This window comes from Octopus bimaculoides, chromosome 2 (genome assembly GCF_046866305.1).
Source record: "Octopus bimaculoides isolate indiv1 chromosome 2, ASM4686630v1, whole genome shotgun sequence".
In the NCBI taxonomy this organism is placed as follows: domain Eukaryota; kingdom Metazoa; phylum Mollusca; class Cephalopoda; order Octopoda; family Octopodidae; genus Octopus; species Octopus bimaculoides.
The window spans coordinates 169,939,475-170,011,563 of record NC_142929.1 but is presented as its reverse complement, the minus strand read 5'-3'; positions in this window follow the sequence as shown (position 1 = coordinate 170,011,563).

The following is a 72,089-nucleotide window of genomic DNA, read 5'->3' as shown; positions in this document are numbered from 1 at the left end:
GTCATTGCCTCATCCCTAATATTTCTTTTCTTTTTCACAATACCTCCTTTATTCTACTTTCTCATGGATTCTGAATTGTTTATTCTTCAAAACCAATAAATATTTTGTATCTCGTCGACGAAAATTTCCTTAAAACTTTAGACTCTTCTCTCACTAAATTTACTCCACTACAAATATTATCCCTTTTTATCAACGTAGAGCATCAACAGTATTTCATTCTGTCAGGTTACTTTGTAGTTCTCAGTGCACAGTTTACAATAAGAATATTTTAGTTATATTGTTAACAGAACGGCTGTGTGGTAAGTAGCTTGCTTACCAACCATATGGTTCCGGGTTCAGTCCCACTGCGTGGCACCTTGGGCAAGTGTCTTCTACTATAGCCTCGGGCCGACCAAAACCTTGTGAGTGGATATGGTAGACGGAAACTGAAAGAAGCCCGTCGTATATATGTATATATATATATATATATATATATATATATTTATATATATATATATGTGTGTGTGTGTGTGTGTGTGTGTGTGTGTGTGTGTGTGTGTATGTTTGTGTGTCTGTGTTTGTCCCCCAACATCGCTTGACAACCGATGGTGGTGTGTTTACGTCCCGTAACTTAGCGGTTCGGCCAAATAGACCGATAGAATAAGTACTAGGCTTCTAAAGAATAAGTCCTGGGGTCGATTTGCTCGACTAAAGGCGGTGCTCCAGCATGTCCGCAGTCAAATGACTGAAACAAGTAAAGAGTAATATAATTCAATGCTTTCTGTTAAAGGATAATAAGATATTGTGACGAAATATCTAAAATATCTATTTCGAAATATGAGCAAGAGCACAACGGAGTAATAGAGCACAATAAAAGAAAACTATAATGCGGTGTTAGTGGTGAGCTTCATAACCTTGCAGTTTCGTGTTAGCATTCAGAAATACACCCTTACGTGCACTATCGAGAGCATGTCAGTCCTGTGATGGAGCCTATCTCTCTCCAATCTATTTTCCTGGCCGTAGTTGATTATAAAAACTCTTAACTTTGTTGTCTGATTCAGAGTGTTTCAGATGTGTTAGATTAAATATCCATCATGGATACATTTAAGAAAATCTAAACTTTCAGTGGTTTATCTGCACTGGGTAGATACCACTGATGTAGAGATGACTAAATCAAAGATCTCATGATGGAAGATTTTTGAAAGATAAGCATGATCGGAATAAGGCGAGAATCCATTTATAACTGAGCTTGAAATTTTACCGATGGCATTTAATCAGTTATAAATTGGAAAAAAATAATTTTGCACTGTATGCGTATTAAAGAGAAAGCTTTCGATAAATTTTACGAATATATTTGTATGAAACTGATCTTAAAAAATATGAAACATGTAAACTGTTTTTTATTTAATATTCTTTCTTTTTCCCGTTTCGCAATGTTTTCGTTCAGAACAAATGCATTATTATGAAGTTGTGAATAGAGGATTGTAATGAAATGCAAAACACTCGTATCGTGCTTTAATTGCATTCTAATAGCTAAAGTATGGTTTTATAATGTAATACTGCAATATCTATGAAACTTCTTGTTAAGAAATAGCTACAAAACCACTACACTAAGAGAGGCATTGTTCTTTGGAGTAGCAGACATCCTAGATAATAGGGTTATTAATAGATAGCTAATAGCATATCACCAGCGTTATGTTTTACTCGCGAAGTAGAAAACATGTAACATTCTGAAAACACTTTCTTTTTCTATTTAGAGTAGCAGACATCCCAGTGTGTAGAATTATTAATACATAGCTAATAGTATATCATCAACATTATGTTTTAGTTGGGATTAGAAAATGTGTAATATGGTGTCCATACAGCATTAAAATGATACCATCCTCCACCTTACTCTGAACACGACATGAAGCGAAAACAGTTGCAGTGTTGTGAAAATTCGATAAGAGAAAGTGAAATACAGTCGACAGCGTCTACTCTGAATGGTCTAATCCAAGAGCTTTTTGAATACATGCCACACTTGTTCATTTCTTCTTTTTTTTTTCTTTTGGCACATGCGTATCGGAATTAGCAACAGAAGACGAATATTCTTAGTTGTGTTAGAAGGTGAGTGTTGGTACTGTTGGAAATGATGTGGATAAAGAAAGCATCAATAGTTTCCTGCCAAAATTTTGCTAAAGATAATACAATCATGAGCGTATTGCCCTTCGTAGATAAACTCTACAGTCACAGTAGCACTTTTAGCTGAGCCTGTTTGAAAGGTGCTCAGTGAAACAAAACTCCTTAGCTCATACTCATTCAGCGAACAAGCTCTATTGAAATGATGAGTTACAACGAATATTTGTTGTTATTGCATATTTGAATGATGCGGCTATTAGCCGAGATTATTGTGAGGATCACTCCATCACTTTCTTATGTCAGACAAAAGGAGTAGTTTCCTCTGTCTTGTGAAAGAAATAGTATGGTGAACAAGACTGAAAAGATTTAAGACAATAAATATCCTCTTTGGCTAATCTCTCGTCCATTTCTCAAGCTTCTACTTGTAGACGCGGGTGGGAAAGTAATGAGACTGGTCTGCGAGAAAGGGCATACTCTCATTACGAAGTGTAATTAAGCCGCTATTACTGGTTATGCACTTACATTTGGAAAACAGAGTAATCTTGGATCAATAGGTTTCGTAATTATATGTTTGCGATAAGAACAAGCGGACAATTTCATTTGCTGACTCACATGCTCGTTCAATAAATTTTATGATTTATTTTCGACACATTTTTCTTTTAGGTACCCTGTACAGAGATCGAGATCCTTCAGATGAGATTTGAACACACATGGATGCAACAGCTGGGTTGTCTATCTTTTGTGCTGACTTTGAACGTCTTCTCACTATCGTCTGCGGGAATTAGTCCCAGTTTTGTTTCCTGGTCTTACACTGGAGTATTCATGGTGATTCCAACTGACATATATCGATAAATGTTTCACGTGCCGAAATCGTCGGTAATATCCCTGACTGCGTCCTTTGCGTTCCTCTTCCCAAATTACTGCGTGCTCAGGTTATAGATAAGCGTCCCGTGTACTACCAGAGCTTACACTTTTACTCTTTTCCCTGTTTGAATCATGACACAATTAGTGTCATATTCCCTCATTCTACAAATTACCAATGAAAGATATTTCACTTAAAACATCTAACTTTGCTGTCTCTAATACTTGTTTTGATAGTACAAGAAAGGTTTCTATGTTCCTGGCAATGCAACGGAAGGTTACATTTTCCATGAGGGCCCCTGTGTTTTTATGGTAGACTGGAACCTGCCTTTATCTACGAAATAAGGCCAGCTTTCGGTCTTTCACAAAAATTGTATGGGTACGTGATAAAACGTATATTTTCCAACTACATGGTTCAACGTTCAGTCCCATTGCGTGGCACTTTGAGCAAGTGTATTCTACCATAGTCTTCAATCGACCAAAGCTTTGTGAGTGGATTCAAAAGAAGGAAGCCGAAAGACCGTAGTATGTGTGTGTGTGTGTGTGTGTGTGTGTGTGTGTGTGTGTGTGTGTGTGTGTGTGTGTGTGTGTGTGTGTGTGTGTGTGTGTGTGTGTATATCTTCATGTCTGTCCCCCACCACTGCTTGGCCACCGGTTTTGGTGTTTTTACATCCCTATAACTTATCGGTTCAGCAGAAGAGACCGACAAAATAAATACCAGGTTTTGCAAAATAAATTTCTTCTAAATTGGAACAAAGAGGACCTGCAAGATATTTATCGAAAAACTCAGAAGGTAGTGACAATGTGTAAGGCTTTGCAAAGCAGGGCAGATGTAGACAGGCTGTACATGAAACGTATAAGTGGAGGAAGGGGATTATTAAGTGTGGAAGACTGTGTGAACGTGGAAGTGAAAAGTCTCAATCAGTATGTTAACGGACGCTCTGAAGAACTGCTAGCAGCAGTGGGCAATGCAAATATACTAGGAGGAAAAAGAAAAGATGAAGTACTTGAACAGAGAAAGCAAAACTATTTGGAAATGCATTTGCTGTAGCTGCTGATACTAAATACTACTAATACTATAATAATACTACAAATACTACTATTATGATAGCACAGGAATCTGAGGTCCAACTACCACCCTTACCACTACCCCCACCCATGCTACTGTTGTTGCTGCAACCACTGCTGCTACTACACATGAAAATAATAATATCAGTGATATCAGTGATGATAATAATAATAATAATAATAATAATAATGAAAGGAAACGGATGGAGTCTCCTTATGGGCTGATTAATGATACATCTATTGATGGTGTCACAATAAAAAACTCTGGTAATTGCGCAACCTGATAATCACTACCTCATATCAGTGACAACGAAAAAACAAAATATTGTGAATAGCGGTGGTAATGAAACTGAAGCCCTCGACGGTGACAGCGTTACAACCGGTAGGCTCAGAGATTCTGGTCCGGTTCCAGCCTGTCGATATCCAGAAAGAGACCACCACGCACTGTGTAGATGGAGCAAGCAAATTAATGCTGTGGCCAAGGAGTGTTACTACCTGAGCATCCCGGTAGATGAATTTGAACTCAGAACATAAAAACAGACGAAATACCGCTAAGCATTTCGCCCGGCGCGCTAACGTTTCTTATTTCTTTATTGCCCACAAGGGGCTAAACATAGAGGGGACAAACAAGGACAGACAAAGGGATTAAGTCGATTACATCGACCCCATTGCGTAACTGGTACTTAATGAATCGACCCTGAAAAGATGAAAGGCAAAGTCGACCTCGTCGGAATTTGAACTGAGATCGTAAACAAAGAAACATTTCGCCCGGTATGCTAACGATTCTACCATCTCGCCGCCTTAGAATGTACGCAATATTGATAACACTAATAAAGCAGCAAAGCTGGTAGAAATGTTAGCACGCCGGGCAAAATGCTTAACCGTATTTCGTCCATTATTATGTTATGAGTTCAAAATCCACTAAGATTGACTTTACCTTTTACCCATTCGGAGTCGATAAAATAAGTACCAGTTGAACACTGGGGTCGATGTAATTGACTTACTCTGTCCTCTTAATTTGCTGGCCATGTGCCAAAATTTGATCCCCAATATTAATAACTCTAATGAAAGAAAATATAAAGCACTGTATTCTTTTGTGGTCGTCATGGTAAAGCGGACACAAATTATGGTTCGCAGTCTGGAAGATTTTGTAAAAAACCTTCTCATTTACTGATGACAAGAATATGTGGAAGAAATCAATATTGTAAGAAATCTATATTATGTAACCATGGATTGATTTTGATTCCAAAGATATTTTGACTAAACCTCTGAAGAATACCTACAAGTAATATTCCCTATAGATAATACCATTTCAGTTACATAAACATCTACCTTTTGTATGCACATTATACTTGTGTCTCTCTCTCCTTGTTTCTCTCCTCATCCTCTCTCTAACTTTGCAAATGTAAGGATATGGCGATAGGCTTATATGATTTATGTTAAGAATTTGATTACAAATAGAGAAAACGACTTAAATATTGTAAAAAACACGAGATTAGTTATTCCATTCCAAATGAATACAAAGTGACAGATTACAATTCTGAATGAATTTTGAATTATGTTGTAAATACTCGGATTAATTTGTCATTTTCAAGAGAATCTCAACCAAGAAATTTAGTTAAATATCTTATGAAACCATGAAGAAAATAAAAAAATTAATATAACCATTAAGGGATTGTGATTGTTCATATGATTACAATGTCTACTGCATTTGAGGAATTGTCATGGCCCTATCATTGATATTTTAATACTGTAAGTGAAGATAAAATGGCTACAATTGGAAACCGGACCAACTGAGAATTTCTCTTTCGTGAGGAACATTGGATTCAGGCAATACCATATCTACCAAACAAAGAAGAATCCAAGCAATTGCATAACTTACAAGAAATTGCAGACAAATTTGGTTTAGATTACACTATACGGTCTTGAGAAATAAATAAGAAATTGGGAAATGTAGTGCTAAATAGATTATACCTGCTGAAAAATTATTGGTCATAATCTGAACATGAACAACTTTGATAATGAATCTATTTGATCATACCTGACGTGAAGCTAAGTAAGAATTGCTTATTTCGATTTCTGTAGTCAATATAAGTTGGCTCATTGATAAGCTATAAACATACTGAATGATTATTGAAATTTGTACTTAGTATACTATTGATATATGTACACAAACATTTAAATCACTAACCTCATCAATCTTCCCTTTGAAACTCCAAGGTTGCATAGTCCACCACTAGGAACGTTGGTAGAAGTGACATGCAAAACAGTGTTTTGACAGCTGTTAAAACCTTGTGTCGGTAACATTGAAGAAGGCAGGTTAATAAATTATTTTGATATACTATTTCGTGCATTTAAACTGTGGGTAATACCAATTCTATGGTGCTTCTGATATCCGATATAATTTGCTGTAATGAAAATGCACGCCCAAATTATTTATTTTTCTCTGTTGATACAAAATTGTTCTTTAAAAAAGAGAATCGGAGAATTTCGAGTTCATTACACTTGTGCGCACATACACACGCATATATATATATATATATATATGTATATATATATATATATATATATATATATATATATATATATATATATATATATATAGATATATATATTTACATACATATATTTACACACACATAGACACACACACACACACAAACACACACACACACACACACACACACACACACACACACACACACATATATATGTATATGTATATATATATATATATATATATATATATATATATATATATATATATATATATATATATATTAGAGGAGACAGAAATTTGAACTGTTTACTATAAATTCAACAATATTGTCATGCAAAGCTGTTTTCAACTAAAATTGTTATATCTTCACAGTTTGGTTTACTGCAATCTTATTATGTCTACAGCGCTGTAAACAAGCTGAATACTGCACCTGCAAACTTCCAAATCGTTCATTGTTCTATTTAGGTGTCGTTAATATATATATCTATGTCATTTGGGAATGAGTTTTTCAGTTCTATATAGATAACTTAGTGAATATTTTGACGCAGTAAATTATCAAAAATGATGAACTAAGATATTTTATTCATGATACCAAATTCGGAAGTAGTTGGTCGGCCCAGTAGCTGGTTTATATGATAACTTTCAAAAACATGCTGAGTTGTATATTTGGAGGGTATTACTAACCTTCTAATTTCGATTGCAGTGACGAGCGAAATAAAATTTATGATTCGAAGCAAAAATGTCTTTCAAATGATAATATTTTCCTTTGGCACTCGTTCACTAATTTTTCGATACCAAGTGCGAACAATTGATTGAATCACCATCAAAGTATCTATTTTAGGAACAATCGACTCTCCTAATGATTTGAAGTGATGTAAAGGAATTGCTTTCTGCTATTTTACTTCCTTTACTTGCAAATAAAGATTTTCCTTCACTAAATACGTCAAATTGTTAGGAAGAGGAAGGTTTTAAGAAGATTGATCTCTGTGGCTCATGCTCACCTATTTCATTGATCCATGCAGGAATAAATTTTCGGAACAGCTTTGAAGAACTCTCAGAGCAGAAATCAAACATTAAATACTGAATAGATTTGTTTCGATTTTACCGAATATCTGTTTTGAATACAGTAGGTGTAATTTTCCCCGCTTTCTGTTCTACTGAATAACTATTGTTCACATCTATTCCCACCATTCAATATTGTAACATTTACACATCAATGTATCTTACACTCTAAATGATTGATTGTACCATGTACATATTTATTTCACATTCTCTAATAATCTCTCCCAGGAGAGCCAGCATATATATATATATATATATATATATATGGAAAAAAAGTCAAGGCAGAAAATGCTAAAATACTTTTATAAAAAACATTTCAGTACCGGTTTCGGTCATCGAGACTTTTTCAACTGTAAGTATGGAAAACTATTAAATTTTCGAAAAATTAAATGAAAAGTTTTTAAAAAGAATATTTGCATAGTATTCAAATACAAGGGGCATTTCCCTTGTTTCTGCCGGTCTCTGTCTCTCTCGTTTACTCTTGTGGGTTCGAGGTCGTTGTGAATTCTTGGCAGAGAAGAAGAAGAAGAAGAAGAAGAAGAAGAAGAAGAAGAAGAAGAAGAAGAAGAAGAAGAAGAAGAAGAAGAAGAAGAAGAAGAAGAAGAGAATGCGAGAGTGCTATGATAGTGGTAGGATGTAAAATGATCAAGTGACCTGAAAAGCAGTATTTGGGACTGTTTTTAATGAATTCTTGGGTATCTCTTTTGAATGTATCATTTAAAAATTTTTGCATCTGTGTTATTCTAATATCGTGGTGGATATGTCATTTGTTGTAGATGCGTTCAAAAGGAGTCTGTATTTTGTGATGAAGAGAGACTCTTTACGAATTCGTGAGCTTGTTGTAGAGTGAGCGTCCACTCCACACACGCACATCGGCAATATTCGCCAATTTCTTGAAAATGGGGTCATAACCCTGAAATATTGAATACAAGGTACGTCGACATTAATTTACATATTTGTTTTCTTGTGATTTACCTTGCATTTATTTCGCATTGTTTTGGCCTTGCCCACGATCCTTTATAAATTATATTCAATACAATCCTTCATGGTAATTATTCTATTAAAAATTTAAAATATTTTTGCACTTTAAAAAAAATTAATTTTTTTAGTTACTAATTAATAAACAGAAATTTGAAAATAGGTTATAAAATATAATAGTAGTACATAATTAGTTTGTACAATAAATAGAATAATACAAGAATTAGCTATATATTAAAGTAAAATCTACCTATAACAACAAATTCACAGTAAAATTTGCATGAGTTATTGCCTAAGTTATTTATTGCCAAGTCTTCACATTTTTAGTCTTGAGCCGATGCCTATTTTTATTCTATAATTTACTAATTTATTCTGAATGTATTTCAACCGACTTTACATTTCTTAAATGTTAGTGATACTCATTCAAAACTTCAGTAGTTAGTGAGCGCGTTACTGTTCGCATGTGCATGTGGTAAGCCTTGTGGTTTTTGACTTGCGCAACGTATTACATAAGTTTATGAATATTGTGCATTATTTTTACCTGACTGTATCTCTGAGTCACAATAAAAACTCTTAATGAAACTATTATAGCACTACCAGATAATCCAATCGTCCTTTTTTACAATATATATTATCGAGCATTACGATGCTGGGTGTGTTATATAATTCACTAGAATGTTACTGTCGGATTCATGACAACTATTGCACTAAGGAATATTAATGACTCTTCAAATGTGCTGGCCGAGGAGCATAGCCACTTTTATGTTGGAGTTACATGTAGACTCTCGTTGACCCAAGGATCATAAAAAGAAACTGTACGAAACATAATGAAAAAATAATAAATCTCTACATGCATATTCTGCCTCTGCCCGAGCTCATAGCGTTACTTACTAGTAATTTTTTAATACTAGGCGCAAAACTAAATGAGAACCTTACTGTCGATATTGTGGAGAACATTTCGTGTGTGCATGTGCTGCAAGTAGAAATGCTGTATAAACAGAGAAGTAAACATAAGTCTTCAAGGAGACTTAAACCTATAACTTTTAGTTATTTTAAATATTACCCTATGAGCACTCTCGAGAATCAACAGACTTAGATTTACTTACTTGAATTTACATTACTCTATTGTATTTAATTATCTTCGTTCAGATTGTTCTTGTTATCTGTCACTAATTATTTACATTCGTCAATCAAGAAAATTCGGTCAACAAAATTGTTTTCATTTCATCTACCGAGTTTAGCGACTGATGTCCGACTTAATTTTGTGCATACACATATAAATCAGGTATATTTTAGTTTTTCCTATTTCTATGTATCCTCTATTTCTCTTTCTGTTTCATACTCTTTCATTCTCTACCTTCATACAATCTTTCAGTTATAAATAACTGTTTTTTGAACACTGAAATTCTGTAATATTTAAAGTATGTGACTGAATGCCCCTTGCTAGTAGAAAGCATCGTCGACTTTTAATCTCCTATCAGATTTATGACTGATTGTATTTGCAAAAGGGATAATGTAGATGTTAAAATAGCTGCTCCACTTTACTCTTTCCTCATTCCTGTGTATATGATGTAGCAATTAATTAATAAGAAAGCTTCACGGGAACATATCCAATAACTTACTTATTGAGTGCATCATTGATGTAGTTTGTCTGTACAAATATATTCGTTATTCTTTTACACGTTTCAGTCATTTTGACTGCGACCATGTTGAAGCACCACCTTAAAGAGTTTTAGCTGAAGAAATCGACCCCAGGACTTATTGTTGGTAAGCCTAGTACTTAATCTATCAGATCCATGTGCTAAACCGCAAAGTTATGGGGACATAAACATACCAACATCGGTTGTCAAACGATGGTGGGTGACAAACACAAAGACACACATACACAAATATATATATATATATATAAATATATATATATATATATATATATATTCAGATGAATATGGTACTTAAGTTGAGGTTTACAGAATTTAGTACGGTACTATCCATACAATTTCAAAATTAGGTAATTAAAATCAAAATAAGCCACAAGGATATCTAGAGGTAATGCAGTACGATCGTTTCAAGCAACTCCATTTAATTGAACAATGCAATCATTAAATCAATATAAATGCAGAGCAATCCTTAGCTGCGCAGAGACATAGAATTTAATTAAATTAAAACAGATGGACACCTTGCTATAATTTTACCTAAAATCTCCTTATCTTCTTGGAGGTTTTAGGCAAAATTATACTCAGGTGTCCATCTGTTTTAATTTAAGTTAGTTAAATTCTGTCTTTATGCAGGTGAGGATTGCTCTGTATTTAAACTGATGTAATGATTGCATTGTTCAATTAAATGGAATTGCTTGAAAACTCCTCACAACCATGGCTTTATTATCTCATTTTGTCTAATATATATATATATATATATATATATATATATATATATATATATATATATATATATATATATATACACGAAGGGTTCTTTCAGTTTCCGTCTACCAAATGCACTGACAAGGCTCCAGTCGGCTCGAGGCTATAGTAAAGAACACTCACTCAAGGTGCCACGCAGTGGGAGTGAACTCGAAACCATGTTGTTGAAAGCAAGATTCTTATTACACAGCCTCGTCTAAAAAATTTCTTCTTAGCACACAGCCACGCTGGAAAATATTGAAAATAATTTATAAATCTGATTTGCCGTGTATTACTACTATAATTTAAATATTTACTATTATGAAATGTACTAAGCACCCTAAAAAGACAATACTTATTACCAGAGAAACGTTCAACAAGCATACAGTAAATAAGAATCTTCCAGCTTTTGATCAGTAAGACCAAGCTTTATCTACTTGATCAAATGTAATCATCTTTTTTCAAAGAAAGAAATGAATGTTAAACTAGAGTAGTTCATATGATCTTCTACATCAATGATAAAACGTTAAAATTCATGATATTACTACAATGCGTAGGCTGTCTTCCTGATTTCGTGAAATTCTTTGCTATGAAACGAAAATAAAACAAACCTTAACGCATAAAATAGAAAATAAAACAAAGAGCTGCTACACAAAGAACAATTTCTTTAAACTCATTTCGTGTTTTTCTGCGTGTTCTCATTAATGACATGAAATAATAATAATAATAATAATAATAATAATAATAATAATAATAATAATAATAATAATAATAATAATAATAATAATAATGATAATAATAATAATAATAATAATAATAATAATAATAATAATAATAATAATAATAATAATGATGATGATGATGATGATGATGATGATGATGATGATAATAATAATAAGCGATGCCCTGATGCAGTACCAGGCAGTGGCTGTCATTGCCACTGATTTTAACGGGCTGGAAGTGAAATCATATACATTGTTTTGACTTGGTATAAAAATGGACTACTGCAAATATTCTGCTCAATACCACAGATTTGTTAGTCATTTGTATGACCTTAACCGGTTGAGTATGTCCTTTGGTGATTGACGATATGTGCATCTCTGATTACGAGCAGAAGTAGTGGGGGAGGAATCCTCATGAGTTTGAATAATTCACCTGGGCATCATCACACTTGAACAAACCTTACCAGGGATCTTTTGAGCGGGATGGTTCGTTTGTTCACAGAAGTAGAGCTCGAAACTAACAAAGTACGGGTATTAGAAAAAAGCAGCAGAGGAAACGATGAAAATACAGTTCCTATTGATAAAAGTAATCTCATTGCAGAAAATAGAGGTGAAATCTCTAATAAACCACAGGAAAGGAACAGTGATAGTTTGCTCTATGAGAGACATATAGATTGTTTGGAAGATGTCAATAAATCTAATGGTGATATGTCAGATGGGCAGAGAACAAGGCAAGGCTACGGGTGAAAGATAGCGACATTATTTCAACCTTAAAAAGGTTGATCGGTGGAAATTGAACCAAGAAACGAAAAATGGGAATGACATTCTGAAATACATTAGAACAAAAAGAATCACAGAAACAAATAATTTGATCATGGCAGCAAGTATTGTTGTAGCAGAAAATATGGGTGTTGATGTCAAGAAAAAAATATATAATGGGAGTGACAAAAGAAAAGATCCATGGTGGAAAAGAAGAATATAGGCGGGGTTAGATATGCTGTCGAAGGATATTACTGTGTTGGACTGAAAAGAGAAGGGGAAGCTTAAAAGCGAACAAATATACAGGGCACTTAACAGGAAGTATGATACTGAAAGAAAGAACCTGAAAGTGATAACAGAGGAACTGAAACAGCGCCTCGTCGCAAGGAAAGCAAAGATGATAAGATTCGACCAAAAATGAAGGGATTGCAGAAGAATAGGTTATTCAAACTAGATGAGGAGAGGTTGTACAGATGAAAAGTTGATACCAGATAACATTGAAATTCAAAGTTCTGGAGTGACATCTAGAGCAAAGACAAGGAGCAAAAGAAGGATGCTGAATGATTGCAAGAGCTGAAACAAACAGTAGTCTGTCCACAACAGTCAGAACTAGTCATTTTACTTAGGGAAGTGAAGGAAATCAGCAAAAACGATGGGCAACAGGAAGGCCTTGGAACCAGATGGAGTTCAAGATCTGGTGAATGTCATGCACGAATAGCTGAGCAGCTCAACACCTTTTTAAATGCCGACCAAGTAACACCAGAGTGGCTGACAATGGGTAGGATAGTGTTGTGCCTGAAAAACATCGAAAAAGTCAATACGGTAGACAATTACAAGCCGATATCTTGCTTGCTACTTATGTGGAAAGTATTGACTTGAATACTCGCAGAGTCAATATACGGACAGCTGGAAATAAATGGAGTTCTGCCACATGAGCAGACGGATTGCAAGTGTAAGTGCAGTGGTACCAAGTATCAACCTCTGGTAGACAAAACTGTACTTAGAGACTGCAAGAGGAGGAAAACTAACTTATCTATGTCATAGACTGATTATCGTAAGACATATGATATGATTCCATGTTCTTGGATTATGGAATGTATGAACCTATTTGGTATTGCATCGAGTGTTGAGCGATTGCTGGGAAAACGTATGATGAAATAGGGGACTGAACTGACAGCATATAGAAGTGTGCATGATACCACTAACACTGATTCTGAGGAAATCAATGGTTGGGTATGTATTTAATGCGTCCATCAGATAGAGAATCGGAAACCATACATCAAAAAGATTGTACAGATAAGAACAGCCTACATCCTTAGAAAAACAGTGTCAATGAAAATCCTTATGTTGTGTTACATGAAGATATTACACTACTGCCCCTGCCACCCCCACCCCTCTCAAGCTGTTAGACATACTGTAACATAATTTTTCCTTCACTCGCTTTTGGTCGCTTGGTGTATATTAGCAAGTGATTGTAACAAACATGCAGGCTAAAAATAAATTAATTAATTAATAATAATAAGAATTATTATTATTATTATTATTATTATTATTATTATTATTATTATTATTATTATTATTATTATTATTATTATTATTACCATCATCATCATCATCGCCATCATCTATTATGAAAGACTCCCAGATAGTTCTTAATTACCGGTTATTCTTTACTTGAAAACAGGCGACAAAAAATCATCAAAGCTTTCAAGTAGTGCCTTCTCCTATGACTCAAAGAGACAATATTCTCCTTAGAATGCGAGTTGACAGCAGCTCCAGTATTCTTAATATGTTTTTCAAAGCCCTTGGAAACTGCTCCTAATGCTCCAATTACCACCGGTATTACCATTACTTTCATCATGCCCCATAACTACTTTTCTATCTCACCCGCAGTGGCTGGTATTTCTCAATCTTTTCTGTTTCCTTACATTTCACCTTCGAATCGCCTAGTATTGCAACGTCTAATATCTTTACTTCGTTTTCATTTTTGTGGTTGAGCACGATATCTGGTCGTCTTGCCTCTATGAATTGGTCGCACTGCATGTTAAAATCCCAGTGTATCTTGTAATGTTCGTTTTCCATTACTCCCTCTGGCTTGTGTTCATAGCACTGTTCGGCTCTCTCGATGTTTGCTTTACCGCACAGCAGTCAGTGGATATATCTGGCCACATTGTCGTGCCTCCTTTTATATTCGCATTGTGCGAGCTTACCGCACTCACAAACAATATGGTTTATACTTTCTCCCTTTTCAGAGCACATTCTACGCTGTGGCGTGTCAGTGCTTTTAACAATGTGATATTTGGAGTACTTTGATCTCAGAACTTGTTCTTGAGCGCTGCTCAATAATATTTCTGTGGTCTCCTTTAAGTCTCTTTTCTTAGCCATTGACAGGTTCTATTCCAATCAATCTCATCTTCATTCTTCAAGAACTGACTGTGCATTTTCTTGTCCTGCCAAATTTTCTTCAACTGCTCTTTCTGGTCTTTCTTAGATTGTGTTGGATCTACGGCTTCGTTCACTTTTAAGTTTACCTGAATTTTCACTGATTCAATCATTTCTTCTTTACTCCCCTTGACATACCAAGCCAGGCTGTTCTCCTCTTCCCTTACACAACCTTCACAACACACTAATCCGCGTCCTCCTTCATTCCTCTTTACATAAATCGTGACACATCACTCTTGGGGTGTAGTTCCTTGTTTATTGTCATTAATTTACGTGTTCTCCTGTCTATCTCTTGTAATTCATGATTCTTCCAAGATACTATTCCTGCCCATATCTCATCAAAGTAACATCCCGCGTGTTAATTGCTCTAATCTTATAGCGACCGTTTAGCTTCGATTGGAGCACAAGCCGAGTTCTCAAATACTATTTCCTATACATTTCTTCCATCTCGTGTTCATTCATCTTATCTCTGTCAATGATACCCAACTACTTATATCCTTCCTCTCCAATTTCCTTTATAGTTTCACCACTTTACAGGTTGTTCCCATGGCTTTTACTGATTTCCCCCTTTTGAGAAACATTACACAAAATTTCTCGACCCGAAATTCCATGCCAATATCTTTGCTAATCTTCTGCACAGTTTCAGTCAAACTCTCAATTTCTTTCTCAGTCTTAGCGTAGCATGTACCCCACACACATCTTTCTTAAAACGTTCGTTAGTGACAGCATGCAAGCAACAAATAGGAGAGGCGATAGACTGTTCTGTTGAAAGATTCCTTTTCGATATTTACGTCTCCCAGCTTATCTCTCCATGCTGTGAGTTCAGTTCGCCACGTTGCCATTGAGTTTTGTATTAACTTCAGGATATTGTATGAGACCTTAAGCAGTTTAAAGCAATAGTCCCGTTTAAAGCAATGGTCCACTCAATAGTCCATGAGTGTGGTACCATGTCATATGTTTTTCTGTAGTCTACTCATGCGATCGCCAAATTTTTTGTCTCTTCTTGCAATCAGCCACGATAGTCTGTCTCATCGATTAGTAATTGATCCTTCGTTCCTCTGCTCTTACGCCTACACACTTTTGTTAGACTAGCAGTAGATCATTCTCATCGAGGTAATTATACATGCTGCTTGATATGATGCCTGTCATCAGTTTCCACATCAGTATCAAACTAGATATTGGTCGAAAATTTCTAACCGCATTCCCATTACTTGGGTTAGGGTTAGGGTTAGGGTTAGGGTTAGGGTTAGGGTTAGGTTAGGGATATTGGTCGAACATTTCTAACCGCATTCCCATTACTTGGGCCCTTCCTTTTGTCATCCAGGCCGGTACTTAGATGTTACTACTCAGTATTTCGTCCAGCTGTCTTGCAATTCTCTTGTGCAGAGCTGTCAAGATTTCAAGCCAAAAGCCCTGAATCTCATTTGGGCCAGATGCTTACTAGTTAGGAATTTTCCTGCACTGATCTTTAATCATCTACCCGATTATTCGCAAATCATCTTGCTGATACTCTCCACTCTCCTCTTTGAGTATCTTTAACCACTCTGCTTCAGTTTCGTGTTTGGCTAGAAAAGTACTTAGAAACAAAAATGGAAGACTACTACATGTAATTAAGCAACACGAGAAAAAGAAAACACGTCTCACTATACACGAAGAGACGACAGAAACAAACGACACTGATACACTGACCTCAGATGACAAAATAGAAGAAATAGTCAAAGAGACAAAAAATAACATGAAAACAATTACAAAACATAGTAAAGAAGAAATGGAGACAAAAATCACTCCCTGGCCAATGAGAAAACGTGAGCCTAAGTAAAAGCAAAAATGACTCGAAACTCTGGACTAAAAGCTGAAACGGAACAACTAATTCTCACTGCACAAGACCAATGTCTGATTACGGATAAAAGCAAAATAATGAAAACAGGTCCCAACACCAAATGCAGAATGTGCAACCAGTACAATGAGACAGTTGACCCCATTATCTATGACTGTCCAGTTCTAACCAAATTTGAATATATATATATAAATATATATATATATATATATATATATATATATATATATATATATATATATATATATATATATATATATATATATATATATACAGACACGACCGAGTAAGTAGTTGTATCCACTAGGACAATATGCCAAAGCTACAATATAAAAGCTGACAATAAATGGTATAAACATGTTCAAAACAAAGTACAAGACAACAACCAGGCCACAATCATCTGGGATATGCCTGTTCAAAATGACAAAGAAATCAAAGCTAATCTCCCAGACATAATAATCAAGGATTGGAAAAAAAACTCCTGCTTACTGATAGAAATTGCAGCCGCTTCTGACCAAAATATTTTCCAAAAAGAAGTGGAGATATTGTCAAATTACAAAGACCTCGAAATTGAAGTATTGAAGATGTGGAGTATGAAGGGGAAAACAATACCAGAAATAACTGGAACATTGAGCATGGTAACAAGCATATAAACAAAAACGTATACGCCATACCTGGATTCAGAACACAACACACTATCCACAACATAGCCCTGATAGGAACAACCCACATCCTACGCAATACACTATCAATTCAATAATACAACCTAAACAAAACAAAGCAAGAAGAATTATGACGGAATGCAGAATGCACTACCAAAAATCTAATACAGACAGTTTATAAATACAACTAACAGATGGTAGTAGAGGCCTTATACAACTAGAAAACTGCTATAAAATATCCACAATATGGCTACAGAAACATCTAATTCGGAACTAAGGAAAACTGATAGAAACAACCACAAAGCATGAGCAACTAAATTGATTTCTCTTTTTAGGGAAACCGAAAGACATACGTTAGTGTTCACAATATTTTACAACCATAAAGAAAAAGAAGAAACATCAAAAGTTGTAAAGCAATTAAGGTCTAAATTAAAACGAAACTATCAAAATGCCATAATAAAATGATGCCAAAAATGGCCTTACACGGCAAATACCGAGACAGGCTAAACAAAAAAGAAATACGCAAAATAAAATCCTAATGCTGGTTGAGAAGTTCACGTCTCAAAGCAGAGACAGAAGGGCTTTTAATCGCAGCAGAAGATCAAAGCTATCCCACCAAAAACCACTTAAAACACATAATGAAGTAACTACAGAATATGTGGTGAGCGGGAAGACAGAATATATCATGTTATCTCTGGTTGCCCAGTCCTGGCCAAGAAGGAATACATCCACAAACATTGGGACTTAAATACTCTGGAATCTGTATCAGCACTTCGGAATGACGACTGGAAAAAGATGGTAGAAGCATACCCTAGAAATTGTGTCTGAAAATTACAAAGCAAGCATAGTCTAGTCTGAGATATGCCAATACAAACTGACTGAGGGATCAAAGCTAACAGACCAGACATTATTGTAGGATCCATCAAAATTGGAAATACCTTCTAATCGACATATCAGTCTCAACAGATGACAATGTACCTCCAAAAGAAACGGAGAAACTCTTGAAATTCACTGACCTGGAAATAGAGATATTCCGAATATCTTCAGATTACTTCTGAAGACAGAAGTAATTCTTTTAATGATAGGTGAATTAGGTATGGTTAAAAGACATACAGACATATGAGTTACAAAAACATGTGGAGTGGAGAAACAAATTATGTAAAAACGAAGAGCTCCAAAGATATTATACAGTATCGATGTTTGGAAAAGCTAAATATTTGAAAGCTATGCAGAATTACATGGTAACAAATACAAGATTTAGAAAAATACAATTAAAAGATTGTTTCATACCACCTAGATTGCGTTAGAGAATCAAACCATTCTGCCCTTCCGTAGCTCCGTTTACTGAGCTCTGTTGCATCTAATAGTAACTGTTGATGTCTTTAGAATTGTATCAGATATGATAACTCATTTGAGCTGCAGTCAAACGTTTTTCATGTAGTGAGCATTTTACGAATAGTTAATCGTCTTCATATTTATAGTCATCTCCTGCTGGTTACTTGTCTTGTAAGAACCTCTTTCCGTCGAAACAACAACTTGCTCTTACGCGGTCTTTCCAACTTTGCATCTCAACAGCACACCTGTGAACTCTATGATTCTGCTCTGAGAGTCAAAGAGACCTACAGTTATTTAATCGCCCTCAATTGTGATTCACTTGTCGTTTTTAGTTTGTTCTTTATTTTGTGACATCTGATACTTCATCGACAGTTTTACCCGTCTTATTCGTTCGCCATCTCCTCCACACTATCACAAGAAAATGGAATAGTCAGTTGCAGGTTACTGTGAGAGAGAGAATAGTTTATAATCGTCGTCTCCTGGTTCTGCTATTGACACAATTGAACATTCTTCCCCACATCGCCAATCACAATAACTTAAGACTCAGCAAACATAACAAAGTACAGCTCTGGAAGGGCCTTGTTTTCCAGAGATATAATTCAAAAGGAATTGCACAACCATGCTAAATGTTACCAAAAACGGTTTATTTTTCAATAAATGTTCATTCATAACCTGCCTAATTTATGCTACAAAGGTGACTACAAATGAGAAGCCATTCCCTATGCCCCTCATTCCTAACATTGTATAACACCGTTCCACATATTGAGATGCAAGTGCATGAACGGGCGTTTTAAGCAGAATTCCAGCCTACAGGCTCCACATTCACTCACGAATGTCAGACAGACGCTATGAAAAAGGTGATATCCCAAATGTCCACTAGAGTTTTCAACGATTGAGAAAACATCGACCTATTTACCCGCTCTTGTATCAGTTGTTTGGACAAGAGGATACAGTTTTCTCTCTATTCTCTCCCTCTCACGTACACGTACACACACACACACACACACACACACACACACACACACACACACACACACACACACATACGTATGTGTGTATACGTTTTCCTTGTTTTTTCCACATCTCTATGTGGAACTGAACTCGGTCCATATAATAAAATTCCACGTTAGAATCAATTTTCATAAAACAACTCTGATATATCTTTTGCACACGCGTTGACGTTGGAGTCTGCATGTGAGAGTCAACGTCGCTTATTAATCTGCTGCGTGCTTCCTCAACAAATCAATAAATGATTGTTTTCGGAAAACACAGTTTCTTTTTCCAAAGCATATGTCTTTCATTGCAAAGCAGGCTCGTTTGGGGTTTTCTGCTTCGTGTTCATGGAGATGATTTCTATTTTATTTTCGTAGGCGTTCTTTCGTTCACTTGAGTCATTACGAAAGACCTCAAACAACAACGGACGGGAAAATTTTCGGTAAAATAATATTTTTGTGAAAATTAATTAAATTGCTTGCCTTGTAAAATAGCTTTGACGACATAAACAAGTGAAAATCTTCGAAAAACATAGTAATCTAAAAGGCATCGAAAGGAGGGAGAAGAACATCTGTTGAAGCTGGCAACCAATAATAATAACTCTTTCTATCTTGATTCAATACCTGCAATTTTCCATCGATTATAGTTCTTAACTGGCACTTTGCTATATCGAGATCTAAAGGCGGAAAGGCAAAGTCGATCTCGGTAGCATTCGAACTCAGAGAGTAAAGCAAGAAGAAATGCCGCTAAGCATTTTTTCCGGCGTGCTACAGATTCTGGCAGCTCACTATATCATGAACTTTATTTGCCTCAAGGAACAATTCTTTTAATCAAAAATATTTTACAGAAACAGGCCTGCCAGAAATGTGGAATTCTAAAACAACGTTTATATCAGAAAGAAGCAGGAAGTAAAACCGTTACACAAAATATCAATACTTTAAATCTTGATAATAAACAGAAATAAATTAATTACAGTAAATAAAACAAATCTGTCTATATATAAATGAAAATAAATAAATGGAAGTATTATCAAATGTAATTCCACCACAAACTGGTGAAAGCCAGCATCTGGATTTTATCAGAACACCCTACAAATCTGTTCACGTTCCATTTCCATGTACTCTACATCCAAATACTTCAAACTGTCGGATGCGAAAGACCTTGTGAGTCTCTGAGTTGCCAGTGCATGTCCTTGTGATTAGCGTTCATAGCATTCAAAGTGTTTTTATTTTGTCTTCTACATTTATATCCCCGCAAATTTTTCTTTAGGCTTTCTAATATTTGCTTTCATGCTTTCTTATATAAGTCCCTCAGTCGGCTATTGACTATGCAAAGAACAATACGCTTTTTCCTGAAAAGTTGACCTTCTCTGTCAACATTTTATTCAATATTTCTTAGAGTACGACTGACTTAACCGTGTCCTTTTTTCCTTTAATTTACTTTTGCACTTTTTTTACAATATTCCAGCCCTGTTCGGTATCTATTTCCTCTTCGTTGCTGGAGGGCTGGGTTCCTGTTGGTCGCCATTTGGAACTCACAACGAGGGGATTTCTTTCGGTTCTTCATTATTCATAACTGCGAGACTGTGAGCTGGCAGAACCGTTAGCGCGATGGACGAAACACTTAGAGGCATTTCGCCTGTCGCTACGCTCTAACTTCAAATTCCGCCGAGGTCGACTTTGCCTTTCATCCTTTCAGGATCGATAAATTAATTACCACTGAAACACTGGGTTCAATGTAATTAATTAGTACCATGCCCCAGATTTCAGGCCTTGTGCCTATGGTAGAAAGGATTATTCATAACTGCAGCAAATCATGTAACGAGATGTGCTTTAAATATATTCATAGCGTTGTTTACTATGTTACTGCCAACCACAATTTCTCTTCCTTTACCTTTCAACCTCCTTCAGGAAAAAAAGCTCTCAAAATCCAAACAGAAAACAACTACGCTTTCTGCCTACGTCAACAGTCTCGTATTTTTTCCGTCCTTCCTACGACGAGGCATAGTTCTAGATTCGCACCCTGGTTTTAGTGACGTCATTAGAATATATATCTTCATACAGACTTCTCTCAACCTCGCATAATTTCTGCCTACTTAAACGATCACTATTTGCCACGAAGTCATGATTGCAACAAAGGCAGAAAACACAGTAATTGTGATTAAATTTCCTGCAACTAAAGAAGTAAAGAAAAGAAAAAAGAAATCCATGGAAGTATTGTGACAGGTACATTATTTTCTCAAATCCAAGAAGATGGGCGGTAGATTTGTTTTCAGCAGAGTCTAAGCACAAAAAAATAAAGAGGTTTACAAAAGGAGACAAATACTGTAGAACATATTTTCGACAATCTAATAATAATAATAATAATAATAATAATAATAATAATAATGTTCTCTGATTTAGGTACAAGTGCAGCAAAATGCGATTTGTATATACCATCCACATTAGTACTTGACTGGCACTTTATCCGGCCGTGGTCAACTTTGCCTTTAATCGCTGGGGGTAATTTGAAATCAGAACGTGAAGACCAAGAACGAATTCAATAGCACATTCTCTCCAATATTCTATTCTGTCGGCTCACGGCTTTAAACAACAATTGTTTTTAATTTAGCAGAACGCTAGCAAAACAACAATAATGATTTCTTTTAATTTATTCTAATTTAGACATAAAGCCAGTAATTATGGAATTAGTCGATGTCATCGTCCATAGTTCTTGACTAGTACATTATCTTATGGATCCTAGAGGGACGAAAATCCATGTGACTTCTGCGGCATTTCAATTCAGATCGTAAATAGCCGGAAGAAAATCCACAAAGCATTATGTCCAACGGTTTAACGATTTTCCTAATCTTACTAATATTGATACGATTATAATATTATCAACAACAACAATAACAACAACAATGATAACAGATAAATAATGAGAATCAAGAGGAGATGTAGGCTCAGGAAGTGGAGCAGAAGTATAAGGATAGTGGTGATGGTAGTAGTTATGGTGATGATGATTATGATGATCATGATGATCAAATGCACGAAACTTTCATCAAGAAACAGTCGGTGTCTGGGCTGCTTAATGAAAAAAGGATGTCAAAAGTAGTAAGAAAATATATAGATATTGAAGACGTATCACTACTATGTATAAAGTGTAAGAACGTGGCTCAAGAACGATACAAATAACTGAGACATAACATAATTGCATCACTTATACAGTGAACATTGCGTAAGTACCTAGAAATGTGGTAAGATCATAGACCAACAGAAGCTCTCGAAAATGACATGGTAAAATTTATGCACTTCTTGAAAATCCAGACAGACACAGAACTGAAGCCATCACAAGCGGATAGTTTTATGCCTCAGAATGATACAAGTAATTAGTGATACAAGAATGATACAGTAATTGGTGTATATGTCCAATTTACACAGGGAGGTCGGAGAAAAGTGAGAATTAAAAATGTTTCGATCAGCAGGAGTAAAATGGCAATTTCTGATATAGCACTGATCTTATGACAGGCATATGACAGGAATATATCATTAAACTAGCAAACACACCCGTCCTTTGGACGGTTTAAGTTGCTTTGGCGGTATTTTGTTTTCGTCAAATAATTGAATTACCGAGAAGGTTTATGAGTAGCACGGCAATCTATGTTTCCGATTAACCTAGGACGAAAAATCATATTGAAGGCTGGTTATTGTGGAGGTCGTTGGACTTTAATGATCATAGAATATATAAATTTACAAGCCATGCAAAGTAGAGTTACTGAAGTGTTTTGAGAGTAGACTACGGATAATGACTACAAAATATAGTTGTTTTATATGAAAGCAAAATTTCTTGTCAGAAACAGCCACATAAAAGGTGTAATGAAATTGAATGAAGACGTTGAAACTTCCCCTCTGCGAGTTTATTTTTTTCAACAGCGAAGGGAGCTATTTTTTCGGAGAGATAAGCTAACAAAAGACCCATTATTCTGTCTTCCCACATAACCTGCGCATAAACTAACAGCGAATGCTGCATAAAGTTAAATTGGTATGGACCTTTCTGAAAGATACGTATAGCTTTCGCTAGAGGACGCAAAACTCTTACTTAAAGGTTGATTCTTTCGGACGAATCATATGTGATTGCTTAAAAAAGGCTAGAACGACAATTGTAAAATGTATTTGAAACAATGGCGTACAGTCGAAATATCGTAATGGATGGATAAATAAGCATCCTTAAAGTGAAACAACGCATTGGTAGGTAAACAAAGGTATCAACAAAGAGAAGAGAGGGAAGGGAACATCACCTTTCAAGTAACTCAGGATAGGTAAAGGTAAGCTTCGCAAAGTTTAATGCAATTTAAATATGGAGATTAAGATTTTTGATATTGGATATTCATCGCGTACAGTGTTCCTAGTCAATTTAATCACCGTGGCAGTTGGACAGTCGAAATAAATAAATAGATAAAATCCCTTTACTTTATAAAAAGATTTAAAATGTACGGAAGACCCTACATACAAAAAACTATGTCCATTTAGGGACTTTTAGGCTGACGCTCTGGGCAAAATGTTTAGTGCATAACCATCCGTGGGACATAAGTAATGTGTGTGTAAAGTTTGGTGAAAATCTGTTGAGAATTGTGGAAATGTATGCGTTTAGTGTTCCTTGTCAATTCAATCACCGTCGTTGGTGGAGAGTGGAAATAAATAGACAAAATCCTTTCACTTTTATAAAAAGAATAAAATGTATGGAAGACCCTACGGATTATAAAATAGGTGATTAATGCAAATGAATAGGAATCATCTATTGTGGGTTTCCTATCACTCTGGAGGTCCCAATATCGATTAAAAAAAAATTAAGTAGCCTATGTTCGGATCTGGGCAGTTGTGTATAAAATTTTAAAGAAATTGGATCAAAGATGTAGATGTTACTGAGGTACATTAGAGTTTTGTACACACACACACAAACACACATACACACACACAGAAAACTTCAGTTTTATTATATATCTTAAAGAATCTCGAGTATTATGATATGCGCTAAATATTTGAAGAAATACTGCCAAGCATTTTGCCCAGCATGCTAACGATTCTGCCAACTCACCGACTTAAATAATTATATAATTATGTAGTAGCAATTATGATATTAATACTTTCTGCTAAAGGCACGAAGCCTGAAATTTTGAGGGAGAGAAATAGTCGATTACATCGACCTCAGTACTCAACTGATACTTGATTTATCGACTCCGAAAAGGTCAAAGGCAAAGCCGACCTCGGTAGAGCTTGAACTCAGAACGTGAAGAGAAACGAAGCACCACAAAACATTTCGCCTGGTGTGCTAACGATTTTGCCAGCTGGCTGCCTTAGTAATAATAATAATAATAATAATAATAATAATAATAATAATAATAATAATAATAATAATAATAATAATCCTTTCTACTGGAAGCAAAAGGCCTCAAATTTTGGGGGAAGGGATTAAGTCGATTACATCGACTCCAGTACGTAACTGGTACTTAATTTATCGACCCCGAAAAGAAGAATGGCAAAGTCGACCTCGGCGAAATTTGAACCATAATAATAATAATAATAATAATAATAATAATAATAATGTTAATCATCGTAACAGATCAATGCCAACAGGTGACAAATTCCCCGTGAATGAAATGGAGAATTTATCTTTATGATGACAGACATATAAAAAAATATTCAGAGTTTAAGTATTGGAAAAAATAGAAACACTCTCCATTATATGAAGTCGCATTCGGAACTGAGAAATGATACAGGTTAATACATAAAGAGAATCCGAATCGAAAAGCTTAACACTCAAACATCAAACAGAAATAGCACTAAGTTTTGCCCTTATATGTCATAGAGTATAAAGTGGATAAAAAGCCCAAAAGACTGGTGGTTCTCGATGCACGAAGATTCATGCAGAGCCGTACAAAGTATTGCTTGCTGAAGATTCAAAATTTTACTGAAGGTGCATGAATCCGAACTCGAATGTACTAAGGAAGTTCACAATAGAACGTGTAATAAATTATTACTAGCAATAATCTTTTGAAGCTGTCACGATATAAGAGACACAAAGGATGAATTGTATTGTCTTGAATTTATTGTCAAGAAGCAACTGTTTTAAATGATGGCAGGCATATTTGAAAGAAATCAATAAGTTGTAAGAAATCTATATTATGTAATCAGGGAATGATCTTTCTTAAGACATTTCAACTAATCCCCTATGGAATAAGTACATGTCATTTTCCTCGTAGATATTGCTATTTCAGTTGCATACAGACATCGATATTACATATACACTCTAACCTTCAGTGTCCCTTTGTCTGTCTGAGTCTTTCTCTCACTCAATCTCTCTCTCTCTTACTCACACTCTCTCCTTCACTCACTCACTCTTTTTCTTTCTTTCTCTCTCTCTCTCTCTCTCTCTCTCTCTCTCTCTTTCTCTTTTCTCTCTCTCTCTCTCTCTCTCTCTTTCTCTTTTTCTCTCCTTATGTTTATGATGATATGGTAATACGTTTACTTGATTTATGTTACGCATTTAATTACTAATAAAGAAAAGATCATTCAAAATACGTTGAAACATCTGTGATTAGTGATTACATTCGAAATGAATTCAAACAGAAAGATTACAATTTTCAATGAATTTTGAATTACGTTGTAAACACTGGGATTAAATTGTCATTTTGAAGAGAAATTCAACCAAGAATTTTAATTAAATACTCTATAATACTACGAAGAAGCAGAAAGCTTAAAGGAAATACTGACATATAGTGATTATTGACATGGTCACAATGTCTATAGAAAGGGCTGTACTTGAGGGATTTTCATACCCTTAGCAAACACGTTTGTAGTATAAAGGAAAATGAAATGGTTACAATCAGAAACTAAACTTACTGAGAACATATTTTCAGTCAACAGAAACGATTTGACAAGATTTGACAAGGTCGTTCAAATTGCCTCTGTAAAAATACAGCCAAAATCTATATCAATTTACATAACACAATGACGAAAGAATCACATTGATACTGTATTTATTGATAGAAAATGACTAAGAGAGGTGATCGCGATTAGAATAACATTAATAACATCCCGTACGAACATACCTGAACAACCATTTCGATTACTTTTGACTGACTAAAGCCAATATTGTACTGTTGGTGGCTGAGTCTCAAGCATACGCAAAATCTCACGAAATTTGTGCTTAACATTCCCGATATGTGACTCAAACGCTTAACAGTAAAGGATTACGTTCACGTAGCTTCTTGGAAATATTGCAGGTATATACAGTTCACCATTAAGATCATGCATCGGTAACGCTGGCAATGTTAATGTGTTTGACAGAAACTCGGTAGGCTGACGAAGGCAGACAATATGTAATCACATCCGCACATTCTTGCACGAATATTCGGTAGACTGGCGAGGTAAATGTTACAAAGACTACATATTGTAAAGTCTTATGGACATAAGTGAGAGAAAGTGAAATTGTAGCATTTATCGCATACTCAAGAACGCATATTAAAAAATGGTGGTTGACCACAATATGTTTTACCCTGCTAGTAACTTATATCCTCCTGTCTGAAGCACATCAAAATAAAAATATTTCTTTTTGATTTTAAAGTCGACTCTATTCACGTGTCATAAGAAAAGGGATATAAGAGGATCTGAAGTGAATTGCAATCAGAGTGAAATATATTGGATTCCATTTAAGTGTAAGTGACTTTTAGGGGAGAGATAACTGTGACAGGAAAACTATTAACCATTTCTTAATGACATTACCACTATAATTGAGTGAAATATGGAATGGTTTTAAACTGAAACTGTAACATCCTCAAATTCGTTTTGCGATGAGATTCATATTATATTTATAGCATTTTAAACATACTGGCTAAATACTGCTCCTTTGAACTTTCGGTTAGTTCATTGTTCAGTTTAATATCAGTCGTTAATATGCATGCATGTCCTTTAGAAATGGGTTTCTTAAAACTTCAGTTCTATACAGATCATCTGGCCAGTATTTTTGAAACAATTGAGTATTTGATTTTAGTATCCAATGCTCTATGTTCAAATAATGTGTGTGTTGGCTCCCACGTTCTGGTTCATATGATATCAGTAACATAAATTTGCTTGTTTTGTGGTTGGTATTTCTACTTCTGCAAATGCACTTATGTTACCTAGCGAAATGGATATCATGATTCTATGTAAAGATGGCTCTCTTTGAGATAATATGTTGTCGTTTTATTAGTTCATCTAATCTGTCAGTTTCAGATACTTCCTTTATTTACAACATAGATTTTCTTTCACAAAATATATGAAATTCTAGGAAACGATTTTATTCATATATATATATATATCGGTTTCTCACGCTCAGTTGTTTCATTGATCCCTGCAGGAATAAATGTTTAAACCAGCTTTGATGAGATCTAAAAGTAAAAATCCGGAATGAAATATCGAATAGATTTGCTTCGATTTTACCCATTAAAATAAGTGCAATGTTTAGAACAGGTATCGCTTTTATTTCCATCATTTGTTATTGTAATGTTTGAACATCAATGCTTCACATCCACTAAGATTGATTGATCCGACGTAACTATATCATGAATTTACATATTCCCTCTCTCATTCGGCATCTCTCTCTCTCTCACACACACACAAACAACAAAACAATCGCACGCATGCATGCTTATAAGTACATGCGTGTGAGTGTTTGTGTCCGCGGGCGCTCATGTGCGCGTGTGCGCGTGCGCTCGGTTATGCGTGTATCCGCGTTAATTCTATGTATAATGAAGTATCCTCAAAACAACACAAATTACATTGTGAGTAATTAAATAAATAAATATATCGATTTCTGAGACTTATATTTCGAATGTATTAAATGATGAACAAATATTTTGTTTAATGTATTTTTATTAGGTGTGGCTGCGAACATATATAACATATGCAACAGATAAGTAAACGGAGTGATTCGAACCTATGAATTAGCCCATAAGTCAGCTGCCAAGATTTGTGAAATAAATATAATTCATATTTCCGTATTTGATTATAATAGAATACATTTTTGTTATCGTGAGACGTTAATTATTTGTCTTATCGCACAGTTTTGATAAAATGGATTTATTTCCAGTTCCTTTACCCAAGTTAATCACTGTTGTCCACATCAACTACATGCTTAAGATTTTCACAAATATGTTCTATATTCCTTCGTAGATATATCCTCTTTGCCACTTTCTGTTTCCCTTTCAATCTCCGCTTCCTTTTGGTCTTTTCTTCCGTTTGCAGTAACTGATGTTTTCAGTTCGAACATCTTCATTACCTGAACGGTGTAGCTACAATGTTCTATGTTGGCTGCAGGTTGACTTTGCATTCATCCCACATGTCAACCTTATCCGTACTGATTTCAATTGCAAAATGGAAAAATCTAGATAGCTGTTCTTGTTTAATCTGCCCTGATTTATTTATGTGTAAGTGAAATAGAAATTAATAAATATTTAACACTGTGAACATATTCAATAATACCCTGTGTAAATGTATTCTTGTTCCTGGGACAAAGTAAGGTTAGTTTAAGCAAAGAAGCGATATAGTCGACTGAATGACTTCACTACATTACAATCTGCCAGACGTTTCTTTTGAGAATCAAAGCCGTCCCTCAACAGCTGATCTGAGACAGTTATTTAAAGACGCTAAAGGTCGTGAGTTCAGTCTCACCTTGGTAAGTGTCTTCCACTATAACCTCGGGCGACCAAAGCCTTGTGAGTGGATGTGTGTGTGTGTGCGCGCGTGGGTGGGTATTTTCCCCTATCACCGCTTGACAAGCGGTGTTGGTGCGTTTACGTCCTGTAACTTGGTGGTGTCCTTACCAGCAATTTATATGTACGTACCAGTTGCTGAGAATGTGTTTAATATGTACAATTGGTTTATTAAATTGTTACACTGCTAAATTTAGTGGCTATTTAAGCAATGTTTTCATGGATGTTTAATGGATTCGATGTAACGCTGAAGAAGAAGCAATAACTCCCGAAATATACTTATGCACACATTAACTGCTTTTCTGTCTTCGATCGCATTGTTTATATAGACGTATATAACTTTGTAATTTACAGTGCTGGCTCTAATTTCTATAGAAAATACGTAAAGGCAAATTTAAAAGTCATATATATATATATATATATATATATATATATATATATATATATATATATATATATATATATATACATAAATACATACATACGTATCTATCTATATGTGTGTGTGCGTATGTAAAGCATCCATTAATCTTGGAGATATGAAAATTGAATACAGATTTATTTAATCACGTGACTTCTACAGTATTACACCCGGCTCATAAACTTCTGTATGTAGTATTAACATTAGTTTGGAAGAAATTATGCGTATATGTTTATATTAATAGGTATGCAGTATACAATATAAGCGTATGTTCACGAATTAATGTAAATACAGAAAACAAACTCATTAAATCACCATAACATCATGGCTACATCAACACTTCAACTCTAAATATACACACAAAATTGTCTCTTTAAATTTAATGTGTACGGAGGGCCAGAATTAGACAAAATTATATTGATTTGGTTAGTAGAAGGTAAACAACAAACTGTAGACATACTGTGATGCTATTCATTAAAGAAAAAATTTCTTTCGCATGTAAACGCCCTTACATCAATTACATTAAAGTGCCTGAGAGAAACTGAAGGAATTTACCATCCTTAATTTAAGCAAAATAACAAGAAGCACCAAAAGAATAAGTAAAAAATAAAATTGCATAAAAATATAAGGAAATAACATAAAAATATTTACCAATGTAGTTACACAGGTCGGGAGACTGATGTGAGGACAAATCAGCTGGTATGATGATTTTTTTTAATAATGAAAAGCACCAAGTATATTTTTGTTCTGTTGTTTAAATTTTACTGATTAAATCACGGGGTTAAAATCACTTGGTTCAGTAAATTTATTTTCACCTGTCTGACCTCCTAAACTTATTCCTTATATACTCCTCACAGAATAATTTATCGCTCGGATTTTCTGGATTTTAATTCACATGGACACTTTACATTACACTACGTGGACAGGTAACGGAGTCTGTATGAAGAGCATACTATGATATCCGCAGAATCCCATGAATTCATATTTTATACAAAACGTTTAGTTATATTTATATTTTTTGGAACACATTTAAAGAAAATAATTTTTTTGTTAAACCAGATTCAAAATAATTTAATATATTTTAGTGCTTATTTTATATTATCCTTTACACAAAGATATTACCAAGTCATAAAAATGATCAAGGTGGACTTGTCTTTAATTCTACGAGGGGGTGCTGAAAAGTTTCTGACTTTAAGGGTATCGTTTAAGGTCTGGTTGGAGGCTTAGGAAAACTGAAGGACCACTGCAATAATTGTGTGAATCTAAGAAAGGAATATGTTGAATAAAATCACAATTAACTGATCCTTTCTTTTACCGAAAGACAGGAACTTTTCAGCAACCCCTCGTGTCTGTATTGCCAGTGAGATGGTAAGCACCAGAAAACAAAACAGTAACCTTCGTGCTTTCGGTCTGCAGGCTTCCACGTCATCCCCGCAACCAGTTACAATACTCTTTTAGTGACAAATACAGTGTGTATTGCACTTGAATTGTTCATTTAATTCTCTATATAACCGCTAAAATCTGGAAATACACGACATTGCTATTATGCGTAGGTCGTCTTCCTGTTTCGTGAAATTTCTCGCTCCAAATTGAAAGGAAAAAACTGAATATGACGAAAATAAAAGAAATAAACTGCTTCACAAGCTGCGAGTTATTTTAAAGCGTTCTCGGTGTGTTGTTCACGTCATCCTTCTTCCCATCATCACCATCATCATCACCACCACTACTGCCGCCAACATCGACATGAGCTCCACTATCACACCAACACACAAGCATCATCACCATCATCAAAACATAATCACGATTATCGTCATTATCAATATCATCTTCACCCCTATCATCATCATCATCATCATCGTCTTCGTTGTTTTTGTAGTTGTTGCCATTTGTTATCAGAGTAATGAGAGATCGTAAAATTTCTGAATCCTGTGCATATGTATGAGTTTGGGTCGTTTCCCTATCAAATGATATCTCAAGAATTTGAAGTCTATCACGTTGTGTAGCAAACCTCAATGTTTCATCTTTGCATACATTCCTTACTGTTGTTTTCTTATGTTTGAAAGTAAACATATCTACTCGAAACAACATATCGAGAAAATACCTCGAGGATGTGTGGGAATAAAAGGAGAGCACATTGATCATATGTAGAAGAGTGGAGAATGACCCTATACAAAGGAAAGAAAGACAATGTATAAGACATTGTAAACGATAGCTCAAAGAAGTAGGAACAGTAACCGATATAAAACTAGGGCTAAGGTACTTGCACACAGTTTGCCAAGTAAAAGCATTAACATTATATATGGGACCCATTTAGCCCACCTACTAGATCAGACCTACCCATGAAGAATTTATGAGAAAATTAGAACGAATAGTTCTCTTAGTATATTGCAAGAGAGGAGGTTTTCCTGAACCAAAAAGTATATACAGCAGACGGAAAAGAGTAAAATTATCTATTCCTAACTGAAAAAATTGTGATGGTTTCCAGTTATTTCAAGTAACAATTGGAAGAAGGCATGAATGATATTATGAGAGTAATTCACTCGATTATATATATATATATATATATATATATATATATATATATATATATATATATGCCTATCAACTAAATTTTAGCCGTTTGATGATAAACACCTCTGGCATATATATGAACGTCCAACCGTCTTAAAAAGTGACCATGTAAACATACTATACACCACCAAATATTCCATTGGAGGCTTGACATTATGCTTTATAACAGAAATATACAAATCGTATATATTGTCCCATGGCAATAATAAATTATCATGATGTTGTACTGTGGCGATCGCTTTAGCTTAAAAATTACACCGGCATTGCAGTTCAATTAAAGCCTTTATGGTAGTTAAAGACTATATTTATTATATAGTTTGCAATTTGGCCCAGATTTTGTGACACAAACATTTCTGTATGAACATTGACGAAATATCTATGAGAAAATAGCAACAGGATCTGTAAACGTTATTACAGAATTCTCTCCATTTTCTCACGACGTTTATTAACTTAGAAATTTTTCATTAACCAGCATAAAACGAATTTGTCAAAACATAATATTCTTGTTAACCCTGCACATCTTTGTTAAACCTTGATTTATGGTTTCCATTAAGACATTCTCGTTATCTTAAGCGTTTTTGTTAATCTCGAAAACTTTTATCAACTATGGACATTTTTCTTAAACTTAAACTTAAACACTTCCAAGTTGTACATAGTTCCTATTTCAAGAATGACAACTTTTAATGCAGTTCTCAAATCATAATTAAAAAAAATAAGAGTAACTATAACCCTGATAATGTAATAGTTCTACAATGTTCTCATACGGAAAGAAACTGTTTGTTAATGTTGTGACTATATAAGCATTTTCCAAACTAGTGTTATTCTGATATAACTATATTTCACTCGCTATATATATATTTGCTAGGAATAATTGTATCTCTAAATTATGACTGTATTAATGATGCCTAAAATGCATGAATTTTCCCGGGATAGCTTCTATGTCTATTATTTGAAAGTCTAGACAAAATCTGGACAATTTTATGTAGGATGAACGGATAAGGATGCTGAGGTTAATGAAGAAGATACTAAAAATGACACATTAAACCACATAATGTGTAAAATCAATTATCCAAGTAATAACTAAAATCAATTATCCCCCTTATTTGATATTTGCATAATTAAAGGCTGTAGTATTGAGCGCCATCGTAAATGTTATCGACGACCGGATTTCTGTTTCAGAGTAATGTAATTTTCAATTTTACTTAAATATAACTTCAGTAATCGGCACAAATTCGGACCAATTGTGTGTTAAAAGGTTTGAACTATAAGATACCAATATGATTTTCTCTTGCTCTCTCCCTCAACAGAGTCAGACGCCTTTTCCTCTCCATATATGTGTTTGTGTGTGTATTTGTGTGTGTGTCTGTCTGTCTGTGTATGTGTGTTTGTGTGTGTGTGTGTGTGTGTGTGTGTGTGTGTGTGTGTGTGTGTGTGTGTGTGTGTGTGTGTGTGTGTGTAATATTTAAATGAAAACGTTTAACATGAACTTCGAAGTTGTGGTTTTGTAGCCTTCACTTTTGTCGGACAGTAAAATACTTTTGTTTTAAATACTACAATTTGAGGTTCGCCTTGTGGGAGGAACTGTGAAATTGTAAAGTAGTTGTGGTGTAATGATGCCTTTTCTAGTACATAAACGAATATGTCAATCGATTGTTTAACTGGGTAGGCGAAGAAGTTCTAGGCTGAAAAAAGAAATATTGGAATAAGAAAAAAAGACACGATAAACGATAATGATAGAGAGAACGCAATCATCTATAAGATGGTGATACAAAGAAAGGAATGGTAGAGACAGTTTTCTGTGTGGCGGCTAAAGATATGCTGAAATTATATGGGTAGCTAAAGAAATTATTGATATTTATAGGATATCGTTAGGGATCATTCGAGCTTGGAAATAAAATTGCTTTCAGCTGACCAAAAAGACACTCGGGTTTCAATTGCACAAGAATTCCTTTATTGTATTGAGAACGATGAAAACTTTTCGAAAACTTTGCCTAGGCATCTAAGTATAACCAAACGTTTGGCAAAATTTGATGCTGATTCTCTGGTAAACTTTCTGACACGCTACGATCACACACTACACAACTTCCTTCCAAGCACTGCTGTAAACAGTAAAAGTGCCCTAGATCGTTAAAACATAGTACACATGTACAGTAGAATTCAAGGTCAATCTGTGCCAAGCGGCTTTACTCTCCGTGCTTTAGCTTCGTTAATATAACAACAGTCCGGATACCAGTTGTTCAAGCCACGTATCTTACAATTTTGACTTCAATAGAACGTCTTAAACCAATAAAATTTCCTGCATATGTTTTCCTTTTGGATGAAGTTGTTGATGTTAACTGGAGATGTTACTATTTATACGACGATGATATTTGACGTTAGCGTTGACACAATAACTGTATTCGTGTTTTTGCTTTTTAGCCCTTTTCCTTCAGCGCTCAGTGAGTGTTATATATGTGTGTGTGACTATTATATTTTAACTATGAATCTATTTTAATACTGTGAAGTACTAGTGTGGAAAATTGGAAAAGACATGGACGTATTGTTTGCCTATGTTTTTCGATGAAGTTTTGCTTTATGATGTGTGCTGTATTGCACTGCAATTGCTCCTTATTGTATGTGCATAATGAATCGGGATAAAAGTTTTACAATTGCATGACCAGTGGAACGGTTAAGGAAGAAAAATTTGGAAGGTTTTTTTATTTGCAATCAAATTTCCAAAGCCCATTGGTTATTTCTAGAATGTTCGCGCGCGTGCAATCTAATGGCTTGTTACTGAAAAGAAAGGTTGCAATTTTAGTGCTTTTAGAGTATATTATTACTGTTAGTTTCCAATTGGGTATAATACATTCTGTTTTATGAGGGTAGTTTTTTTTTATACACCGTTAATCAATTCTATAGAAAGCATGCATTTTATTCGCATGATAAATTTTAATTGCTGTAGTGCCTGGTGCATTTATTACATTAGATTTCTTCCTTTATTGTATGGCTTCTCAACCATTTTGTTTGTATACTGAAAATTATCCTAGCCTCCCACAAATTAAAAGAAATCATGAGTGGCTTTGTAACTTTCCATCCTATTTCTTAAAAGTGATATTAACGCTACCAGTAGATTTGAGCTAGTTCCTCTTGAAATCACAGCCCATCCCAATCCAGATATTTAAAGTCATTTCACAGTGTAGTTGGTGAATTTGGTTCTGCAAAATATCTGACAGGATCTCTCAATACTCTTGAACCTTCTCACAAACTGCGACTTAATGCAGGAATCCATTATCTTACTTTAAAATTGCATACAATAAAGCTTTGTAACGTTATAAGACTAGTCTTCAGAACTCATCTTCAGAACTCATCTTTCATATCATCGAAGTCATCTTTAAACCGGTTGTCCTAAAGGTTTAGTTTCTATCCCAAACATCTTCCTTATTCCATTATATATGTTATTTCAGTTCAATTGTCTTTCATTATGATCGACACTAACTTTTTCTATGACTATTAAAAGTATCAGGAAACTTGCACCATAGTTTTTAGTAGTGAACAGCCAGCTTTATGATACTCTCATGCTTGGTTAACTCTGTTTTGCATGTTCACGTCTAGTACCAAACAGACAGCTTTTCATCAGAAATACAACAAATGTCTAACCAACCGCTCTTTCTCCTTTTTATAATTGTTTCTATTTTATCGTCACATATCAATGTAGAAATACAAGAAAATAAACATTGTTAAATTTTAAGTTACAAAATTAAAATTATCAATAAATACAGTTTCAAAACCTTCGAACATCAGAGAAATCGTGAAAAGTTCAACCTTAAAAAATAAGCACTTGAAAACAAAAATCATTAAATAAAAACTTGGTAATTGTTTAATCAATTTAAACGTCCCCATTGGCGAAAACCAAACTAGAAAAAGTTTATGATATTGCTTATGTAGAAGAGAACAATGAAAATAAGAAAAATAAGACGTAAAAGAAGGGAGTAAGAAATAAAGATAAATAAAAGTTAAATATAATCGTTTTGGTGGATCCTTGAAAATAAACTGTGTCACTAAACTTGGAAGCATTTTAAAAACTATTTTAGCATTGCCTTCTACCTGAAGCACATAAATTTGGCATTTTAATAAATGATGGCACAGTGGTTAGAGCATCGGGCTCTCAAACAGGAGGTAGCTATTTCGATCCACGGACCGGGCTGTGTGTTATGTTCTTGAACAAGACACTTTATTTTACGTTGCTCCAGTTCACTCAGCTGTAGAAATGAGTTGCGACGTCACAGGCGCGTGGCTGCATCGGCCTTTGCCTTTCTCTTGGATAACATCGGTGACATGGAGAGGGGACGCTGGTATGTATTGATGACTGCTTGTCTTCCACAAGCAACCTTGCCCAGACTTGTGCCTCAGAGGGGAAATTTCTAGAGGCAATTCCATGGTCTTTGATAACTGAAGTGAGTCTTGAATCTTTTATTAATAAATGATGTCATCCATTTTCTGAGCAGTCAACACAAGAACACAAAAGTGATTCCTTAGGATCTGTAGATGTTGGAGTATAGTTCAAATGAAGGAGGCTCGTTCGAACCAACAAAGTCTTTGTGAATCTTGCACAATATTTGGTACGTTTTATACATGTTTAGAAGATGGATGATTAAAGTCGAGGAGATTATCTCCTCATTCTGTCATATTTTTTCACCTTTCGTTAATTAAGCTTTTCTGTATGATTTACGCTGCAAACAATTTCGAATTTAGCCCCCATCTTTTATTTCTCTTTCAGCTCTCTTGTGCTGATTAATATATTTTCCCGTGTTTATTTTGCTGCTACAATACACCATAGGATACATCCAAGATTTTAGGAAACACTGTATAAGTTGAACTCATACACATCGAATAAAGAATTATATGGAACACTGTTAACAACTGACCGTCGTATTTAATTTAGCTGGATTACATTCATTTCTCAATCGCAAGTTCAACAGTGAGTGAGTAACATATTTAACTGTTTGCAGCAATAATGCTATAAACTCATTATTCCATCCAGAGAGGTTCTGTATTAAGATAAATACAAGATGTTTAAATCTGTCTCTATATGCACTGTTGACTAACAATTTATTGAAATACATTGAAGAGCAATGTAGTATATTTGTGTGTTTGTGTGTCTGTGGAAAGTGTATATATATATATATATATATATATATATATATATATATATATATATATATATATATATATATATATATATATATATATATATATATATATATACATATATACATATATATATACACACACACATATATATATATAAATATATATTGGTAGAGTATGTATGTAAAAAGCAATAGGTTTTTGGTTACATAACATTTTTAATCTCTCCAGAATGCTATGAGGTTGTGTGTTTTATTCTGTTTATCTTATAGGTATATAGGTCGTTCCGTCTCCTCTCCTTCCTCCTTTTCGGCATCATCATCATGCTCGTCATCATCATCACCACCACCATCATCACCTTCTTCTTCTTCTTCTTCTTCTTCTTCTTCTTCTTCTTCTTCTTCTTCTTCTTCTCCTCCTCCTCCTCCTCCTCCTCCTCCTCCTTCTTCTTTCTATTCCTTTTCTCATCTACTTCTTCCCCGTTTCCAAATGTTATATGCATACATACATACTTCCAATGCTAATGGATATTTTTCCAAACAGATACTGAGTTAAGTAGCATGTTAATAAAATTCCTGGAATATTCTTACTGCATAAAGGGAACAAAATGCTAATGCAAATGCAAAAATCACGAAGAGCCGAGTGGATATATATGTATGTACTACACGAATGTGTGTGCTTCTGTGTGCGTGTAAAGGAGAATGTTCAGTAAAATTGTTCTTAAATGAATTACAAATAATGGTATCTAAGCTGAAGGTCTATTTACAAAAGTAAAAGAAATCTTATATAATAAGAGAAAGATAGTGTTGCTCAGAAAAGTTGGATATCGAAATTGCTAAAGGAGTAGTACGTCATTAGTTTCTTTCACATCACTGGCACTGTTCTCCTTCTGCTGTCTGTAAGCCTAGCATTCGACTTTCTGATAATCCAGTTCAACAGGCTCTAAAAAGGGGCCAAAAACTAGGAACAACTAGGTACCCTTTGTAGTAAACGGATACTCTATAAATCTGATTCATTTTTTTTCCCTTAGAATCTAGTACTGAATTAAACATCTGTCGAGTGTATATATTTATTTCTTTATTGCCCACAGGGGGATAAACATAGAGGGGACAAACAAGGACAGACAAAGAGATTAAGCCGATTACATCGACCCCTGTGCGTAACTGGCACTTATTTAATCGACCCCGAAAAGATGAAAGGCAAAGTCGACCTCGGCAGAATTTGAACTCAGAACGTAACAGAAGACGAAATACCACTAAGCATTTCGCCTGGCATTCGAAAGATTCTGCCAGTTCACCGCCTTGTCAAGTATATATATTGGAACGGAATGGATATTTTTTCTTGCTATTGGTAAATTATATTAGGATACAATCTTCAGATTGATGTATACCTACCATATGTTCGCTCATGGGACTTAACATGTCTTGCAAAATATTTCAAATTGCTCCTTCTCTTACTATTCTCTCTACCATATCTCTCACCTCCCTCCTACTCTGTCTCTCTTTCTCTCTCCGTCTCTTTGAAAGGTAGAGGATATATTCTCTTCTGATGGCGAAATTACTGTAGTTTAAAGCAAATATATTGAAAAGTCATCAAGACGGGAACGGTGTGTGGGCTACGAGCATATTTAGTGATATGCGTAAATGTAACATAGCATTTTAGATCGAACACACAGCATTATATAACATCATTATTTGACGAGGTAACAGTGTCGTATGAACAAACATTTACTTTTTAGTCGTCTATTTCTCGTTTACGTCAATGTACGCTTATATCAGTTAAATTGCACTTGAGATGAAATTTTCAATATAATGATTTAGGTTGTAAAAATATGAAAAAAACATTCTTGATTAACTGTCTAAATTAGTCAATATTTATACGTACATATATATAGTTGTGTGTGCGTGTGTGTGTGTGTGTGTGTGTTTGTGTGTGTGTGTGATCTAAATTGTCTCCTATACCATTCAATAGAGAACTAATATTCGTTGTGGCTTACAATATACTTTTACAGCTTTTTTGCCTTTTTAATGCACCAACCAGGCATTCATGAACTATCATTTTACTACACTCTCTCTCTCTAGTTAAGTTGGTGACCAACATTTTCGGGATACGTCAGGTGAAATATGTGAAATAAGCATCTGTGTGTGCATATACACGAACGAACATACATGCACATATACCCATGCACACTCACACACATGCCCATACATACATATATATGTGTATTTATAAAAGTAGTGTGTGTAGTGTTGCGCGTGCATGTGTAAATGTGCATACGTCTGTATGACTGTGTATATTTATATATACATATGCGTGTAGTGTGTATGCGCGTGTGTGTGTGTGCGTGCGTGTGGGAGTGGGGGTGTATGTGTGTGTGTGTGTGTGTGTGTGTGTGTGTGTGTGTAGCTGCTCGAGCAATTTTCTTGCGCAGCTTCAGTAAATATGTATCTTCCATGGAAAGGAAAGAATACGATGAAGGAAAAGGAAAGAATGCGGCCAAGTATATGATTTCCTTTTTCTCGTTTATCGAGCATTGCTCCAATACATTTCTGAGTAAACTGAACATCGTGCGTGGTTATGTTTATTCACTTCACCTATTCTATTTCAACACTAGAAACCTCTGTTAACGCTTGATTCTGTAAATGCAACACGTTGAGCCCATCTTTCAAGAACCCATGTAAAGATTGCTCTGTTATTTGACGAGAGTCTATCTTAAGCACGTACTCACACGTGTGTCTGTGTGTGCGTTTGTATGCATATTTCTTACTTTAAGTTGCGTGTGACTTCGGCTGATTGTTTCTGTATATGTATTTGTGTAAATATGCTACTGTGTCGAATTATTTTGAGTTACATCTAGTCAAGATAATGTACACACTCATATTTATCTTATTTACTCTTATACATTTCCCAAACATGTGAAACTAAAATGCAGGAATTATGTCATTATTTATATTTCATAACCAGAAGCATCTATCAATTCGATATTAATTCTATTGACTTAGGTTTGAGTGGAAAACAGAGCTTGGATTCCATGCCGTCCTCTATCATCTTTGTTATCTATATAAACATCCTTAATGTGCCGTAAAGGCAGTGAGCTCCAGAATTGTTAGAACGCCGGGTAAAATGCTTAGCAGCATTTCGTCCGTCTTTACGTTCTGAGTTCGAATTCCGCCGAAGTCAATTTTGCATTTTATCTTTTCGGAGTCGAAAAAGTAGGTACCGGTTGATCATAGGGGTCGCTGTAATCGACTAGCCAAATCCTCTGGTATCACTTGCTTTGTGCAAAGAATTTGAAACCGTTATTATTATCGTTGTTGAGAGAGCAGAGCATGCCATCAAAGTGACACCTAGGTACAAACATACGAAACCCAATATACCTATTATGATTACCCGTCTGATAAGATTACACCAGGCACATGCATCACAACTATATGTGCGTGATACTGTGAATTCCAACATAGAATTAATTATTTTAATGTACAGTATCAAACGTAATTGTCAAGTGCCAATCAATGGTCATTTATGTCTAAGTAGCATTCAGCTTGTTAAAACACTACGAAGCTGAAAATACTCAAGGATTTACTAAATGGACTCATGGCAATCTGAAATTGTTGATGCGATGTACTCGGCGTGCTATCTACTTGGTATTGGGACAATAACCTAAATTCAGCTCTTCTCTATTTGGTGTTTATTATTGAAGACATTTTATACAAGCCACTCTTTTGTATCTCGATAATGAACTTGCCAGTCATGTACGCAGATTAATTCAACCAGTTTCATCCTTGCCCTGAAGAAAATTAGGTGTTTTCTTATTGAGGTGTCAGTATACTTGTTTATTCACTCTAACATAACACACGATCATCATTGAGTAATATGCGTCAAACATATTTGGGTTTGATCTAGTTCCTAATTAGTGGCTTTAATTAGCGCATTGTGTTCATCTTGATATCTATAAAGCCCTATCACATACACACTCACTCACACACACACTCACTCACACACACACACACACACACACACACACACACACACACACACACGCACGCACACGTACACACACACACAGACATACACATACACTCACTCACACACACACACACACACACACACACACACACACACAAACAAACAAACAAACAAAAGATTAAAGATTTAAAACACCAGAGAACATGGAAATGGTTTTTGTAGTGTTTAATTCTAAATTTCAAATGATAAAGAGAGAAAGGTAGAGAAAGTGGACGTTTGAAAAACGTATATCATAAGCAAAATCGACAGCAAATACAATAATGTATCTTAACATGAGATAAAGCGAAAGAATAAGATAGAATAAGGAAGATGGTACAATAATGGAATGGGTAGCAAACTACAGAGAATGGTATAAAAGGAAGGGGCAACTTGAATTAAGAGACACAGCAGGAGAGTAGTAAAATCGTCAAAGAGAGAGAATATCTAAGAGTGACACGTTAGAGAGTGATAGAAATTAAGGTTTAAGCTTAGTATAGGAGATGGAATAAGGAAATGATGGCGAGTCCTATAACGAGACAAAAGACAGAAGGAGAAAATAATGAGAAAGATAAGGAGAAATCGAAAGAGATGTCACAGGGTGGGAGAAAAGGAGAGAAACAAATAGTTATGGAAGGTCAAAATGTTGAAGATCCTATCTACAGAGTTCAGTGGTAATTAGCAAATCGAGGACATGTTTAATAAATTAGCTTTGTTTTACTTTTCATATGAGGATGAGTGGTTTTTACTAAAACTTGGAATACACATTTTGGAAAAATGAAGCTTCATAGTTCCTGAAACGAGAAAAAGGCGAGGTTTTATAACTGCTTTATAAACTAGAAGAGGAAAATATTGCATAGCCATTCCACTCTACTTGAAAAAGAATTTGAATTACATCACGATGTTTGTTATTTTTCTTCTTTATTACTTATCAAATATATTGAAATACTTTTGATATTATAGTTTTATAAAAAAAGAAATAAAATTCATTGAGTAAATAACCTTGTGCAAATCGAAATGATTGTTCCATTGAACTTGTATTTCATTTCTTCATCGGATAAAACGATGAAAACAAATTAGATAAAATTTAATTTCTTTAATACAAGCAATGTTTAACCACCACCAGCCGCAACTACCTTTTAAGTTGGCGTATATTTAATTCATTCAATATTCAAGGATGTTTGTTGATTGATGTTGATTAAGTTGATAAAAGAATATTTATTTTCTAATTCACAGTTGCTTTGAGTGTTGTTTTCTTTTGTTTTATTGGTTTATTTAATCTTCAGTTGACTGCCCTTTTTTTATAACTAGAAGTCAATCTAAAGATGTGAATAACTTTTACCAATTTAATCAACTACAAGCCTAAAGAACTACCTTTTAAAATAAACTGACAGATAACATTCTCTCTAGATCTTTCTATTTATAATGGTTCATACAAACATGTTGGTGTATATACACATTTATTCTGCAACATTTACGAGTGAGTTCTTTTCAGTCATCTCCAGAATTCAGCGATTTGAATGTTAATATAAGTAGATAATTCTTATTTCCAAAATGAAAGAAATCAACATCTTAAAGTGGCTATTGCTTTATGCTGTTTAACAAAAGCAACAGCTTCATATCAACATTTTCAGGCAGTGTTATAATCCAAACGACTCCAACCGTGGCCTTTGCACATTCATCCAATATGCCCATATTTTAAGACATTACGGTCTGATTTTAGGAAGAATTGCTCACTCTTTCTGGCATAGTAAGTGATTACATATACACTTTCAGGGTATGTTTTTATCTTGTAAATGTTGCAACATTTTCTCTTGTAAACGTTGCAATGCTTTGATTTTCCTGGATTCCCATAAACATTCATTCTCAGTACTCATGTAGTAATTGTTAGAATGTAATTGTTAATTACATCGAGGAAATACCACCCTTTATTTGTTCCTATTTACAGCTATATAGGGAGTTTAAAGCGGTTACTAGTGTATACACAATATGTTTATATTTTATGAATAACCATTTTGTACCGATAGACAACCTAACACCAGGGGAAAATGCCACTGTAATATTTCTAATGTCTTTCTTTCACTAATCTTGTACGTTGTTATATTGCACACGGCTTTGGATCTACCCTTATTTTGTAATAAATCATCTTTTCTGCCGTTTCTTCGGTAGAATGTTTTTTAATTAACTTACATTACTTATTTTGTGTTAGAAATGAACGACTACCACAGTTTTCTTGAGATTTAAAAGTGAATGCATCTCCAGTTCGAATTCATAATTCTTTCCTAATTACGCTAACAACTGCTTGACTTTCAAACTAGAACTACTTTCCATACTTGATTGTTATATCTAATGGTAACATAATACTTTCTGAAGCTACAAATACTTTACATAATGAAGTGATTATATGAATTCAAAGTAATGTTTGGATATAAGACAAATACATTTCCGCTGGTTATATTACTGAATGCATTTATTGTAGAGCCAGAAACCCTACCTATTGAAAGTGTAGATAAGTATTATTAACCATATACCAACTAACAGAGGTCTGTATTATTTGACCTAATTTCAAATAGTTCCAATATGAGAGATTACATATGGTGAGAATGAAGTTTATGTTTATGCACTAAATTGCAAGTCTGCATGATTTAAATCTATATACTTGATATTCTTCTCTCTCTTTCGTATAAAATTACATTATTATTCGATCCTTATATATTAGATTTGTATTGCTCGATTAGTCTTCTTTTATACTTTGTCTACTATCATATCGTATGAAGTAAAATAATCTAACAGGAATGAAACGGCTTATTAAACATCTCAGTTTTTCCTTTTAAATATGTTGAGATATGAAACATGAATTTGTATGTAAGTACGTATGTACATACATACATATACATGACTATACACGTAACGCTACTCATATATATGTAATGCATACACACAAACACGTACATATGCACATTCACACATGTATGTATGTATGTATGTATGTATGTATATATAAATAGATATAACGTTTCTCTCGTTGGAAGAATTCAAATAATTACGTTAAGCCTTTTGGAAAATAAACACATTTTCAATGTATCGATTATTCATGTTTTAAAGTGGTTTTGCATTCCTGCTAGATTAGCACTTGATCTTTCATTCTAGTTAGCCTTTGGGTCCGTCAATCTCTTGAAGAGAACTAGTTACCAACATTGTCAGTGGATTTGTACGCTGAGCCCTTGAAAAATCCATTAACCGTCAACTCCGCGAAAGTTCTCCGGAAGCCTCTTTTCTCAATCTCATTAGAAGTTAGATAGCCGATGTATTACTGGCCAATTATATCCCTAATTTAATATTCAGCTCGGTAATCCGTTAAGTATTTACTCAAGTGGCACATTCTTAGCAGCTAAAACATCCCTAAAAGTCCCTTCTTAGATATTTAGCAAAAGAATAAACCATAATACTTACACTTATACACAGAATTTGTACGGCATAGAATACAAGGCATTAAACAAACCCTCATTATTCCATATGTTTGGTACAAGCGAGCGGGTGAACGTCACATGGACACTCTAACTGGAATAGATGTTATCGTTGGTGGGAAAATTATCTTCCATGCTAAATAAGACTGACCTATACCAGAAACAGATCATTCCCGTGATCACTATTACTTTGTAGGTGTATATATATCGGGTGTGTATGATGCATTTCTATTTACTATATTACATTGCTCTATTACAGCGCTTAAATTTCCTGGTAGTTTATTGTTAATGTCTCAAGATGTTGAAACTCGAGTGGATTATGTATGCGTGTGTGTAAGTCAGTGGTAATTAACAGGATAAAGTATTCAATACTAGAAGTAGAGGAAGTAAAGTGTCAATAATTTGTACGGTCGGCAGCAACGAGGATAACCTGGATACTCTGAGTTTCTCGCGATCAGCATTTAATGACTGGATCTTTTGACCTGTACTTCTCTTTGATCATATTTGGTCACAGGCAAAATTATAGGTAGAATCCTGGTTCTTGATTGGTCAGTACACATCTTGCAATGGAGCATTGTTAGTTATATTTTAAGAAGACGACTTCCGTAGTTTGAAGCAACCTGTTTTACTGGGACCATAGATAAGAAAAAGAAAGGAAAGACAACAAACAACTGTTAAAAAAAATATAATTCAGTAAAGTTAAAGAAGTGATTTTAAATCCTCAAACGCAGGAAAATGCTAATAATATAGCCTGAACAGGATAAACTACTTTTTTGCAGAAAAAAGTGTAGGCGGCCAGCTATGAGAGTTTTTTCTGCAAAATAGGGGTAGCCTATCCTGTTCAGGCTATATTATTAGCATTAACCTGCGTTTGAGGATTTAAAATCACTTCTTTAACTTTCTAAGACATTTCAACGCTTCTAAAAGCATAATTCAGTAAATTTGTAAATTAGTCAATTCTTTCGGTGGAGTCTTCTAATTTTTCTTCCATTCTGCATATTCCGTGCAATGCGTTTATATATGTACTCCCAAATGAATCAAGGTAAAATAAGACAAAGTAAGATAAAGTCAGATAAAGGAATCAATTAAATAAATAGTTAGAATATAGAATAAAGAGGATGAATGAGATGAATAATTACTGGATAAACAGATAAATTATGAAAGAATAAATGAATAAGTAAATGACAGGTGTATAAACCAATCAGTGAGACAGCCATCAACAAGTATCGGTTACAAGGTGGAATAAAACTGAAGTTGATTTAGAGAAGAGGGTGTTGCTGTAGTGGAGCAAAATGTCCAGCGTGCGTAGGGTGGTACCGAAACTGGTGATGCCATTGAGATAAACAGTGCATGAATAGTATGCTGTGAGTGAATGCCTTATACTGGCATGACTTGGATAAGGATCAGATTTTACCATTATCCCGAATAGTAAACCTCGTGGTGAATGATAGTTTGTAACCTATACTCGTTTGGGGTTTGTTAGGGTTTGTGCGTTATATCGCATTACACCAACCCCAGCTAAACTGGTGACTACTCATAACACTATATCCTCACTTCAATAAGAAGCTTATGTTGAAACTACGTGTCTGCTAAAAATCAGGGTATACAGTGAGTTCAGATTATCGCTGTTAAGTTATATCAGTTTATCGTTTTAACGAAATACGTATCCATAGCTGTAAGTTATGTGAAGAACTTGATCCAAGTCTGCAAATGACGAGCGAAATCCTGTACAAATGTATTGAATCGAATTCATGTCTTTGTCCATTTCTTAAGCGAAATTGTAAGATGTAATTCCGTTCTTAACACACTTCGTTAAGAAAAATAAACCCTTCCTATGTATATATAACTGGGACTCCTTCAATTACAAAAACGAGTGTTCCAGTTCACCTGATGAACGGAACAGCCTGCTCATAAAATTAACATGCAAGTGGCTGAGCCCACCACAGACTCTCATAGCCTTAACGGTGTTCTGAGGGGAGATTCGGCGTGACAGAGAAAGTGGTAGTGCTGACCCTTTGAAATACAAGTGCAACTCATTTTTTGCCATTTGTGTCGACTGGTGCAACGTGAAATAAAATGTCTTGTTCAAGGACACAACGCGTCGCTGAGTATCTAAGTTACAACATTAGGATCCTGAACTGACAAACGTAAGCACTAAGTCACAATATATATCGATGTCTTATGTCTTTCCTTCTCTCCTCTCTCTTCTTCTCTTTCTCTTTACACACACACACACACACACACACACACACACACACACACACACACACACACACACACACATATATATATATATATATATATGAGAGAGAGAAATAGAGAGAAAAAAGAGAGGGAGAAAGGGAGAGAGAGACGGATAAATAGATATATGTATATGTGTACATACACACACGTATCGAAGACACTAAAGTCTTTTTTAAAAAAGGTCATATTAAATAATGGAGTCGCTGATAAACAAAAAGGTAATTGTGGGGTCAAGGTTGAAATGATTTTGATAATTATTCTGCATGATTAACCAACGATGAAACCCATCTCCCACTAATCATGCAATCTTTACTCTTAGAGCTGCTAAAATACTAACCGAATGTCACTACATGCCTTCACTGTTAAAATAGGATGTATACATTAGAGAATGAACTAGATTTACCGTAGCAATGTATTGACTTGAAGGGTTAGTACGCTATTATGAAGCTAGTTTTAGAGCACACGTTAATCTTAAAATCTACAGCTACATGCTATCAATTAAACGGCTCATTTACTAACCTGAAAATAGTATAGTTATTTATTCTTCTACAGTCAAGAATTGTATATATAAAGGTATGGTGAAAATAAAGAATACATTCTGGAGATTAGTGTATGAACATAGGGTTCCAGCATTGGCACTCTCATAATGAAGCTGACGCCATGTTTTTGTTTGTCACGGGACACACAGCACCATAATAAACTTTTCAGAAAATGGTGACGGTGGCAGACGTGGATGCTTTGGGGGAATAGATTACACATGGTTTTTAAATCGAGGGGAGTGACAATAAAGAGAATGCAGAATACTCAAGTTGGTAATTATGAAAATTATAATATTTATAGTTAATTACGAAGGGAAGAACAATATAACAAAAAATAAAATACTATTTGCAATTAACGAGTGTTGTTTAGTGAGAGAGAGGCGGGAAAAGAGGGAGATGCAGGGAGAGGGAGATGCAGGGAGAGGGAGATGCAGGGAGAGGGAGATGCAGGGAGAGGGAGATGCAGGGAGAGGGAGATGCAGGGAGAGGGAGAGAAAGAGAAATGTATATGTCTGTGTTTGTGTGTGCTAATATGTGAGCGTGAGGGGGAAAATGATGGCAGTGGGTCAGAGAGTTTATAAAGCAGATAGAGATTTAGATAACCAATCGCACAAGGGTTTAAATGAGGGGCAAGACAGTTAACAAAATAAAGGAAACATTAATGTGGGAAATATGAATAATTATTATAATATTTATAGTTAATTATGAAGGGAGAAATGATGTTAGAAAGAAAAAACCATTACGACTTGTTTTCGAGTAAAATCAAATCTGATGCTTGAGAAAGAGAGGGGGAGTGAGATAGGGAGAATGAAAGAGAGGCAGAGTGAGAGAGAGGAGTATGAGTGTGTGAGAGAGCGATTCAGTTAGTAAGGAAGAGAAAGAGAGTTCTATAACACAGAAAACACATAAAGAATTGCACATAATTTTCAGCCTTATGAGGAAGTCAATAGAAAAAAAAATGAAGATTATCCAGAATGGAAATATTAATTATAATTATAATATTTATAGTTAACTATGAAAGGGAGGAATAATGTAAAAAAGAAAAGAAGAATAGCTATTTGTGTGTGTGTGTGTGTGTAATCGTGTTATGTACTGCTCTCCAAGAGACTAACTTAACGATTGGTGCGCGCGAAAGTTAGAGAGAAAGTGACAAAGAGTCAGAGAAAAAGAGAGAGAGAGAGAGAGAGAGAGAGAGAGAGAGAGAGGGAAAGAGGGAGAAAGAGAATGTAAGCGAGAGTGGTGGTAATGAATATGGTGTCTACATGGAGAATTATGCATGCTCGCTGTTCAAATTGAAGGGCAAGTCAAAGGGAAAATAAACAAATTTCAGAGCGAATAACTCAATAATCACAATTATTTCCAATATGCGTACATGACCTGAAATACTTGGGATGGCATTGGTTGATGTCATCGACCCAGAACTTGAACGGTACTTGTTTATCGCCACCACAAGAATGAAAGACAAAAGTAACGTCAGTGAGACTGAACTGAAACCGCAGTACGTTGGAACAAATATTCCTTTCAAATTTTGGCACAAGGTCAGCAATCTCGGGAGAAGGGGATAAGTCCATTACATCGACCCCAGTGTTCAAGTGGTACTTACTTTATCGACCTCGAACGATGAAAAGCAAAGTTAACCACAGCGGAATTTGAAGTCAGAACCGAAAGGCGGGCTAAATGCGCTAAGCATTTTTTGCCTGGTGTGCAAATGATTCTGCCAGCTCACCGCCTCTCAATTAGAACAAATATTGAAAAGAAAAATCAAATCAAACATCTAACCTGACGCGCTAACTACACCACTAGCATACATTGAAATGATTATAATATTTATAACTTACAAGGCGGCGACCTGGCAGAAACATTAGCGCGCCGGGCGAAATGCTTAGCGGTATTACGTCTGACGTTCCGTTCTGAGTTCGAATTCCGCCGAGATCGACTTTGCCTTTCATCCTTTCGGGGTCGATATATTAAGTACCAGTTACGCACTGGAGTCGATATAATCGACTGGCACTCTCCTTAAAACTTTCGGCCCTTGTACCTAGAGTAGAAAAGAATATTTATAGCTTACTAAAGACAGTGTGCTCGCAGAAACGCTAACACGTCGGGCAAAAGGCTTAGCAGCATTTCATTCACCTCTACGTACTGTGTTCAAATTCCGATAATGTCAACTTTACTTTTCATATAGCCTGTTTCGATAAAATATGAAATCAATATTTATAGTTTACTACGAAGGGAGATATAATGCTTAAAAAAAAGAAAATCTGATCTCAGCTGGACATGTTGGCAGCTGTATACCCCAAGCAAACATTTCACCAATTAATATGAGGGAGACTGTTCATTATTCTCCCATCTTACACCTTAGAAAAGTGGTCCTTAAAATACTGAATTTATCATTACGATCCGGGTGTAAGAAAGGCTCGTCACATAATGTAACCATGACCGTTGTAATAAGAAATTGAGGAAATAAGGACCTTGTAATAGAAGTCCATCAAATGACAACATACCAATGGATCTACGCTAAGACTTCTAAAAATCCCCGGGCCATGTTTTAGACTGTCCGAGAGGTGGTGTGATTAGATATTTGAAGACACAGGTTTAACGCTTGATGTAGCAGCAAACTTAACGGAACATCCGACCAAACAATGTGGTGATTCAACAGATAGAAGAGAGTACAAAAGTCTCGGAGAAAACTGTGCAACTAAGCAAGCATGCATTTATACTCAAGTGCACGAACATACATCTACGTGTATGTATTTGTGTATGTGCATGTGTATGTGTATGTAGTTGTGTATGTGTGATGTATGTGTGTGTAACTTTTTGCTTTCGTTCTGCTTGGTTTGCAAATGACAGAAACGTTCTTAGAAAACCGTATTCTCTTCTATGTTTCCTTCATAAAATAATTACAACACGACACATGCTGTCTTCATCAACTATTTTTTAAATAATTTAATTTAAAATTTCATTTCACCAATTAATCACTGTAAATTCACTGATAACGCTACTTTGGAAATTTCATTTCTTTCAATTGTGCTTCAGAAGTTTCAGTAACATAACTGTAGATAAGCTTAGAAAACAGATAAGAATAATCGGAAAAAAATTATATACATATTTCTTCTTTTGTAGATAAAAATGAAAACAGTTGAAATATATATGTAAAACGTGATACAGTTCTTGTTTCATTTGGAGTCAAGTGGAAAATTAGATTTAATAAAATTTCTCCGAGTGTTTTCGAATCGGCTCAATGTGTAATTAGATTTCCCGTGGCGAAGTCAAAAGACATTGGTCAGCACAGTATTGTAAGAATTAAAGGGAATTATGCCAACTAAGTCACACCTTGCCTTTCAATGCGCAACTCAGCTGCATATCTCACTACATTCAATTTTAGTGACCACCATCTTCAAAGTTGATAGTTACCACTTGCGAAATGAAGGACCATATTTTCACTTGGAATTCTCCGCCCTCTCTCTCTCTCTCTCTCTCTCTCTCTCTCTCTCTCTCTCTCTCTCTCTCGTAATAGTGCTAGTCGCCATAGTAGTTGTAGTAGAAGTAGCAGTAGCGGTAGTAGTGGGGGTGGCGGCGGCAATTGCATTAGCGCTAGTAGTAGCCGATATCGTGCTCGTTGAAGTATGTGTGTTTGTGTGTAATATGTGTGTGTTTGTGTGTGTGCGTGTGTGTGTGTGCGTGTGTATATAATCACGCGCGTGTGTGCATATAAGTGTATAAACAAAAATGAGCTAAGGGAAATAACTCGGAGGGGCTAGTATCATGTACTTGAAAAACATAGAAAAGTACAGGTAGATCCAATATCACACAACATAAATTCTTGATTTTTTAAAAATATATCTCTCTATCATTATTACCAATTGACAATTACGACCAGCTTCACTTCAGATGGGGGGGGGGGGTAATTTCCAGATTCAATAACTTTCCAAAGTTCATAAATCGTAAAAGAAAGAAGCATGCATGTAATTCTGACTCCTTAACCGTCATCAGCACGGTAAGTTTCTGACATCATCTCTAGTAAAGGAACTTAGAATTATACAAAATGCGTAGAATGAGTGTGTGTGGTATGCATGTAAATATGTGTGTATGTGTGCGTACATGTATTTATATGTGAATAATGGTTTCAAATTTTGTCACAAGACCAGCAATTTCGGGATTTAAGTCGATTTCATCGACCCCTATTATCAATTTGTACCTATTTTATCGACCTCGAAAGGAGTAAAAGCAAAGTCAACCTCGGCGGAATTTGATCTCAGAAAAAGAAAACGGACGAAATACTGCTAAGCATTTTTCCCGGTATGCTAATGATTCTGTCAGCACGCGCCTGACTTTATGTGTGAATATTCATTTCTACTCTAGGCACAAGGTCCGAAGTTTTTGGGAAGAGGGTCAGTTGATTAGATCTACCCCAGTGTGTAACTGGTACTTAATTTATCGACCCCGAAAGGAAAAAGGCAAAGTCGACCTCGGCGAAATTTGAACTCAGAACGTATGGACAAACGAATTACTGCTAAGCATTTCGCCAGGCGTGCTAACGTTTCTTATTTCTTTATTGCCCACAAGGGGCTAAACATACAGGGGACAAACAGGCAGAGACAAAGGGATTAAGTCGTTTACATCGACCCCAGTGCGTGACTAGTACTTAATTTAACGACCCCGAAAGGATGAAAGCAAAGTCGACTTCGGCGGAATTTGAACTCAGAACGTAGCGGCAGACGAAATACTGCTAAGCATTTCGCCCGGTGTGCTAATGTTTCTGCCAGCTCGCCCGCCTTATTTTATATGTGAATATTAAAAAGAAGAAAGTTAATGAGAGACATATATGATAATTAATGCAAGTTAATTTTAAGGTGATTTGAGTTTTTGATCTGAATTACCGTAGTAGCATATCTGACATACTCTGTTCTTTGAGTCACAATGTAGGCGTTTCTGTGTTGGTGAATGTAACCTATACAATTGACTCTTTGCATGTAGAATACAGTACTAGGCATGTTTCCTTGAAATACACGCGCGCGCGCGCACAGACACGTATACATACATAAGAGAGACATACACGTGTACATATATATGTGTATGTGAGTATATATTTCAAGAGAAACATTATGGATGGAGATAAAGTGGTTCGCTAATATCAGATCCAGGATAGTTTTGTCTTGCCTTGTTTGCTGAAGTGTAAGTTGGGTTAGGAGAAATTCATCTATTAAATTATAATAAATAGTAAGTCTGCTGCGGCTTTGTCTAGTGAAGTGCAGCTACTTGGTTTCAGAGTATTTGTAGGCCAGTTCACATAAGGGTGGATAAAATCGCACATCAGCAATATGTTGACGCAGCTGCACTTTTGGAGAAAGGACTTGATTTTGTTGAGACACCCTTTAAAGGGTAGAGGAGCTTGAAGAGGACTGAAGAGACCGGCAATAGTTCTGTCATTAACTCTGTTGAATAGCGATATGGATTCACTGTAGCCATTAGGAAATATGTCCTTGACATCCATGGCAAAGGAATCATGGGGGAAAATGTCGGACCCTCCATTATTTCGGTCTTTACGATCTGCACTGGTGATGGTAAAATTTTTATTTTCAGCTCGGCATGTATGTGAGTGTTGATTAGGTGGATTTCCGCTAGCAGGAAAAAATATATTGTTCCATTTCAGCTAGCCAACTTATTATGTATGGAACCTTCCTTTTTCATATTTTTGGCATTGCGTGATGGGTTGGTGCCACGTATATTTAGCAAGAATGTCGAAGTGAAGGTTGGCTGTTGTTTGTATTCATCAAATACCTTGTTTTATGTATTTTGTTGTTCAGTGGTAACAGCGAGGATAATTTTTGTATGGAACTGTTGTATGAGAGGAGTGATGTTCTAGTTGATGGCTGCTGTGTGTTAGGTTTCATTTGTTATTTAATTGATGCTATAATTTTACACACACACACACACACACACACACACACACACACACACACACACACACACACACACACACACACACACACACACACACACACACACACACACACACACACACACACACACACACACACACACACACACACACACATACATATATATATATGTATATATATATATATATATATATATATATATATATATATATATATATATATATATATATATATATATATATATATATATATATATATATACCAGTGAATGGAGAAACGAAACAAAAGGGCACTCAGTACATTTAGTAAATATTACATATTTTATTATTTCGAATAGTTTGATTCGGCTCCGTGCCACTTAAAGTTTTGCAGGCTTCTTATAGAAGACAAACACCTTAAGTCTCAGATTACCGAATAGAGAAATACAGGAAATCTAAGATGGATCCTGGCAAATGGGCTGTTAGTCAAGGTGGATTACATTGTGTTATTAGAAGTGAGACGGTAAATTCAGCGACAACAGATACATTAGAAAAGAGAATGCCTTGGACAGGAAGTTGGGCCTTTGAAGGGATTGCAAGCCGACGAAATCAAGCCTGGCGAAACCACGATGCAAAAAGTAAAAGGATGGATAAAAGCTAAGTGAAAAAGAAAAGAAAATTGGGGTTACACCCCGTTTGACTATAGAAATCAAAATTTAACCAGTAGAACAATTCAACGGAGAGAGGTGAAAAGTCCGCCGAAGGTGATGTCTTCCAGCCCAGTTCATAGCAAGAAACTATTAGTAGCTCATATCTTTATAAAGTGAATATTAAATGGTAGTTATTCTTCACTAGATGTGAGCAACAAATATAATTTTACGTTAAGAGAACAGTAAACCACACACACATACATATATACATACATATATATATATATATATATATATATATATATATATATATATATATATATATATATATATAAATTAGAATTTGCCTTTGAAGCAGCTTAAATAACGGGAACGCTATCATTATCACACTCTTTAAACTCAGTGAAGCTACAGAACTTCGTCCAGAGGAAACCTCTTTAAAGACGTCTTGTGTTTAAAAACACAGCCTGTCTCAAAGTCAGAACCTGTCACAATTGACGAAGTTATTTCTGCTCCGTCTCAGTAACGCTTCATGATTTTGCTTCAAGACTTGCTCCATTTTCTTGTTTTTATATTTTGTATTCTTTCAGATTTCTTGCAATTTTGACAGCGACTCACACCCCCTCTACACCTTTTTATTTCTTCTTTCATGCATACATACATATACGCGTTATATGTGTTTGTATGTGTATGTGTTTGTGAATGTATATGTGTGTGTGCGTTGGGGTCCATTTCTGTTTTTCCCCAATGAAAATTTGTCACTTCATCTCTTCATTTCCCTGAAATACCTTCCACCTTTCTTCGAATACTTACAAGAAATTACATTTTTGTTTTTCCATTCTCATATATTGCTTGGGCTCTAAGCCTGGCTGTTCCATGACAGCAGAACATTTCCTTCTCTAAATCTGTCTTACTCAATCTCACGCTCTCACCCTTTCTCTCTCTTTTCTCTCTTTCTCTCTCTCTCACTTTTCTTTTGATCAAGTCTTGTCATGCTTCCACCTCTCTAAGCACAGTTACCGCGTTCTTCTTGCATTGTGAGAATGACAGATAAACAAGAAAAATAGATGGAGGTGACACATACACATACACACACATTCGTACATATAGTTATATGTGTTTGCATCTTGTATGTGCGGTACGTACACACACACGCACGCACGCACACACATAGATAGTTGTATGTATGTACATCTATTGGCTTCTAGTTCTTTTAAATACGGATATTTGGGGGTTTGGTTTTTTTTTACTTTCACTTTTGCGACGAGATTCGAAATGTAATATATTAAGAAGACAGCAATATCATTGTTAAAATGATTTTATATATTTTTTTAAATGTTGCTGCTGCTTTTCTTCTTTTTTTATCTTTCTTTTATAGTACAGAAAAAAAAATAATAGTCTTTATTAATACTACACAAATTTCTTCAGAGATAAATACTTGAAGCTACCTTTTTCTATAATAATGTCACCAGCAACAAGAAGACACACATACTCAGATTACATGAAACATCAAGAATATTTTGTGATTTTTTGGCGTGTGTGTTTGCTGGTTTTTGTTTTGTTTCTGAGTTGACACAAAGCAAATATTTTTATATGTGCTATATAGTAGCAGAATCAATTTTAATACTGGAATTATTGAAGGCGGAGACCTGGCAGAATCGTTACTACGCCGGATAAATGCTTAGCGGCATTTCGTCCGTCTTTATATTCTGAGTTCAAATTCCACCGAGATCGTCTTTGCCTTCCATCCTTTCAGTGTCGATAAAATAAGCACCACCTGAGTACTGGGGGTCGATGTAATCGACCTAACCCCTTCCTCGAAATTGCTGGCCTTCTACAAAAATTTGAAATCGATATTGGAGTTATTTAAGGCTGCAAGTAGACAGATTCGTCAGTACGCTTGGCAAAATGCTTATCGGCACTTCGACGTGAACAGCTTACGCTTTATCCGAAATTACTGGATCTGTGCCAAGATTTCAAACTAATATTCGAGTTACTTATATCATAGATTACGGATAGAAGAAAGACAATATGAATTTTGGGGTGGTGATTTTGAGTCGATTACATGAATGGATAAGTTTTTTTCTGTCACAAATTGATCAAATTTGACACTCCTGATATTTATTTTTCTAAGATAAGTTTACGCCCATACATTTTGAGTGCAGTGTATAAACCATTGTGTCAATCTCGCTTTTTTTTTTACCGGCTGTTAAATTATTGAGCATGGAAGAGTGAAACTTAACCTCGGCCTCGGCATTTGAACACGCGTTTTAAATGTTCAACACTAAATACCTCATGACAATTTCCCCGTTACTCTACTAATTCCACCATTCACCATATTGGCCACCCGAATAATTATTTCTAACAGAAACGCAAAGCGGAATAGGAAAAAATTATAGTCAATGGTATCTACAACAACCAACACCCGGAACTCCAGTGATGTTTCCATTCAGTGCTGTTAGGCTAGATTTCTGCCCTATTATTTTCACATATTCTTTTATTGTTACGATCCGTCAGCCCTGATCTTTGAAGGGCAAAACTTGGTTGACCATGACTTTGATGTCACGATACTCCATATTTAGTGGAACTACAGAGTACTCTTGAAGCATGCTCTTTCGGGTTTCATTCGTTCTTGAAAATTCTTGCCAATGTCCTCTGATCGTTCCGTCTGTATGCTTATACTGCTGCTGATCAATCTTCTTCCGAATATTTTGAGCTTCCGGTTGCGAGGTAAATATTAGCTTCACGTCTCTACGAATTATATACTTAATGATAGAGGTTCTTTTTTTATGTGCTGGTTACTTCTTCGACAGGAAGCGTAATTATCGTTCAAGATATGCTTGGCTCCAACGTAAACAGTAAGACATAGGGAAACCAAAAACCCGCATGAAGTTAAAAACCAGGATAAGGCGTTGCATGGTAAATTTCCAAAGATAGTTGCAGCAAATAGTAGTAGTGAGACATGGTTATGGCTGCAGAAAGGAAAGCTGAAGAGGGAGACAGGAAGTTGTTTGTAGGTGCACAAGATCAAGCATTAAGGACTAATTGGATAATAGCCAAGATAAAGAAAATAAAAGTAGATTTCTAATGTCGATTATGCAAATCAAAAGAGAAAAGCGTTACTCATATAGTAAATGAATGTAACATGCTGACACAGAAAGGATACAAGAAAAAAACATGACAACCTAGGGAGATCAATCTACTGGGAGCTATGTAGAAAGTTAGGATTTGAACATACTAATAAATAGTATGAACATGAACATAGTAAAGTTCCAGAAAGTAAGAAATACAAGGTGTTGTGGGACTTTAACATTTAGACTGACAGAGTAATAGAAACTATAAGGCCTGATTTTGTAGTAGTATATAAAGAGAATAGAAAGTGCCAGATAATTAACTTTACAGTCCGAAATGATAAACAAAATTAATATGAGAAGTATAGAAACATAGCTAAGTACAGCTATGATACTTAGGAGGGTTCTCGGCATCCAAGATTACTTGCTGTAACCCAATAGGAGGGTTCTTGGCATCTAAGGCAGGATCATGCGCTGTTTATCTTGTTACTAGATCACAAAGTCGCGCACATATTGTTCTGATGCATGTGGCTGGAGTAACCTGATGAGACGGGTAGTCATGACGGCTATATTGAGCTTCGTATGTTTGTACTTCATCGACACTTTCATGGTATGTTTTGCTCTCTCACTCACTAATGATTTCAAATGTTGGCACAAGGCCAGCGATTTAGAGCGAGGGGTAAATTAGTTACGTTCATCACGTTGATTACATTGATCACATTGATCAATTGGTACTTATTTTATCGACCTCTGAAGGAAAAAAGGCAAAATCGATCCCAGCAACATTTGAACTCAGTGCATTAAGACAGACGAAATGCCTTTAAGCATTTTTCCCAGTGTACTAACGATTCTGCCAGATTGCTGTCTTAAGTAACGATGCTGCTACGGCTGTTGTTGATAATGACGATAATGATGATAATGATGATGGTGATGATAATTTATTTGCCAAAGGGGCGTCAGATATGAGGGACACTAAAAAGGCAGTCTAAAATTTGAGAGAGCGATTGCATAAAACCAGGTAAAGAAGAAGAGAGTGGTGAGGAATGAGATGAAAGGAATACATAGAACAGAAAATATACGAATACATGGATGAAACAGATCTCTTGTTACAAGAAAGTTTCCAACTAGGGCCAATGTTTTTCTGATCAACTGGGGCACAGTCCTTCATATAACTGTTGCCCCCAATTTACAGGCGTGTACCCTGAGTAGATCAGTTCAGGTTATCATTTTCCACCACTGTTACACATCTTGGTAAATTCACAGAAAAACACTTTGTTTCACCCCCACTCTCCTCTCCAGGACGTACTTGAAAAAGTCGATGGAGTCACGATCGAACAGCAAGGTGACTAATCTCAATCGTTTCAACCTCTTTGCAATTGTTTCCAATTACGTTTGATTAAGTAGGTGTATATATTTTCACAAATTTAACAATACTCAAGAGCGAAGCAGATTATATTTTTTGCAGTGTCTATTGACAAACACAGTATATTTATCAATGCATCAATGTTTATTTAACTTATCAATTTATCGAAATGACTGAATTAAATTATGCACTGCGATATTATAAAAATAGAAATATAGATTTCTTAATTAGGCCTAATGACAAGTGTTAAAAACGTAGTATTCTCGAACGCATCGATCACAATATTTTGATGATACTGATATTATCGAGTTAGAGTTGCTGAAAGGTAGTACTTGAATGCTGAAACGAATGGGACAAGAATTGATACTATAATACTATTCAGTTCAACATTATAAAGCGATCTCAAAATGTATAAATTCAGATAATTATTATCAAAAGTGTGGCTATCATGACCGTCCTCATCTTTTTTTTTGTTTTTTTTGTTCTTTATACCTAAAACTCCATCGCCTAATGCGTCGATTGTAGAGTTCGATCTGAAGGAATTCGGATTCTATTACTAGCAGATCGAGTGACTGCATTGTAGCTGCTCAGCTTCTGGTGGGATAAGCCCCGCCAAACTAAATTGTCGTACATATCTTATATGGTCATGATTTCTTTTTTTCTGAGAAACACTCAGAATCCAAATCTAACAAATTATTTGTATAGATACGGAAAACTAAAGATTTTATGGTGGAGAAAACTGTAACCATCGGTGCAATTGACATTGTGCGGTCTTTGGAACCTGGGGACGTGGTTCTCATATTCTCGTGGTTTACGTCAAGTTGAAGCTGATCAGTACAAAATAATAGGAACTTATAGAAACAATGCTAACCTCCGATTTCTATAATAGTGAATAAGATGTGAAATACATCTCAACCTGCTCCAATACAGATAGCTTTTTATAAGAGGAATTAAACTAGCAAATATTTGCCGATAAATAACTGGTGGTTGCATGCTGCAGGACTCCTTTTGAAGACGTGTATCCTGGTGGTTAAGGTATTTGGCTCACGATCATATTATCGTGCGTTCAATTCCTAAACCGGAATTGTATGCTCAAATAAGGTTTTTCATTTCACGTTGTTTCAGTTTACTCGGTTCAAAACGAGTAGCGGCCAACAGTTCTCTTTCTCTCCCAACTATCAAATTCTGATGCAGCGCAGGGTCAAAAGGCGGAGACTAGAAATAATGCTTGTGTCTATTCGTGACTACAATGAACAAGATAAGTACAAATTAACGACTAGGCAACATATATTGGTATATGATTCCTTCCCGAGAATATCTTAATAACCTTAACAAGTAAGATGAAGATTAGTTCTAATTTGAAAGTTTAGTCCTTTTGCTTCTTGTATGAAATGTAGAGAAATGTTACCTGACTAATGTTACTGTTTGAGTACTAAATACGCGAAGGTCGGTGATGACATAAAGAGGATTCGTTTGCTACTACTGATTTTCGAATTACATTTGCTTGACTGAAATCAATTGATTTCATTTACATCTCTAATCCAAACTGAGAAAGGCATGATAGCCAAAACATCCTCCTGTTGATGTCTCTTCTAAAAATAATACTTTAGATTTCCTGTCTACATAAAGGTGTTAGTGAGTTGATTTATACATGTGTTGGCATGTTTCTGTATGTACGTATGTCTGTGTTTATATGTATACACTCACACAAACACACACATACACACAGAATCACACACACACACACACACACACAAGTACATATATACGTATCATGTATGTGTATATGTGTGTTTACGATTAGGCAATTGTATATAAGCGTACGGATGTGTAGTTGAGATTTTGTCCATGAGTGTATGTGCATGCATGTGTGTGGGTGTGTGAATACTAGTTACTGTAGCAACAACAACAGCAGCGGCAGCAGCGGCAGCGGCGGCAGCAACAGCAGCAACAGCAGCGGCGGTGGCAGCTGCAGCAGCAGCGGCGGCGGCAGCAGCAGCAGTAGCAGTAGCAGCAGCAGCAGTAGTAGTAGTAGTAGTAGTAGTAGTAGTAGTAGTAGTAGTAGTAGTAGTAGTAGTAGTATAAGCATAAGTATGTGTCTGTCAGATGTGTTTAAATTTGTGAAGTAGTATACTTTTGCTTTTTTTAAACGAAATAATTATCTAATTATTTAAAACAACACTCACCAAATTCCATTAATTCATGTGGGGTTTCTGCTTCTCTTTTTTTTTTTTTAATGACAGCGAAATGTGTGTAGAAGTCAATAAATTTACGTATAAGTATACAGGCATTGCATGTTATTTCTTCTAGTGATTTTAGAAACCTGTCTACCACCTCTATATGCGATATAAGATCAATTTATTCTTCATATCTACATTCCCAGCAAACCTCATCATAAACATTTTCTGGACCCAAGATATTTAGGGGCTGCCAGAGATCTGTTAAGATTTACAGAGTATTCATGTTTGTGTTATTTTACAACCATATCTATCCTTACTGAGAAAACAGATGACCAAACATGTTCTTCCTATAACAATACTATAACTTAGCGGTTTGGCAAAAAATGACGATAGAATAAGTACTAGGCTTCCAAAGAATAAGTCCTGGGGTCGATTTGCACGACTAAAGGTGGTGCTCTATCATGGCCGCAGTCAAATGGCTGAAACAAGTGAAAGAGTAAAAGAGTAAAAGAGTAAAGAGTATATATATATATATATATATATATATATATATATATATATATATATATATATATATATATATATATATATATATATATATATATATATATATATATATATATATATATATATATATATATATATATATATATATATATATATATATATATATATATATATATATATATATATATATATATACCAGGCACGTGCCGTTAGTAATTACTGAGGGTAGGCAGTAGGTGACATTTATGTAGTAAAACACACAAAAAAGTAAGCGAAAGTATATATTCAGGCGGCACATAGTATACAATGAACTTCTTTCAGTTTCTCAGAAGGCTTCGGTCGGCCTGGAGATATAGCAGAAGACACTTGACCAATGTGCAACGTAGTGGGACTGAACCCGGAGACATGTGTTTGGCAAGCAAACTTCTTATCACACAGCCACGTCTGCGCTTGTACAAACATAGACTTCATTGTAATTGTTAATAGTGATTATTTTAGAATCATTGAAACGATGTACAAATATTGAACACGTAAAAGTATAAACAAATTAGCATATTAAAAAGAAAAATTCTTCGGCTAGTAATTAATTAGTGATTCTCTCACTGAATGATCATATATGAGTTTTCTACAAAGTGTTTGTGCCTTTCATGTAGTACTCAGGTTTAATTAATACAACGCACGCAATGTATGGTTAAAATAAGGAGGTGAACTGACAGGATCGTTAGCATGTATGTTCTGAATTCAAATTCTGCCACGATCGACTTTACCATTCATCCCTTCGGGGTCGATAAAATAAGTAGCAACAGACCTCTGGCTTTGATGAAATCGACTTACCCCGTCCCCCTAAATTTGAAACCATTACCAAATTTTGGAACCAATGTGTAGCTACAAGCATACTAGTCTCACTCTCTTTTATTCACAACGCAATTATTGATAATCAGATATTTTATACAACATAAAATATGTTATTAGTAACTTAAAATTGTATTTTCTTACTCATTTACTCCTGGCTAAATGGTTGAAATGTTTGGCTTATATTATTCTGTTGGAAGGAAACAAATAACATAGTGTGCATGATGGAAGAACTTGTCAACGCATCGATATATATTTTTCTAAACGACACAGACACATTATATATATATATATATATATATATATATATATGCATCGATATACACATAGATGTAAGTATGTACATATATGTGTGTATATATGCATACATATTCTTTGTATTACATATATATATATATCTATATATATATATACGATGGTTGTCTACTCCTTATGCTGTCTGACCACCTGTACGTACACCTTAGATCCAGCATGGGTCTATTGAAAAGATACCCATATACATTGCATATCCGATTTGAACCACCAAACGCTGCAGTTAAGTTCTGATCTTCGTGGATTTTAAAATGTCTTTTATTTAATTTACTTTGCGAGAAGGACTGTTCCAACGAAGTTGCGTATTGTCCTTGCCTTCGATACGCGGAGTAGATGGAACAGGGATAACTGGAGAAGGGAAATATTCTTTATGTCTCGTTTCTCTGTTTATTTTTTTCGTTGTTCGAAAAAATGTTCGTTTTCTGTCTTCGTCTTTATGTTTTCGTTTCTCATTGTTTAACGTTCTTTGTGATGTCCTTTACACATATATGCATGTATGTATAGATATAGATGTAGGTATGTACATATATATATGGATATATGTATATATTTATATATTATTTATATTATTACACACACACATCTCTCTCTCTCTCTCTCTCTCTCTCTCTCTCTCTCTCTCTCTCTCTATATATATATATATATATATATATATATATATATATATATATGTACATACACACATACATTTATATATCAGTCAGGTTATACACACACACACACACACACACACATATATATATATATATGTGTGTATATATATATTTATATACATACATACATACATATATACATATATTTCACTTTTATCAATTAATTATGCAAGAAAAGATTTACGGTATATTTTCCTTCCCTCATAGATAATTAGTAGTTGTAGTAGAAAAATGAAGCTGAGAAAGAAAGTACTATCATGAAGAATTCTTGAAAATATGTGGAAGCCCAATATTAATCCAAAACGCAAAGATAAAGTGAAAATAGTAAAACAAAAGCGCAGATGTTTTTCAACTTCCGTTATTATTTAATATAATATTCAATATTAAATATCGCCAATATTAATAGCGCTATAAATCGAAAATAAGAAGAATGCGATGCTAATATAGAATATGATATGTCGTTGACGTAAAACGAAGGAACGAAAAATATATAATTAGCTAAAAACCATTATATATATCGCAGAGATTATCGCCGTTGCCTGCTTACCCACACTCATGCACACACACACACATACACACACACATATACATATATATATATATATATACATACATACATATATATATATATATATATATATATATATATATTGTAATCAAAATGCGTTTCTTTATATTTTTATCTCTGTTTTTGATTCACAGCCAGGAGAACTTTTCTATTTTTCGTTGTATTTTTATTGTTTGATTTTTATTTCCTTACAATTTTGAATATTTTCGTTCATCTTTCGTTCGTTTTTGAGATTAGGAAAAAATGTTATTAACCTTTATTCACAGTATTATTTACATTTATATTTGCGTGTTTCTTCCTTTCCTAATAATGTAATATTGTTAATTGGAATCTAGAGTCTGCTCATGTACGCTATATAGCATGATATATTAGCTATCATTGTTGTTGTCTGAATTTTATTTCTTCGTGTTTGAAACGTGTGTGTATGTGTGTATGTGTGCGCGTGTGCGTGTATGTGTATGTATGTGTGTGTGTGTGTGTGTGTGTGTGTGTGTGTGTGTGTGTGTGTGTGTGTGTGTGTTTATGTCTGAGAATTGAATTTGCACTTGAAGCACCGCAGGTCAGCTTAATCAGGAATGTGCCAGATTTCAATAAGTAGAAGTTACCAAGTTGTCAGCCAGGCTTAAATATCAAATTTACACTGCTCCACCTGTATAAAACATGAACATGAGTGACATAGCTGGCTGGGTAGATAAGGCAATGAAGCTTTAAGTGAAAGTGGTAGTGGTTCGTATCTCAACATTTCCACTACTACTTTCGCTGAACGTGTATTACTTATATTTTATTGTCTCGTTCTATTTATACCAAAACTTGCGCAGCCCAATGGAGATGTAGAGTCTACAGAACATAAAATTAGACAATTGGTTAAAAACCGCATGGTTCGTTGTATTGTAATGCGAATTTAAAAATTTCCAATGGTTACGAAACTGAAAAATCGCCACATCAGGATATTCTTCATTTCTGAGATCCTGAAAATGAAAATTTCCCCGGGAGTTGAATAAAAATTTACCTTCGACAACAGAGATATGCGTGCGAAGAACGTAGAGTGGTTGAAACTATGCTTATATCAAATGCTGATATCAAATTCATCCAAACTGGTTGTCAACCGGTGGTGGCGAAGAAACGCATATACAAACACACACACACACACACACACACACACACACACACACACACACACACACACACACACACACACACACACACACACACACAAATATATATATATATATATATATATATATATAAATATATATATGAAAACAACGGGCTTCTTTCAATTTCCGTCAACCAAATTCACTCACAAGGTTTTGAGCGGCCCGAGGCTATAGTAAAACACACTTTCCAAAGTTTCAAGCAGTGAGACTGAACCCAGAACCGTAATTCTGGGAGACAATCTTCTTAACATACGGCCACGAATCTGTATCCTTGCGGTAGTATGGTTTGTTGACTATCAATCTCTATACATTTTTGTATATTTATCGAAATCAGTATCTTACATAAGAATGTGTGTAAGTTATGCATATAATGGCTGCATTACTGCTTAAAAAGAGACAACATTCAATCTTTAACGAAATTTCAAAGCATTTTATATCCCTCTCTGTATCTTCCCCTCTTTCTCTGTCATTCTCCGCGTGTATATGTGTATGTATGAAATGGAAATGAAACTTTTCGACGACACCAGATGTTTCTTCTGCCCTGACTTACAGAATAACAAAGTTTTTTATTAATACCAACTTCTACATGAGCGTTGTGCGCAGGTGTCTGCCTGTGCATTAAGAATCAGCTTTATTTAACAGTCAACCTTACGTGCAAAATGAAGTTTCTCGTGTAAGGAAAAGATGCAAAAAAGCTGTGGATAATAGCGCTAACACCAAGCAGTACTAAAGAGTATTGACTGGCAATGGCTGCTCAGCACTATTTACCAGCTCTTTGTATGGTCTTAAATCAGAAAGAAAATTCACGCCTTCAACAAATGGACTTGTCTTGTAACACAGCTGCAATTTGATGAGAGATTCGTAGGTGTATCCAGCCAGCGATCCATAAAAGTTACTAGATATACAGCTGGAACATCTGAGGCACCACAGATAAAAATATCTATCCCAGGATCGGCCCACACACACAGCGATAAAGTATGCACACTGGTCAACTGTCTTAACAACAAAGTGGTTGTATTGACGAGCTTACTTGGCGTACAGCATGTCATGTAAAGTATCTGGTGAACCTTACGTCAGAAGTACTGTTCAGGTACTGCATATCTAATTTAAGCATTCATTCAAATGCTTCTTTTGAAAGAAAATGTCTGAGGAAATTAAAACTTTAGATATTACAATCTATCAAAACCACACATCACAAAGCCAAGGAGTAGAATATGGAAAACAACAGGATAGAATATACTCTCGTTTAAAATTTACATCCCTTCATCTGCACATACACTTGCAGTTCAGAACTACGGATAATACTTATTCACTCTTATCAACGGCTTTTTAAATACTAGCTATTAAAATATTCAGTAAAAGTAAATCTATTGCGCTTCTTTTGCATTTCTTTTCATTCGTTTATTTCGAAATTTTACAGTTATGAGTTTATGAAACATTTTAATGCTTCAAATATAGTATAATTCTATGTATGTATGTATGTATGTATGTATGTATGCATGTTCCGTTTCTCTTTTCAATTTAGAGTAAATTGAAATAGATAGATACAACCCTCTTAAGTACGAAAGAGCCCGGCTATGGAAAATGAAGAAGGTGAAGATAGTGCCAATTATTGTTGGGTCCTTGGGCACAGTATCAGAAGACATCAAGAGGAATATCAAGGAAATTGGAATAGAGTGCCCAGCAGAAATGTTACAAAAGGTTTGCCTCCTTGACACGGCCAGAATAATCAGGAAAGTATTATAGATAGCTAAAAAGAGCGGATAACATGATACTATATGCTGCGGGTAGCAAGCCCGCTACGCATGAAACACTCTAGGAGCGCCAACAAAATCTATGATAAAAAGAAGATAATAATAATAATAATAATAATAATAATAATAATATCGAAATATATGGTACCCTAGGCATAACACCTACATGAACTTCTAACTTGTCTCTTGAGGTTTCTGAGTGAGACTTGGATCCAACTTGTACAAATGCAAAGCAAAAGTCAAACATAAAATAATAATAATAATAATAATAATAATAATAATAATAATAATAATAATAATAATAATAATAATAATAATAATAATAATAATAATAATAATTTTGGTACAAAGCCAGCAGGTTTAGGGGTTAATAGATTACATGGACCCTAGTGTTCAACTGGTAATTATTTAGCTCGTTATTCTAAATTTATACACGACACTGCTCTCACTAAGCTATCCACATTAGAAAACTATATTCATTGCGATGGTTTTCTTATGTATTATAGAAAGCTTCTTCGAGGCGGATTATTATTTTTTTTGACTTTGCATAGTGTAAATCCCCATATAATGAACAATTTTGTCACCAGTAATGTTTGCCGATTGCTTGCTGGTGATAATGTATAAAGACGAAGCCACATTGGTCCAGGAAGCCTTATAAGCCTTTTCATAAGCTATATTTGATATATATATATATATATATATATATATATATATATATATGTGTGTGTGTGTGTGTGTGTGTGTGTGTGTGTGTGTGTGTGTGTGTGTGTGTGTATGTATATATATATATATATATATATATATATGTGTGTGTGTGTGTGTGTGTGTGTGTGTGTATGTGTGTGTGTGTGTATATATATATATATATATATATATATATATATATACATACATACTCACACACATATATATATATACGTTTGTATATATATATGTACGCAGGTATATGTCTATGAAAACATACCTGTATATGTTTGGCTGTGTGTGTGTGTGTGTGTGTGTGTGTGTGTGTGTGTATGTGTGTCTGTTATTTGCACGCCTGTGTCTGTGTATCCGTGTCTGTGCGCGTGTAATTTGTAATTCGAAAATTAGTTGTATTCATAGTTTTACTGACAATTGGTCGCTGATTTCGTTGTATCCATGTTAAAGTCGTTTAGGTGGTATTGGATGTGTGATCTATATCCGTACACCTTCAGACAAAACTTTATTGTCATTCCTCTAGTTATTGTAATATGAGGGAAGTGATATAATAGTATTCTTACAAAATATCTGTCAGATACTTTTTGAGACAATAGGTTGCTTTTAAAGAAATTGATTTATTGGTACAAATAGAGTTGCTTTAACAAAATTTCATTTAATTTCTATTGCAATCAATATAATCCTCCTTATGTTTCAAACATGATGTCTTTTGTGGCAACAGACTGGAAAGTAATTATACAAATAAGTTTTCATTAGTAACCGATTCACATTTGTTTATCGGAAACATTGTCAATCCTAATGGTTGTAAATTATAACTAGATGAAAACTATAATAAGCTTTCTGAAATATTTAGAATATTTTAGAGAGCTTATTATAGTTGTTTGTAGTTTATTATAATATTTGTTTTGATTTGTTTTTTGTTTGTTTTTTACTTTCGTATCTTGCGTCTCTCCGCACATGGCTTGGCTTCTCGTACGTCTGAGACGTCGATAGTATGAGTGCCAGTCAAATATTCTAGGATTGATTTCATTGAGATCACTCCGCCACAAAATTATGAAGCCTTCTGTATATGTTAGAAACCATTATTATTATTTTTCGGTGAGCTGCCAAGTGGGGCGTGCTGGCAGAATCATTAGCACGCCGGGTGAAATACTTAACGGTAATTCGTCTGCCGCTTCGTTCTGAGTTCAAATTCCGCCGAGGTTTTTTTTTTGCCTTTCATCCTTTCGAGATCGATGAAAAAAGTACCAGTTGAGTACTGGCGTCGATATAATTGACTATCCTCCTCCCTCAATTTCAGACCTTCTGCTTATACTAGAAAGGGTTATTATCATTAATTATCTAATCTGCATGTTTGTTACAATAACTCGCCGAGACACATCCAGTCTACAAGTATTTTCTTCTCAGTCTTTAAAGACTATGTCTGGTCTTTTAGCTTGGATCGCTCTGTCGATGATGACTGGAAAATCTCAGAGCGTAGTGACATTTTTACCTTCACGACTTGCTCAGGATGATATTCATACCAATAAGCAGGACTGCTGACTTTGTAGTGTTTACATATTTTCCAATGTAAATACTGTCCTATACTATCGTGGCGATTTTTGTATTCGTTTGGTGTCAGCACATGACATCCCGAGACGAGATGGTGTATTGTGTCATCAAATTCATCGCAGAATCTGCATTTCGGGTCAGAATCTTTTTGAAGAACGTTAGCCTGGTAGTTTTTGGTAAGCAAGCTTTGATCTTTGATGCCAATATGAAACCTTCAGTCTCTGCTTTTAGTCCTGAGCTTCTCAGCCACCGATAAGTCGTCACTTGGTCAACATCAGTATTTCGGCTTCGAAGTATATACTGTCCATGCAGAGGCTTCTGGCGCCACTGTCCCTCAATTTGTTTCTGCCCGCCATTTTTTGCAGTCTGTTCGATCCGTTTTGCTCTTTTCGTGGCAGTGGTTTCAGGTTCTTCATCTAATTCAGGGTTACAAGCTGCAGCATCCAGTCCTCTCTACTAGATAAGTACTTGTTCATTGCTAATATGGAGGTCTTATAGCACAGCTCTACCTGAATCATTCTTCTTCCCTCATTACCTCACGGTAGGTACAGATGATCAACGTCTCCCCTTGGGTGGTGCATGTTCTTAGATGTTAGTAGTTTTTTTTGGCTTCTTGTCCAGGCGTTGGAGTTTTGTAAGTTTCTAGTTAATGATGTTAAAACTGTATTGAACTACTGGACGTGCCTGGATGTTAATAGCTTCAATGTGATTTTTGGAGTTGAGTTCAATTTTTAATATGAGTCGTATTCTCCTGTAATACTCCTTTCTTATATTCTGTAGCATGATGTATACTGTCTCCTTCGCTTATCCCCAGGTATTTATGGCTTCCTTGTGGGTCAAGCACATTGATGGTAGTGTCAGTATCCAATTGAATGGAAGCTGTTTGTTTGAGCTTTCCTCTTACAGATGTTGCTTTAGTACACTTATCAAGGCCAAAATCCACCCCCATGTCATTGCTGAACTCTTTAACAGTTTTCAACAGCCCTACAGGCTCTTTGTAATTTTTTAGCAAACAGCTTCAGATCGTCCATATAAAACAGATGATTTACTATAATATTACACATTTTGAACCCATACCTAGTGTTATTTAGTTCGTTTGAGTGAGATCAGTGCCATGCAAAAGAGTAATAGGGAGAGGGAGTCACCTTGAAAGATGCTTCGTTTGATGTTGATGATGTTAGATTGACTCTCATTAATATGGTTTAGATGGAAACGGGTATTTCACTTGGCCATGCTACCTTGTAAGAATTTGGAGATGACAGGAGAGATCTTGTATATCCCAAGGGCCTTGAGGAGTCAATTATGTGGGGCACTATCGAATGCTTTCTTGTAGTCTCTCCATGCCTTAATCAGGTTCTTCTTGTTGCTCCGGCAATTCTCTACAATTTTTTAGTTATGTGTAATTGATTTTTGCATCCATGAGAATTCCTTTTAAAATCTTTTTGAGCTTGTGGAAGGATAGAGTTCTGTTCAAGGAAAGTGTGTATTCTTTCAGTTAGTATACATGTCAGGATCTTTTAGGTGGTGTTGAAACATGCAATTGGTCGGTAGTTCGTTGGATTTTTCGTGACTTCAATTTTTGGTAGAAGGTATTTTGTTCCTTCGGTCAGCCGGGCAGGTATTTGCTCTGGGTTCTGGATGACATCAGTTAGGGATGTAGCAAAATTTGGTATATTTCAGTCAAACAATTCAGCCAGAAGTTTGGCATCCGGTCCAGTCCTGGGATTCTCTATTTGTGAGACTTCCTAAGAATACATCTTAGATCTTCTACTCCTATTACCTCCCATTTCTGCTCTTCAACTTGATCCAGTCTCACTTTCTCACGTTCTATCCAGTGAGCTTCAGCATTATATTCTTTTCTTGTTGCTCCAGAACCCTTCAATTTCGTAGGCGGCTCCTGTACTTCTATCTTGCTTATACCAACTCCCCTGTAAACTTCTTTTTGCATCCATCTTGAATACCTGGTTTTGTCGATAAAATTTGATTTCAGTTGTATTCTTTGTTTCACAAGTTCCTTGGTTTCATGGAGGTATATAATATCTTTGATTTTATATTTCGGCTTCATTTTTTTCTAGCTCGCTTCGTCTTAAAATTTACTCCTGTAGCACGTTCATCGAGAACTGATACGTCCGCTTGCAAAAATTTGATCTCTTCTTGAATTGCTACTTTCCACTTAGGATGTCCATTGACATAGTTGGTCCTTTTCTGTGTCGTCCTGATACCTAGTTGAGTAGTTACAACTTTAGCAGTGGAATAGATGAGGATATTTAAGGTTGTTAGGTCGTTTCACTTTCTCCTCTTTTTCCGCATATCTGTTCTTCGCTATTCTTTCTTCAGTTTCCTCGTTGAGATTTTCTGCTCGTACACTGGATTCTGTGCATCTGTTACCTCGTTCATTTGCCTTGTTGCTGTTTTCACTTGGTCTACCATGGGATATTCGTATTCTAATTTGCTAATTTGGCTAATTTCAACGTCAGTTAACCTTTAATTATTAATCTCTACATACATTACTTAATTTATTTGCAGTATTGCTTGGGTTTAGTTGGGCTGTAGAGAAAGCTTTCAACACATCTCTATAATCCTCTCTATTCCATTTTATGCGTTTTGCTTAAGGTAGTGTTTTTGGTGGTGCCACTACTGGTCTAGGGTTAGGGTTATCCTGATTACCTGGTAGTTCATTTTTTTTTAGAGTTCGCTCCAGCAAATTCTTCTTCTTCTTCTTCTTCTTCTTCTTCTTCTTCTTCTTCTTCTTCTTCTTCTTCTTCTCATTATCATTATTATTCAGTAGTTTTATTTTATAGTGTACTTCCACTTCACTACCGAGCGAAGCTCTTTGTGCCTTGGGTATGTGCTGTGGTTTGCTGTGATGCTTTTATGGTTACTGTATTGAAAGTGTTTTGCGTAGGATATGTGCAGTGCCCAGTAGTGCAATTTTCTGTATGTTATATATATTTGTAAGTCCTGGTGTTTTTGTTATGTATTTGTCTGAATATTTTTTTTATTATACCTAAGGCACCTACTATGATAGGAATTGTTAATGTATTTAGATTCCACATTGGATTTACCTCTATTTCC